We start from the raw sequence: 60,948 nt of genomic DNA, 5'->3' as shown, positions 1-60,948 counted from the left end.
ATGACAGAGGAGCCTGGTGCGCTGCAGTCCATGGGGTCGCTAAGAGTCGGACAGGACTGAGCGACTTCCCTTTCACTTTTCACTTTCCTGCACTGGAGAAGGAAATGGCAACGCACTCCAGTGTTCTTGCCTGGAGAATCCGAGGGACGGGGGAGCCTGGTGGGCTGCCGCCTATGGGGTCGCACAGAGTCGGACACGACTGAAGAGACTTAAGAGCAGCAGTAGCAACAAATCAGGTTAACTCTGGAGGATGTCAATTTACCAAACACAACACCTGATAGCAGAGCTTCTGGAGTTTGCCAATTATCCTATTACAATAGGATGAAATAGAAACTTTGCCGTATTTTTTTTTCTTTTTATTACTATTTGGAATAGAACAAGTTAGTCCTAAGGCTACTTGAATCTCCCTGAATTTTCACTAGATCTGACTAGTTCGATTTAGGCTTTTAGGTTAGGATTCACCCTCACTCTCAGGAAAAGAACTGGAAAGCAGACTTTCCATTCTGAGGAAATGGCAATGCATCTATTTCTTAATGAACATCTGCTGATCTGAAGATGACTGAGTTAGTCTCGTGTGTGAAAATACACGAGCGAATGGAGAAAGGAAAAAGAAATAAGGGGCCCTCCTACAGCTCTACGAACCTCTGTTTCAGCGAGCTGGCATCAATAAAGCGGAGACACGGAGAAGCGGCAACTCGAGCCAAGGGGTACGAGGACAGCCAAGCGGAGCGAAGAGGGCTGAGACCACGAAGGGGCGGGACTGCGCGGCCTCCGCTCCTCCTCGGTCGGGGCGGGCCCGAGACCGCCACCCACCTCTCCCGCGCCGTCCTCGTCCAGGCGCCACGGTACAGCCATGCCGGGCCGCCTGATGCGGGGCCTCCGGCAGCGATGGCGCCGTTACAGGTACCGCTTCGTACCCTGGATCGCGCTGAACCTAAGCCACAACCCGAGGTGAGAGGGCGAGGCGGCTCGACCCAGGCCGTTTTCCTACCTCCCAGCGCCGCCATCGCGGCCGCAAGGACTTACGCTAGCGGACCGCGGTGGGCGGAGCCCTAGGCGAGTGGAACTTCAAGCAGGCGGAGCCTAAGACGGCCTACGGGCCTGAGGCGGGCGGGACCTGAGTGGGAGGGGCTCGAAGTGGGCAAGGCCCCAGGTGGGCGAGGCGGAGGCTGGCTGAGTCAGGCCGGGGGGCCCGAAGACCGCACGGGGCTTTTAGGTGGGCGGAGCCTAAGGCGTATTTCCCATCGTTCCCGGCGCTGCGAGGTCTTCAGGCCTTGTTGCCCGCGGGCGTTGGCTAGAGTTTTAAGGCTAACTGTCTGCAGAGGTTGGGTGCTTGTGTTTGGGCAAAAAATAGGAACTTTTGAAAAAGGGAAATAACTTGCACGGCGTGAAGGTGCGTGGCCTTCTTTCTATCAAGGCAAAGTTAGGACCTTGAAGTGCCTTAGAAAAGCCAAACCGTGGTTTATTTTTACAGCTCTGTAGTTTGTACGGAGAAAACAACGCAACTCGGCTGTGAGGGTAACAGCTTGGAGTAATTGATGTATAACTAGCAAAAAGCCACTAAAAGCAAGTCGGAGTATTGGTTTTAGAATACGGATTCAGCGCCTAAAGAAGGCGATCTAGCTGAGTAGATGGCCGTAGCATCAGTGCTAATACTGGCTTTAGTAAATTGCCTTCTTGGAAGAAGTTAAGTGATGCTCACTTAAATAGGCAGACTAGCTAGGTTGAAGGCTGGGGAATAGCCAAAAAGCTCTCCCAGTTTCGTACTACAGAAACGTAAATTCAGATGCATCATTACTACTATCAAACTGAGGTGGAAATTGGTACCTTGTAAGTAAAACAAGAAGTAAAATAATACTTAAAAAGTGATCATTAAAGTACTCCTGAGAAGACTGACGACATATATAATGTTAAATGTGTCTTTGAAGCTGCTGCTGCTGCTGCTAGCTAAGTCGCTCCAGTCGTGTCCGACTCTGTGCGACCCCATAGACGGCAGCCCACTAGGCTCCCCCGTCCCTGGGATTCTCCAGGCAAGAATACTGGAGTGGGTTGCCATTTTCTTCTCCAATGCATGACAGTGAAAAGTGAAGTCGCTCAGTCGTGTCCGACTCTTAGCGACCCTATGGACCGCAGCCCACCAGGCTCCTCCATCCATGGGATTTTCCAGGCAAGAGCACTGGAGTGGGCTGCCGTTGCTGCAGCAGCAGAGCGAGACTGACGACATATATGTTAAATGTGTCTTTGAAGCTACACGCATGTAAAAAGGGCCACTGCAATTTGAGGACATAATGGCTTTAGGTGTACTGGCAACCAGCCTGTTTTCTGCTTCTTGTTCTGCCGTTTACCAGCTTTAAGACGTTGGGCAAGTTTCCTTAACATCTCTAAGCTTGAGTTTCCTTGTCTGCAAAAATGGGATAATGAAAGTAAGGACCCAATAGAATTTGATATGGAATGGGCCTTTTATAAATATTAGCTGTTGTTGACCTGTGTAAGTATTGTTGGGAGTCAGGTAACTAGAACTGAACCCCCAAAATTCTTTTCCAAACTTCTTAGTTTTATGCCCTTCAAACACATGAGAATTATCTTCATAAAGGCCAGTAACCCTGAGGACATCAAGACAGGCTGGCTTTTATCAGTTGAATGGTAGTGAACAGAAACTTTTCCCATTTTCAGGACCCTCCGATATGTTCCAGAAGAATCCAAAGACAAAGTTATCTCAGATGAAGATGTCCTAGGAACATTACTGAAAGTTTTCCAGGCTCTATTCGTAAATGATTTCAGTAAACAATCAGATATCTTGACTGTGCTTCCAGAACCTGTTAAATCAAAATATCAAGACCTACTGTCAGTTCAGCATCCAAGGGTAAAACAGCTTGAATACAGACATCAGCAGCAAAATACCTTTACACCAGAAGAAATTCTTTATAAGACATTGGGTTTCAGTGTTGCCCGAGCACCTAGCTCATTGATTTCTGCTGGAAAAGGTGTCTTCGTTACTAAAGGATTGGTACGGAAAGGCGCGGTTGTATCTATGTATCCCGGTAATGACATAATTAGTACTTGACCAAGAGTTTCTTATATACAGATAAACATAAGTTCAACAAAATACCTAACCCTATAAACCTTAGAGTAAGGGGTTGTATTGGAAACTGATTTCCACAGATTTTTTTTTTTAATTGGCAGATAATTGCTTTACAGTGTTCTCTTGGTTTCTGCCATACAACAACCTGAATCAGCCATAGGTATACATATGTCCCCTCTCTCTTGAGCCTCCCTCCCACCACCCCCACCCCACCCCTCTAGGTTGTCACAGAGTACCAGGTTGAGCTCCCGGTGTTACACAGCAACTTTCCACTAGCTATCTATTTTACATATGGTAATATATATGTTTCAATGCTATTCTCTAAGTTTGTCCTGCCCTCTCCTTCCCCTGCCATATCCATGAATCCATTCTCTATGTCTGCATCTGTATTCCTTCCGTACAAATACGATTTCCATGGACTTTTAAACCTTGAGTTGGAAATTAACTGTTTGTAAATTATCTCATGTATTAGAAAGTATCCAGGAGCATTTTGGGATAAATGCATTTTTCTTTTAAGGAAATTTTTCTAATCAACATTTAAATTTAGGTGAGTATAGTATGGCCTACTTTGATAAGACTGATTACTTAGAAATTACTAGAGAATAAGTCAGTTTGGGTTAGATAATAATTAAAGGTAAAAAATGATGTGGATTAAAACATAAAGATTAAATTTAAATCTATAAATCACTGAATAAAGATCTTCCTGCCATTTCTAAACTTGAAAAGTAAAGCAGTTTCTTTGCAAAAGATCATTAACTGGAATGCTCAGTAGAATATATTATTTGTTAAAACTATTATTTGGTGCAGTAGAAAGTATGTGTGAATGTTTGTCAGACAGACCTGTTTTTTAAGAAGTCATTCTACTATCTTCTAATTCTGTGTCCCTAAATAGGAGCATCTCAGTTTCCTCCTTCACAACTATCCTAACTCCATAAAAACTAAACAGAACAAGCCAGGAACAAACAAATACTAAAATAAATTTAATAAATAGATTAACAGGGCTTCCCTGGTGGCTCAGACAGTAAAGTGCCTGTCTGTAATGCAGGAGACCCAGGTTCAGTTCCTGGGTTGGGAAGATCCCCTGGAGAAGAAAATGGCAGCCCACTCAAGTACACGTGCCTGAAAAATCCCATGGCTGGAGGAGCCTGGTAGGCTACCGTCCATGGGGTGGCAAAGAGTCAGACAAGACTGAGCAACTTGACTTTCAACATGCCTGCAGCATAGGAAGCACCCTGTAAATATTTGCTCCTTTCCTGCATTGCAAATGAAAGGAAAAACAACCTGAATGCCAGCCTCATCTATTCCCATTTATATCTACACTAATTGATTAATAACAAAATACATTTCTTAAAAGTCTCTTTAATAGATGTCAAATAGAAATCTACTTTAAAAAATAAAAGCAAAAACACAACTTTGAAACTGCGCCTAAAATGTGGTGTTCACATTTTTGTTAACCAAAATAGTCCTATTTTATTTGACTGTGTGGACAAGTTGGTTCTGTGTTCCTTCTGCTATTGGGTACTTTTTAACGAGGGAAGTAGCCAAAGAGAATGTGATAGTCTAGATTGGAGAATGGAAACATTAGAAAAAGGTAGAGAAATTAAAGCAAATTCTTCCATGTTATGTTTATGTTCCAGAGGAAAAGGTCTTTTATCATGATGGTTATGATTTTTATAGGTTGCTATAATATGTGTTTGTCTTATATATTAGGTACAGTATATCAGAAGTACGAGCCAATCTTTTTCCAGTCCATTGGAAATCCATTTATTTTTAGATGCCTAGATGGAGTACTCATTGATGGAAATGACAAAGGAATATCAAAAGTCGTGTATAGGTAAGTTGGTGCCATGTTCAAATTTAATTGTAGGAGACAGAACCATACCACAATGACTCTGACCACTGGCATTTGTACTTTAAATAAAAATCTATTTAGCAAGCCAGAACAAGACATGGAGGAAACTTAAAGACATGTTACTAAGTGAAAGAAGCCAATTTGGAAAAGGCTGCATAATATATAAAGTCCAACTATATGACATTCTAGAAAATGCACAACTATGGAGACTGTAGAATGATTGGCATGTGCTAAAGTCTGGGGAGGTGAGGAAAGGTCAAAAGGTGGAGCATGGAGAATTTTTCAGGCAGTGAAAATATTCCATGATACCCTAATGATGGATACCTCTCATTATACATGTATCCAAACCCATAAAATGTACACCAAGAGTGAGCTGTAAGGCAAACTATAGACTCTGGGGTGATTATGATGTGTCAGTGTAGGTTCATCAGTTGTAGCAAACATACCACTCCGGTTGGGGATGGTGAAAACTGGGGAGGCTGTGCGTGTATGGGAATGGGGGTACCTGAGAAACATCTGTACCTTTTCCTCAGTTTTGCTGTGAACCTTAAACTCTTCTGAAAAAATCAATTTAGAAAATTGACCCTCCCAAAAAAATCTTTTAATTGCCCAATTGATTAGATAAGTTTTTTAAACACAGACTTCAAGAACGAGCTTATGGTTGCTGGGGGGTGGGGGAGGGTAAGAATGGGGGGAAGGGATAATTAAGGAGTTTGGGATGGATAGGTACACGCTGCTGTATTTAAAATGGATAGCCAGCACTGTATAGCACATGAAACTTTGCTCAATGTTATGTGGCAGCCTGGATGGGAGGGGAGTCTGGGGGAGAATGGGTACATGTATATGGATGATTGAGTCCCTACTCTGCTCACATGAAACTATGACAACATTGTTTGTTTATCAGCTATACCATAATACAAAATTTAAAAGTTTAAAACACCAAAAAACAGTTTTTAAGAAAAATTTCACTGAGGGTTAATTGAATTTTAAGGTACAGAGGAACAGTTTCTTAGCTAATGCTTTCACCTGTTTCAGATCTTGCAATGGGAGGGATCAACTTGGCCCTTTAAAAATGAGTGATAGTACATGGCTAACATCAGAAATTCATAATCCATTGGCTATAGGACAGTATGTGAACAATTGTTCAAATGGTAAGTTGGCACCCTGGGGCTGTAAGATAAAAATACAGCAGTGGTAATGTCCCTCCTTTGCCATATGACTGAGTGCCAGAGGCAGTTAAGTTTAATATCTCAGCTATTGAAAGCCCTGCAGTAAATTTTATAATGGCTGATATCAACCAGAGAATTTGGGGAGATAATGATATACATTAATTGGAATTTTTAAAATGTTTTTATTCTGATTTTGCAATAAATAAGGCAATTGGTAACTGCCCTTTTGATCACTATTCTTTTAGTTATTTTTTTACTAGTTAACTTAGAGATTATTTTGTCAGTTCCTCAACATAGCCTTATAGATTAATCACTACACTGGTTCTATTACTAAGTTTGAGTTACCAATCTTCTCTAGGGCTTTATTTTCCTATAAGCTTGATCATCTGACTACATTTAACACAGACTTTGGTGTTAGACATGAACTTGAAGCCTGACTCTTCTACATAACCTTTATTCTCTCTGAGCCTGTTTCCTAATCTTCAAAAAGTAAATAATAAAACATGCAAATATATGTGTATATATAAAATCTTGCAGTGCCTGAAACATAACAGTGATTATTAATTTGAGCATTTTCTGATAATTTAGAAAACTATACATAATTAATTCAGTACTGTTTTCCATGACCTAATAAAATGGTTCTGTTTCTAAAAAGTTTTCTACTTGTTCTTAGACAGAGCAGCTAATGTCTGTTATCAGGAATTTGATGTGCCTGCAGCTTTCCCTATAGAACTGAAGCAGTATCTTCCAAACATTGCCTACAGCTATGACAAACAAAGGTTAGTTCTTCTCAAAGAGTTTTTCCTATCTTCTGTCTTAATGCTGTACCTTAAAAAATATATATATTTTCTAAGAAAAAACTAGAGAGTTTGGGTTTTTTTTTAGTGAAAAATTATAACTTAGATTTTTATGTTCATCATAAATGTGTTAGTTATTTTCCATTTACAGTCATTACAAAATATTGGTTACATTCCCCATGTTGTAACTGCATCCTTGTAGCCTGTCTTATACCCAGAAGTTTGTACCTCTTACTCTCCTACCCTTGTATTTCCCCTCCCACCCACTGGTAAGCACTAGTCTGTTTTCTGTATCTGTGAGTCTGCTTTCTTGTTGTTATATTCACTAGTATGGTGTATTTTTTAGATTCCACATAGAAGTGATAAGAATAAATATTTATTTATGGCTGCACTGCATCTTCTTTGCTGCACACAGGCTTTCTCTAGTTGCAGGGAGCAGGGTCTGCTCTCCAGCTGCAGTGCACAGGCTTCTCATCACAGTGGTTTCTCTCGCTGCAGAGCATCGGCTCTAGGCACACAGGCTTCAGTAGCTGTGGCACGTGGGCTTAGAAGCTGCGGCTCATGACTCTAGAGCTCCGGCTCAGTAGTTGAGGTGCATGGGCTTAGTTGTCCTGTAGCATGTGGGATCTTCCCGGATCAGGTATCGAACCCGTCCCCTGGCTTGGCAGGTGGATTCTTCACCAGAGCCACTAGGGAAGCCCAAGAATGTATATTTTTAATGTAACATTTATTTTTTGTGCATTAAGTGGAAAGTCTACTGAGAATACTCAAGTAACAATTTTTAAATATAAGTAATTGTATATTTAAGAGTTTTTTTTTTCCAATTAACAATACTGTAGGAAGACATTACCTTCATATCATTTCACTTATCTGCCAGTTGCTAGCAAACTTTATTTTATACAGGTCCTATTAAATTGTCCTTTGAAAATGAATGATATTTAAAACTTAGACAATTCCCTGTACTTAAAACTTGATAACTTTTATGTCTCTATATGTATGTGTGTGTGTTTTAACAATGAAGTTTTTTTAACCTGATATTCTGAGGCATAATGTTATTACTGTTCAGCAAGTACAGGAAAAGTTAGAAGAGTAGGAACATTGAAGGTATGCATATGTCTTATTGTGTCCATAAAAGGTATTTTTTTAAATTCCAGTAAATGTTAAGTAGCATTTCCAGCTTTGCAGAATACAAAGATACAAATTAATTTTTTTTGAAGTGTTGAACTATAATATCATTTTAAAATGCTTTTTATGATACCAGTTTTGAACTGGAACATAGAAACATTTTCAAAGAAGTAGTCAGTTGTATAAACTTATTGATTTTGTGGGCTTTTTAAATGATGCAGAATAAATATACTCTAAAATGCCTCCATCAGTGCTGAAAGCTATTTCCTTGTGGAAATCAAATACATAAATTAAGATGATAGTAAGGAATCTGAATAAAATTATCAATAAAATCCATCTTGATGGTATTGAAAATATGAGCTTGTATCTCTTAACACTCCTAACTTTTGCCTATGTTTCTTTTTGTTTTCAGTCCACTACGATGTGTCATTCTTGTTGCACTCAGGGACATTGAACAAGGAGAAGAGCTTTTTTCAAACTACTATACAATTGTCAGCTAACTCTATGAAATTATGTTTACTACTCAGTTATTGAGTTAATTCTAAATGTTTTTTGTAAGTTCCACTTGCGGAACAAATGTTTTGATACCTAATTGGAGTGGGAATTTTATTTTTATTGATATTAGTATTTTAATTCATCATAAAACCTATTTGCTTTGTTACAATCTCAAATTTGTAATGCAATTCCAGTGTTAATTTGGTTTTCACCTAAGTACACAGTAGCTTACTAAATTAAAAGCCACCATCTGAACTTGTAATTTTAACTATTCTTTTGATTATCTTTAGTAGTTTATCAAATTTTAGCCAAGTCATCAGCAGTTCTTACACTGTTGATGTGTACTAACATCCACAAAAACTTATTTTTTTCAGAATAAACCAAGACCAAAAATATTTGTTGTGTTAATTTGAGTTAATTTGAGTTAATTTGTTAAATGAGTTAATTTGGAGAAGGCAATGGCACCCCACTCCGTACTCTTGCCTGGAAAATCCCATGGGTGGAGGAGCCTGGTAGGCTGCAGTCTATGGGGTCGCCAAGAGTCGCACACGACTGAGAGTCGGACACTTTCGCGCATTGGAGAAGGAAATGGCAACCCACTCCAGTGTTCTTGCCTGGAGAATTCCAGGGACGGGGGAGCCTGGTGGGCTGCCGTCTATGGGGTCACACAGAGTCGGACACGACTGAAGCGACTTAGCAGCAGCAGCATGAGTTAATTGGGGTTTGTAATTTCAAGATTGTTTTAGCTGGTTAAGGGGGCAATGGGGAGTCATTATACTATTTTCCCTATTTGAACATTTACACACACATACACACCTACAAAGCTTAAGAGACTGTAAGAGATTGTTTTGGCATGGAAATATAGTTAAAAGATGGTGGTGGGAGGAACACCTATTCCCCATTTCTCATGTTTAGTGGGCTTCCATTAGTAATTCTGCCTCTCTCTCTCCACCTTTTGGAGGAGGAATGATTCTCTGAGATTGTTTTTAGAGAACTAGACACGATGGCCCCAACCCCACTAGTTCCTTCTCTGTGGAGTCTCCCAGTAGTCTGTTCTGGGTGGTTCTCAGCCCTGCGTGGGGAGTAACCTGTAGTCAGCCCAGCCAGGAAAGCAGTGAGTCTAGTTCAGAGGTGGAGTATCAAGTGAGCTGGCCTGGCATCAGCTCTGAAGCCACATTCTCCAGTTCTATTAGTAGGAGTTACTTTGATCTCCATCGACCCGACTCCTGCATCCAACCCTCAGCTCCATACTTGGATAGGGTGGGTGTTATTTATGGGCCTCTCCATGGCACCTGTACAACCAGATTCTGACCCTCTTTACTGCTACACCAACAGCTTTTCTCACTTGTTTATTGTAATTTCAGTAGCCTCCTGACTGCTTTCCATGTTTCCATTCCTGCCCCCTTTTCAGAATAGACAGCCAAGAGTGATTCTTTTAAGCACAAATCAGATCCTGCTGGCATCTGCTCAGAACTCTGATTACTCCTACTTTAGAATAAATGCCAATTCCTTCACTACCTCTGATCTCACATCCTGCTCTCTCCACACAGTCTTAGCTGTCTCCTTGCCACTCCTGAGACTGCACGGTGCACTCCCACCTCAGAGTTTTTGTACTAGTTCTGCCTCCAGAAACCTCCCCACAAATAGCCATATAGCTCATTCCATCACCTTGCCTAACTAAGCTACTGAAATTTACAATCCTCAACCGCCAACCCCAATACTCCCCATTCATTTCTTTTATGTAGTGTTTATGATGTATATGCACCTAAGTCCATGGGAGCATCTTTTTCTCAGCCTCATTTGTCTTTTATTTGTGCCACCAGGGGAACTCACTTTGTTAAAAAGCCAAGGGCTTTCCTGGTGGCTCGGTAAAGAATCCACCTGCCAGTACAACAGACACGGGTTCAATCCCTGATCCCACATGCCTTGGAGCAGCTAAGCCTGTGCAACACACAGGCTATCGGACCTGTGCTCCAGAGCCCAGGAGCCTCAACTACTGAAGCCCGAACACCCTAGAGCCTGTGCTCCACACAAGAAGCCACCACAATGAAAAGCCCAAGAACAGCAACCAGAGTAGCCCCCACTTGCCGCAACCAGAGAAAAGCCCCCGTGCAGCAACAAAGACCCAGTACAGCCAAAAATAAAAGTATACATTCTATATATATATATATATATATATATAAGCCAAGCTAGTTGATCAAGAAGATCCTATTGTCCAGAACTTTATGTTAAAATACAGAAATGAAACTCCCGTGGTAGTGTTCAGTAGACTGATGTATTTAGGAGTGAAGTGTCAGACTTTTTAAAAACAATTCATTAAAAAGTGCATATAACAGAGTACAAATATGGTACAACATTAATTGTTCAATCAGGATTGTTCTTTATACTCTTATTTTAACTTTTGTCTTTAAAGTTTTACTATCTCAAGTTGGGGGTAAAGCTACCATCAGCTTAAGTGTAATATAGAGGGAACAAACATCAAATTCATCAAACATTTACTGAATGCCTACTATGTGAAGGGTCCTAGAAGATTCAAATAAAACAGTTCCTGCTGATAAAATGCTCACAATGGGAGAATAAAGCTTGCCCAGTATGATGACTTGGTCTGGACTAGAGGGATGAAGTTATTTTTTAAAAAGAAAACACCGCTATTTTTTTTTTAATCATTTTTTCCTTACTGGAACAACTTTTCAAGATTTATAAATGACATTTCATTTCTGACATGTTTATGAAATGCTTTTTATTAATTCTACACCAGGAAACAACTTCATGGCAGTATTAGCTTTACTTGTGTAAAAACAATCTCATCAAAATCTAGGTATACTATGAAGCATGTCTCTCACTGAAGTGAATGCCAGCTATAGTATATTAAGCCTGGAAAAATGTGAGCATTTCTGATCTAGGACTAGGACTTCAGTGACCCTGTTCAGTTTTGTTCAGAGAACCCCGCCAGCCACAGAAAAGAGAATATGGATTAGAGACTTACCTGGGTGGGCAATCTTTAACAGTGCTATACCCCAAGACTATTTTAAATTAAAAATGGAAGCGTGTATAACAAACTACCCAATTTACAGATACCATGCAACCTTTGAAAAAGGAAGAGAAGCAGCATGCTGGAAAAGCAAACCATGGATAGATGGAATGGGTTAAGGTCTACAAGTGTCTAGATTACTCTGCCCTCACTAGGCTCTCTTCCCTCCCCTAAAAGCCTGAAGGGCTGTGCTCCCGTATGGCACTCGGCTGCACACTTCACTGTATTTAACCAAGAATCACTGGTGTTTCTCCCCACTTTGAAGGCACTTCTGTGTATGTGTCCACCAGGGAGGCGTGCTCATCAAGGCTGTTTGGTGTCTGTGAATGAAGAAATGTGATTTTAGATGAGCAACTGAAGCAAAGATGTCCTCTTGTCCTTGTACAAAATCTGGACATTATGTGCCATCTGATCACTGCAAATTAAGAACTAGACAGGAAAAGCTCTGGTCAGAACAAGTGAATTACGGGACCAAACTTGTGAAATTAGGCCAAAGTGAGATATTTACCTTGGGAAGATGAAGAGTTGGGGAAGTTATTTCTGGAGTCTACCAAACAGGAGACAGGGATCAAGACCATCCCCAAGAAAAAGAAATGCAAAAAAGCAAAATGGCTGGCTGAGAAGGCCTTACAAAACTGTGAAAAGAAAAGCAAAACGCAAAGGAGAAAAGGAAAGATACACCCATTTGAATGCAGAGTTCCAAAAAGCAAGGAGAGGCAAGAAAGCCTTCCTCAATGATCAATGCAAAGACATAGAGGAAAACAACAGAATGGGAAGGACTGGAGATCTCTTCAAGAAAATTAGAGATACCAATGGAACATTTCATGCAAAGATGTGCTTGATAAAGGACAGAAATGATATGGACCTAACAGAAGCAGGAGATATTAAGAAGAGGTGGCAAGAATACACAGAAATTGTAAAAAAAAGATCTTCACAACCCAGATAATCACAATGGTGTGCTCACTCACCTAGAGCCAGACATCCTGGAATGTGAAGTCAAGTCGGCCTTAGAAAGCATTACTATGAACAAAGCTAGTGGAGGTGATGGAATTCCAGTGGAGCTATTTCAAGTCCTGAAAGATGATGCTGTGAAAGTGCTGTACTCAATATGCCAGCAAATTTGGAAAACGCAGCAGTGGCCACAGGACTGGAAAAGGTCAGTTTTCATTCCAATCCCAAAGAATGGCAATGCCAAAGTGCTCAATCTACTGCACAATTGCACTCATCTCACACGCTAGTCAAGTAATGCTCAAAATTCTCCAAACCAGGCTTCAACTATATGTGAACTGTGAACTTCCTGATGTTCAAGCTGGTTTTAGAAAAGGCAGAGGAACCAGAGATCAAATTTCCAACATCTGCTGGATCATGGAAAAAGCAAGAGTTCCAGAAAAACATCTACTTCTGCTTTATTGACTATGCCTAACCCTTTGACTGTGTGGATCACATAAACTGTGGAAAATTCTTGAAGAGATGGGAATACCAGACCACCCAACCTGCCTCTTGAGAAATCCGTGTGCAGGTCAGGAAGCAACAGTTAGAACTGGACATGGAACAACAGACTGGTTCCAAATAGGAAAAGGAGTACGTCAAGGCTGTATATTGTCACCCTGCTTATTTAATTTATATGCAGAGTACATCATGAGAAATGCTGGACTGGATGAAGCACAAGCTGGAATCAAGATTGCCAGGAAAAAATACCAATAACCTGAGATATGCAGATGACACCACCCTTATGGCAGAAAGTGAACAGGAACTAAAAAGCCTTGATGAAAGTGAAAAAGAAGAGAGTGAAAAAGTTGGCTTAAAGCTCAACATTCAGAAAACGAAGATCATGGCATCCAGTCCCATCACTTCATGGGAAATAGCTGGGGAAACAGTGCAGACAGTCACAGACTTTATTTTCTTGGGGTCCAAAATCACTGCAGATGACTGCTGCAGGTGACTGCTGCCATGAAATTAAAAGATGCTGGCTCCTTGGAAGTTATGACTAACCCAGACAGCATATTAAAAAGCAGAAACATTACTTTGCCTACAAAGGTCCGTCTAGTCAAGGCTATGGTTTTTCCAGTAGTCATGTATGGATGTGAGAGTTGGGACTATAAAGAAAGCTGAGTGCAGAATTGATGCTTCTGAACTGTGGTGTTGGAGAAGACTCAAGAGTGTCTTGGACTCCAAGGAGATATAACCAGTCCATCCTAAAGGAAATCAGTCCTGAATAGTCATTGGGAGGACTGATGTTGAAGCTGAAACTCCAATACTTTAGCCACCTGATGCAAAAAGCTGACTCGTTTGAAAAGACCCTGCTGCTGGGAAAGATTGAAGACAGGGAGAAGGGGATGACAGAGGATGAGATGACTGGATGGCATCACCGAGCTCCAGTCCATGGGGACGCAAAGAGTCAGAGTGAGTGACTGAACTGAACTGAACCAAACTATAAACATAATAAGGAAGACTAGTTTACTCTAAATATACTATGAAATAATAACATCTAATCAAATTTCAGATTTCAGGTTTCCCTAAATGACAAGTTACTGAGAACAGTGTATCAAACGTAACAGACATTCAATAAGTATTTCCTGAATGAAACTGAAAGTACATATAATCCTCACTTTGGGATAGCTAGAATTTTATTGTACTGATAGATGGACATTTATTTTAGAGGATTTAAGGAAAACTATTTTACCTATCAATTGTATTTATCTATCAAATATCTTATTTACTACATCTAAAACCTACTTAACAGTGGTTAAATATCTGCCCATGTGTTACAGCTTAAGAGTCATTAGATAAAAATCTATTTGTGGCAAATACTCACACGAACCAAGAAAAAAAAAGATTTCCAGATTTTTATTTCTGGAACTGTACACCAGGTATTAAAGTACAACAAATACAAAATAATGCTCAAAAAAATCAGTGTTTATGTACAAATATTAAAATCAATGCAACAATAGCAACTTCCTCTTGAACATCTGATACTAAAACTTGTTCTGATTGTCACTAATCAATCTCATACTCACGGCGTACTTATTTCAAACCGGGACAACTGGAATCACTGGTCATCTAAGAGGAGTTTTAACATCTACCATATTTAACAATAAAACTAACAGTTTCCTCCTTTCAGTGAAAAAATTAAGAACTTTTTAAAAAACATAGTACTGTCAATATTTTTATAAATTATTTCAATTTCCATTTGTAGACAATGTGCTTTGAAACTCTGGGCAAACAATCTCCTTGGTGGTCAGGTTTATTCATTAGTTTACATTCAAAGTTGAAATATTTACTAGAGACTTTGGTTAAATTAAATAGCTTCACTATGCTCTATTAGATTTGATGTTCTCAAATATTATGACCCTCAATTGTAAAAATTAAAAAGGAAACAATTGCACAGTTCTTTGACCTAATTGTACAGACTTTAGTATTGTTTAAACAGTATTCTACATCCTTCAAGTAAATTCAGCAGTTGACCATAACAAGAGGAAAACTAAACACTGAAAAAGCTAGCATGAAAAAGTGGAGTACAACTAACAAAAGTAAAGTATTGCTATAATCACAGCACCAGTTTCACTTCTAAATGAATCCGCTGTCCTCTTCAAACCCCCTGTACATAAAAAGACACATCAGCCAACACTGCAACTGCTCACCGTGGATTTTTGGTTTGTTCATATGAAAATAATATGGCAAAGAAAAAAAGAATTTATCACAGTTTGTTATAAGAATTGTGCTTAACACTTAATAATAAAGGCATTATTGTTTCTTCATAAGACTGCAGATCAGTTATTTTCACGCTCTCAAACGCAATTCTTCTAAGAAACAGTAACAAATTCTCTGTTAAGATGCTTAAACGGAGAGGGAAAAAAACCCAGTAAATCCAGATTTAAAAGGAAATTCAATAAATAGTTATTTTACATGAATAAAGTCATAGTGGTACAATTTATGAATGTCACATCAAGCATGCACAAAAATGGTATTATACATGGAGGAAGCAGTCAGAAAATATTGAATTAGATCTAAAAAGATATGAAGAATTTACATATATATACAAAAATCTTGCAAATTATTGCCTCATTTTAACAAGGAATTAAAAGTAAACGTTACCAGCTAGTTAGCACTCTCTAAGAGGCTAAAATCAGATTGGTGTTTAAAAATCTATTAAACTAGCTGGAATTTATTTTTCTCTCATATCATTTCTGGATTTTGGTCAAAAATCTTTATTTAAATAACTAAAGTGTCCATTCAACTTGCTGATAATCAAAACTTTAGATAAGAAACACTGTTTCCATCTTATATCAAGATCCCAGCAATGCATAGATAAACTGAATATATTACTGCATCAGCTACTGAGAATGGGCATGTTCATTTAAGTGCAACTGGTATTAGCATTCAGTCATCTTTGTGTAAATTATTTTATACAGACCAGCCACTGTAAACCCAGAGTAAAAATTAAAGTTATAACAATGGAAGATTATGGCCAGTATCTTACTAAATTATAGATGTATTCATTTTTAACAAAAGAAATTAGGTTCAAAGTTTAGCACAACACCACAGCAATATGAAGCTGACAACTTGGATAAAAATATCTGAAAGCAACAAAAAGCCCAGGCTACCCATTATTTACTGTGTGCATACAGGAATGCTGACTTTAGATGTATAAATTAGAGACTGACTTTAAGTTATTAATTTAACTACTTTCGTCCACTGTGCTAAACTAACTTTTTTAGTAAATGTGCTAATGCGTAAACACTTCAAAGCAATCTTCATTAAAATGCTGCAAAGAAAAACAAGAATACAAATCATCCAAAACTAAGGATGTCATTGCAGTTCACAGTTTGTATAATAAATACCCTCCCTTTCCATCACTAAGGTCACTACATTCTATCTATTCATCAGCACAACCTTGAAGCGACTTATACTTAAAAATATCAGCAATGTAGCCAAATATTTAAGTTTTGGCAAAGCAAAACAACTAGTAGAAATTGAAAATTTTAATTAAGACGGTGCAAAAAAAAAAGGAAAATTCTGTTTTAACTGAACTATAAAAGCAAAGCTTATCACATCCTAACACTGCATTACATATTGCGTGAATTCACCTTATAACTTAAAGATGCACGTCTACAGAGCAAAAATGGCCAGAGTTTATGACAATGGTTTCTCATTCACAATGTTTAGAATAAAAATAAAAGTGAGTTTTGAGACGCATCTGAACGTCAATCACTTTTTAGAACTTAAAAGTGGTAACGTACCATTGTATTTCAGATAGAAACTCACATTTTTTCTTCCCAACTGGTCCAAGCTAAACAGAAAAGTTTAAATATACTTCAAGGTTCTACTGCATTATGTGCAGGATCTGGAAATCCCACCTAAATATTAACATTTGAACTGCAGCACTACTAAACAATTGAAAAAGTGTCTCAAAATGTAAACCAGTCTAAGTGGCAACATCCTCGGCTTTGTAGACTGTGCCCTGCAAGTCAACTGCCTCAGGAAAAACTAAGTTATCAATGACCAGTATGATTTTTATGATTACAATCTTGATAATGGTGGACAAAACCCCATCTAAATACCATATCTTCAAATGCCAATTTTTCAGCCAATAAATGAAGTTACACAGAAGTCTTCCGGCAGTAAAATGACCAATTCTGTGTAAGGTAGCCCTGGTCTAGAATTCTGAAACAGGATCCAAGCAAGCGTCTTCATAATTTGCACGCAGTTCCTCGTGCTGGCTTCTATAAAGATGGACTTGCTGTTTTGTAAACTGAAGTGCTCTAGTTGAATAACATGAGAGAAGTTTCCATTTTTAAAAAAATCCTTGCATGTTTGTGCAGTTTAAAGAAACCTACCCCTGCTTTTATTTAATTAAGAAAATAAAACCAAAAAATGCTACATTGAGCAGGGATCAGGATCGGTACCTGTAAACATTGTTATTCCACTGCATCCATTACGGCAAAAGGAATTTACACGAATAGAAGCCACTCCATTCAGTTCAGAACATCTGTGCTGGTTTTGAGCTGGTGGCCTCTGTCTACAGGTTTTAAAATTGGGAGTGAGGGCAGTGGGGAACAGAAAAGAATAGAAAAAGAAGGGAGTGGGGAAGAGGTATTGGGGATGAGGAAGAGATAAGCAGAGCTTAAAGCTGCACCACAGAGTTCAATCTTAGTTCCCAACTCTGCTGATCATAGTTCATTTCCACATTTATGGATTGAAAATGAAAATACTCTTGATAAATCAAGATATAGTTCTATACATACTGACATCACTGATGTCATAGTGAAAAAAGTTCAAACTTCCAGTGAAAGACTAAGCAAACCTGATACTTTCCTGGTACTGGTACTGCACACCCACTGTTTCTGGGCCCTTCACTCATTTCATTCAGAATGCAGGGCGGCATGCTGATGCAGAGCGTGGGCACTGATGAAACCATTGGTCTCGTTGGCAGACAGACTGCCAAAGTCAGCCACAGACACGGCCATTTTGGCACTGGTGATATGATGTGTGTGATTTTCAAAGTCTACACCCAAATTATTTACAGAAACCTCATTCATAAAGGATTCAGGAACAGCAATGCCCATTTTCAATCTCTTTGCTGGTCTTTCTGACTCTTCACTGCACATGTTCATGGGGTTCAGCTCTGAGTGATAAAATCCAGTCTCAAATAAATTAAAACAATCACTTTCCCCATTGCTGGGCAGGGTGAGTAACTCCTCCGTTACAACAGGCACATGATTGACTTGTCCACGGGGCGTGTTGCCCAGTGGAGGAAAGCTATCATCCAAACAATTCACATCCGTTGGATTGCAGACGGTCGCTACGCTGCTGGTCAAAGCTAAAAAGAAATGAGAAATAGTTTCAGTAAGTGGTCCTACATCATGCAACAAAGAGGAAATAATTCTGTCCCACATTACACTAAAAAATGCAAAAAGATGCTCATGTTCTTACCTGTCAAATCACTGGCAGTGAAAGAGTTGAGAATGTTTAGCTGTTGATCAGGTACAGGCTCAGGTCTGTTAGAAGTTAAGGCTGAAGAATTTACTGTCCCACCCAGAGCTTCTGTTTCATCCACCAAACGATCCATGTAGTCCCTAAAAAACACACCCAAATAATGTTGTGACTGCATATCACAGTTAACAACAAAAATCCCTGAAGTCAAGCCCATGGTACTTACGTAACTCCAGGGTGATGGTTGTATCGTTTCTTTCCAAATTTTGTCTGTTGAGCAAAGTAATCATAACGCTCAGATTTCTTCCACATATAGTAGAATGCTACACATTCAGCAACTGTTCTAGTTCTCACCTAATAAAAAAAAGTTGAATTTTTTTTTAAAACCAAAACATTCTACACATTTTTAGTAACTTTTTAACACCCATGGGTCTTATTTTCTATCTTCCTAATTATGAAATTCTGAATATGTTACTAGTAAACTGTTTTTATTTTAACACTATTTAATAATGAGGCTACCTTCCAAAGCCCAAGGCTTTTTATTTAAATCAGAATGTAATAATAATAAATGTGCATTCAGAAATTATCTTACACCTTTACTGAAAATCTTAAAACACTGACATACTTTACTTTTCTTCACTGAACTTTCACCATGATTCTGACTGTACCAAGGGTACTTGTTAACCCTAAGTGATCCATGAATGAGCCTCAACGGGATATAGTAATTCCCAAAATGTCACTCAAGTACACTTTTCTGGGGAGAAGGGTGCAGCTTCATGAGATTATCGAAGGGCTCCATGACCCAAAAGAGACGCCGTTTGTAAAGGGATCAGTACTCAACCACATCTGGAATTTAAGATGATCGCCAGCTAAAGGCAAGATTTTTCCTCTATCATGCATTTGGCTCTTAGCTGCAACAAAGCCTGGTAGAAAATCAAAAATGATAATAAAATTTGAGCCTTACTCAGCTTGGCTCCACATCCAGACTAGGGTTTCTCTAACTATATACAGCTAAAGGTATGAATTCAGATGTACAGAAAAAAAATTCCGTATCTTTACCCAATAAACAGTTTCTCCCCTGCTTAATTACCCAATAAGGAAGTTTCAGAACCTCTATTGTGATTAGTGGCTTTGTTATAAGATCATAATATAGGAACAAGCATTTTAAACCAAGAAATAAAGTATACCTTTCAATAAACACGTTAACTGTAAGTCTCCAAAACTTGAAAGCAATCAAGATGTCCTTCAAATGGTAAATGGATAAACAAACTGGTACATCCATACGATGGGATATTATTCAGTGATAAAAAGAAATGAGCCACAAAACATGGAGGAACCTTAAATGCATATTACTTAAGTCCAGAAGCCAATCTGCAAAGGCTACATACTGTATGATTCCAATTATATGACACAATTTTTAGATCACTGAAACTATTCTGTAGGATACTATAGTGGTGGGTAGGTATCGTCATATGTTTTTCAAAATCCATAGAATATATAACACAAAGAGTGAATCCCAATGTAAACTATAAACTGTGGGGGATAAAAATATGGCAGTGTAGATTTATCAGCTGTAACAAATATACCACTCCGGTGTGGGATGCTGATGGAGGAAGAAGCCATGTGTGTGCAGGAGCAGGAAATACATGCGACTTCACTCTACCTTCTCAATTTGGCTATGAACTTAAAACTGCTCCAAAAAATAAAGTCATTTTTTTAAAAGTGTGTATATATTCTAAAAAGCTTGAGATAATTATATCTCATTAAAATATGATTTGTTTATTCTTTATTTTTGTCCTAAGGAAACTAGAATTCTGAAATATTTAACTGGATATTCAATGCCTATTGCTATTCAATATTCTAGGCCTACTGCTTTTTAAACTAGATTTTGTATTTCAGAGCAGTTATTGGGTTTGTGGCTCAGATGGTAAAGAATCTGCCTGCAATGTAGGAGACATGGGTTCAATTCCTGTCTCGAGAAGATCCCCTGGAGAGGGAAGTGGCAACCCACTCCAGTATTCTTGCCTGGAGAATCCCATAGACAGAGGAGCCTGGCAGACCATGGGGTCACCAACAGTCGGACACAACTGAGCAACTAGATGACATGACATTGAGTTTACAGAAACACTGATCAGAAAGTAACCAATATGTTAATAGCATGGGAGCATTAACAAGTTATAGCTTTTTTCCCCCACCCAAGTGACTTATAAATTATTTGCTTATATTCATTGTAATCACTAAGCAATTTTTCCGTTTATGTCTAATTTGCCTAACTTACCTTATTCTTCTGTATAAGATGAAAATCTTTTCCAAAAAGCATGAGTGCATGTTCAAAGCTCCGGCATTCTTCTTCTGTCCACGCAGTCATTCCTTCTAAAGAAATTTTAAAACAAAATAAATTGGCCTCAAAACTCATATATACAAATCACTGATTTACTTACAGTACGGTTTCCTAATAAAAGACTATAAACTTCTACACACACACACACACAAGTCCTTACTAAAAGTATGCTTTTAGTAATGCTAACCAAAAAAATTTAGAATACCAAAATATAAACATTGGGTTTTTTTTCTCTGTATAATGAGACAAGAATTTATTTTTTTTCCTACAATTTATGTTCATTGTTTTTCTAATTTTTTTTTAAAGAATGAGCATTTTTAATTAGAAAAAAATAAAATGTTATCTCCTCTACGGAAAAAAAACGCCTTACTTTGGTCTTATATCAAAATCATTTATGGTCTCTTTAATTAGAGACCATAAACAATCAACACATATTTATTTAAAATCAGTTTGCAGAGTGCTATACTGCAGAAATATGAAAGGAATAAAAAACAGCTTATGCTCTCAAAAGACTAAGTCCCATTCAACTTCCCAGCAGATATTAATACTGATGAATTAAATCTATTTGAAGCAGAGGAGACCTGAAGTGCCTCACTCACAATGGAGAACTGGTCCCCAAAGCCATTCACAATGGTCCACCACAAAGGTGAAAAACAGTTTGACTGAAAAAGAAAATCTTAGAAACCTTGAACTAAAGAAAAATTAAATGCACTTAGCTTTTCAGAGTTTTGAGAGCTTAAAATAATTTTTTTCAAAAAAGCAGCTACTAAAAGGAAACCTTTCAACAGACTATTTCATCCACAAGTTTCGATGCACTGTTTTCAGCGTTTACATTTTTCCAAGTTTATTTACATTATTAAGCATTATTTCACTCTACATATACTTAATGACAGCTGTGGTGCATGCAATCCATTTGTATGACAAAAATATTGAAATTACAGTTAACCGTTTTCCTTGACACACACAAATCAAAACCTAAGCACTATAAAAGTATTGTTACATGATTACTAAAAATATACTTCTTGCATGTTTATTATACATGTTTGGAATATATTTTATGTTTCTTTTTTAATTTTTAATCTCCTTTTCATTTCCTGTCTGGTTTGAGAAAGAAAAGACAACTTTTTTCCCTCAATGAAATCATAAAATCATTCTTGTTAATTACTCTGGATATACTGTCATCTCTGGGGTCTGCTTTGTTCTGGAGGTGACAGGGGGGTAACTAATTTGCGTTTGAACAATCTCTGGTATGTCTAAAAGTAGAAGGCAAGGAAAGGAAAAAATTATTTGCTATGAAGATGAACACAGATCTTACACAAAAGTGTGACAGGACTACTCCGTCCTTTATACTCTGCTTATTCTGATCCCAAAGACCAGCCCCTGTCCTTTCCCTCTCTTGACCCCAAGTGCTTCTTACCTTGAGATGCCTTTCCGTTGCAACAGTATCTTTCGATTGCTTCCTTTATGTTATGATTACACTTGAGAAGTTCATATAATGCCTAGGGGAAAGAGGAAAAAACTATTCAATAAAACTAACCAAAAGTTCATACTTAGCAGCATTAAAAACAAACACACACACAAACAAAAACATGTGCATTGCAAGAATCCTGACAAATGCCAGCTGAAATGCTAATTTCAGGACATCTGAAGCGTATGTCCGCCTAGACATTTTATTTACCCTATACACTGACTCTGGTATCCCAGGAGTGTTTTCATTCTCACTCTGCTGCTCAGAAGTCATCTACCAAAATCACTCCTCGCTTTTTAATTTTTTTAATTGCTAGATCTTCTGAGCTGGGAGACTTCTTCTATTTTAGCTGTTTATTTCCAGCTGGGAAAAGTAAGAATCGTGGTCTTGTCTCTTGTTACCACCTGCTCCCTGACTTTTAGACTTCTAGTAAAAGACAGCAGCAGCAGGCCTAGAGTAGAAGGATAGAGATTTCAATGACTGGAGTTTATAATGGTCTTAGTTATTCCCATCGACTATGGAAGACAGCATTTTTTAAAAATTAGAATTTCCTCCCATTAAATCTGTTTGGAATTATGAATATGCTAAATAGCAGCAGACAGAACTCAATTGAAAGTTAATTAATAATCTATTTTGTCAAGTAAATTTCAAGAAAGACAATTGTATAAGTCAACCTATTAACACATGAATAGGCTGATAATCAATACATCAATAATCAACCATTAAAAACAATCTCAACAGTTGCTAAAAAAGCTTCAGATAAATCAGTACCCATTTTTATTTTTAAAAAGACAAAAAAGTGTAACAGTTGTAAGTAGCTGGATATTATCTTATTCTAAGAAAACAGCCGGCATCAAACCATGGCTGGTATTAGGCTTAATGTAAAAACCTGAGGTGTACTCTGTGGTCACTCACTCAGCTGTGTCCAGCTCTTTGAGACCCCTGGGACTATAGCCCACCAGGCTCATCTGTGCCAATACTAGAGTGGGTTGTCATTCTCTTCTCCAGGGGATCTTCCCAACCCAGGGATTGAACCTGAGTGTCTTGTGTCTCCTGCATTGGCAGGAGGATTCTTTACCATTGGGCCACCTGGGAAGCTCTTTCAACCAAAGCAGGCCTCAAACCACTATTACTACCAAAAGTCTCTGAGAGTTATGGCTAATGTAGTAGGACATATAATAAGAATAAGAGATATAAAAATGGTGAGGAAGGAAGAAAAGTCTAATTTAATAATAATTCTAAGACTAGAAAACCTAAGAGAAACAACTGAAAAATCATTATACTAAATTAGTTTCAATAGCTTGAGAAAAAAATTCTAATCTATATATTTCTCTAAATCAATAATATACAAATACAAATATACTAGAGATCCCATTTACAAAGCTAAATACACACATACATTTCAAGACAATGAGGAATCAATTAGATACATGCGATATTTAAACAAAAACATTCAAGTGATTAAAAAAATCAAACAGAGAATCAGATCATGCTCTTCAAGTAGAAGGTTTAATGTTTTAAAGGTACTAATTCTTCCAAAATTAATTTACAGTTTTAACAAAATATCAGTAGAAAAATCCAACAGGATTTCCTGTTGACAGCTGACGAAACTGCTCTGAAGTTCAGCTAGTATGGCTTCTCTGTTATTTGGAAATTCAAGTTTGAGTCCATCTATCTCTGGGCACCCATCAGTCAGGATTAGCTAGACTAGCAATAACAAGTGAAAATGTATACGAGAGGGGCAAAACAATGCCAGGGAGAAAAAACCCTGAGAGGCCCTGCTCCTGCGCTTACCCCACGCACCATCAGGAGACTGCTCTGCATCTACAAGTACACAGTACTTAACAGACCCCCCTAAAGCAGATTTATACACACTTAACAGACATTAACTTCAACCACTTCCTTAATAAAGTTCAAGAATAATCCAAGAAGTAACTTCATTGTAAAATCTTAAAGTCCAATCATAGAGAATGTCTAAATATACGATGGAATATACAGTCACCAAGTCACCAAGAATGAACTATTAAAGAAATCTCAATAGCAAAGAAAAGGAGATTAAGGGATTAAAAGGATGCAAAATGGTATCTGAAGTGGAACATATGTGTGTATAAAGGAAAAAAAGCTAGAAGATATGAAATAATACAGAACGGTGATCATTAGGTCCTGGGGTTTTTTTTAAACCAGTATCTTCCAAGTTTTAGAATCAGAAAGACACAGCCAGTTCATACATTAAAAATGTTTTAATCAAATACAAGAATATCAAGAAGATACTACATTAGTTAGCTGCCACTTCAACAAAAATTGATGTATACCTGTTCATTGTCCCTTGTATGTGTTCCTGCAGAAATTCGATCCATTATTTTTTCATTTCCAGTTCTTAATGAGGTCTCAACAAGGTACTCCTTAACTTTGCTCTCCAAAACCACACCAGGACGCCAAAGTAACTGGTCTTCATTTTCATACACTGATAAAGAAAATCCCATTAACACATTAAATGCATCAACACACTACAAGATGTACACAAACTGTTCTCCCTCTTCCTATACAAGTAACTAACTTTGAAGACCCTGGTCATCTGATTGTCTGGTAAGCTGAGTCTTTCATCAGTAAAGATGTAAAACAATTTTTTTTTTAATTTTATTAACGACCAAGTATTTCGGTGACTAAAGCAAGCAAGTTTTTTTGGTGGCTGGATTTACCAAATTAGAGGCTTTCTATGTAGTCTAATAGAGACTTTTCTAAGTAGTCTAATATAAAACCCAGCAGTGGTATCTTACATTCTTCTAATGAGGGGGTAAAAGTAACTTGTGTAAATTCAGTAATAACTTTACTGAAAATTTCTTTAACTCCCTAAATGACTCTTATGAAATGTCTAGAGGTTAAAAATTGCCAACAAATTAAAACAAACCAACAGAAATAAAAATATCAGCCAGTAATGAAATAACTAGGAAAGATCTATTTTTACTTTAATATACTGATGAAAAATGGAAAAGAATGGTAAACAGTAAGAGAAGCAAAGTTTCCACCTTTTAGAGAAGCTCATACTTAATAAGCAAACGTCACTAAAACAAACTGTATATTTTATTAATGCAAACACTGCTGCCATTCTCAAAGCTTCCACTCCACACTATAAAGTCACACAGATGGCCCAAGTATTTATCCCATTGCTCCAACTTCAATCCATTCTTTAAGTGTATAATAATTACTAAATATAGCTAATGAAAGTAATTTACTGAGAGCTCACTATATAGCAGAGACCATAATAAGTGCTTTACACTCACAACTGTATAAGGCAGGCACTACTACTCCCAATGAGCAGGAAATTAAAAAAATAAAGTGTGCCTATGAAGCAATCGGACTGAACTTTTGAGGTAAGCTTCTGGAACCAGTTTCTTTATTCTTTGGTCAAAACTTACATAGGTAAAATAGTTTGAGTTTATCTCTTCTTAAGAGAGAGAAGGTATACGCTCCTTTCTGAAGGTGCAGAACTGAGCGAATACCACCTCCATCATGTCTCATCTAAGGACTGGCTGCTGCTGAACATGTACTCTGCCCAGGGCCAAATCTATGTGGTTTCCAAGTGGAGCTAGGAAAGTGTACCTGGATTTTTACTTCCCACCACCTCATCCATCCACATTCTCAGAACTAGCTATAGTTACAATCTACCAAAACTGTGAGGAAAACTGATTACACTTAAGTAGAGTGTGTAACAAAAGCAGCAGAATCCTTGAAGTGAAGTCAAAGTCGCTCAGTCATGTCTGACTCTTTGTGACCCCATGGACCATACAGTCCATGGAATTCTCTAGGCCAGAATACTGGAGTGGGTAGCCTTTCCCTTCTCCAGGGGTCTTACCAACCCAGGGGTCAAACCCAGGTCTCTCGCATTGCAGCCGGATTCTCTACCAGCTGAGCCACAAGGGAAGCCTGAGAACACTGGAGTGGGTAGCTTATCCGTTCTCCAGCGGATCTTCCTGACCCAGGAATCAAACGGGGTCTCCTGCATTGCAGGCGGATTCTTTACCAGTTGAGCTATCAGGGAAGCCCTGAATCCTTACATTCTATCTTTTCAGGGCTGAGGCAAGGGAACTTCTTCCAGCTTCATTTTTCTTAAGCATTTCTTCTGCAAAAGATTTTATCCCTACTGTTTTCATTATCTCAGGTGATACAGCGCTACCAGCTCCCACTGGAGTGGGATGTAGGCCAAAGAGCTGTACATTAAGAGCAGCTCCACTATTTTAACAGGTGCTTAGCATACTAAGAAGCACCACAAGAGGTGGGGGGATGGAGGGGGTGAGCAGTGGTTCTCTGAGTCTCAAGGTTAATTTTGATACATTATTCCTAAGTCAGGCTAACTCTTCCCCTACTCCAAATCTATCTTTACATTCACAGGATGAGTATACAATCAGATACTGAAATAAACATATTGAGAGATAACTTGGCTTACCAAATATTATCAAAATTAAAGGCCTTTCTTACCTTTCTCATTACCAGCATACTCTCCGAGATAAGGTGGAATCTCTGCTTGATATTGTAAACCAATCATTATTTCCTTCAGAAAAATTTAGAAGTAGAAACAACTTATTATAAAAACAAATACTGAGAAAAAAGTTCCAATTCATTCATCAGTTACTACAAGTCTAAAGTCATCTTGCAAAATTACCTTTAAATTATTTCAGAAATATTTTTAAAAGCTACTTTAAGCCAAATGATCTAAAGTTGCAATGGTAACTTAACATACCTTCCTCAGATCTTCAGGTGAATTACCGCTGTCTGTTTCAACATCTTCAACCTCTGATTCTTTATCTCCATCACACGTAGTATTTGCTTAAAAGAAGAAAATTAAATTTTAAAAAAGGGTTTTGTTGCCTTTCTTTGCAGCACCTGAAAGAGTGGCTGATATTTTGTGATAAAAATTTGCAGAATAAATGAGATCAGCACAAATACACTAAACTGCTTATACTATTCTCACTTTTACACAAGTCAAGACGTTGAAAACATGAAGAAAACGCATGTTATCATTATAATTATTTGGTGTACGATCATACAGTTTGGAAAGGCGAGAGGAGAAAGCAGAGCACTGGACTACATTAATCCAGAGAGAGACAGTCACAGAGCGGCACAATGAGTTCATAAAAATAGTCTTTTTGCACACGTATGTGTATTGTATTGGAACTTGTTAACTGAACAGTTCTTCAACCATAAAAATACCTGAGAAATAAGCAAAACTGCATGTAAGAAATTATTTCAGCCCAAAGACCTTTTAAATATTGCTGATATACATTAAAAGATAACACCAAGGAATTAAAAAGAAAGCATTAAATCAATCACTAAAACTACAAAAATACTGTTGGCAACTGACGGCAGTTTTCAAAACCAGGAAAATAGGAGCTTTTTAACAGAAACCTAAAAAATGTCTATAAAATTTCATGGCTGAACCAAGACTGGTTGCCTTAGCAACAGATGAGTCTTGAGAAAGAAAACAGCTTTGCAAAACCAAACAAATGCTTTCATTTTTAACAGCATATTAGTTTACATCTCTCCCAATAAAAAAATGTTATAATCTTATTCAGATTATAGTAGTATTTTATTTCAATTAAGTAAAACACTTAAAATATTCTGATTAAAAACTACATTACGTAACAAAATGTACTCAGGCCAGAGTATCAGTGCTACTACTACTCAGTAATGATTGGATTTCTTACATCGTAAAGGTCTAGGGAAGAAGTCAGAAGTTTCATGGGAAGTCACAGATGGAGTCAGATCATCTGCGGAAGACTGAGTTTCCTCATCATCACCTGACAATAGGTCTTTTGCTATTTCCTCCTATAAGAAGAGGAATGCAATGCTAGGGTTAGAAATAATTATATCCCATCAATATTGAAAAAAAATCTTTATAACATTATTCATAAACATGATGGTATTACAGTACAGTTAAGAACTATTAATAGTTGAAGCCTCAGTTTTGAGAAAAGTAAATATGAAATTCTCCTATAATTTACTTCATGTACATAATTACTTACTAACATTTACTACTGAAGTATATGTAATATCTAATGATCCATACTATTACACATTTATGATATAACAATCTGCCCAATTTATGGGTATTCAGAGAACTTACCTGAAGTGACAGACTAATTTTTAGTGAATTTACAACATAATCTTACTTCTAGGCAGTTAAAAGTTAAAATTCACTTTCTGCCAACTTAAATAACTAAAACAAAACAGTCTCCAAACTCCACTCTTTCAGTAACTTTAAAAAGTTCAACTGATGTACCACTCAGACTAGTGATATAATTTTGAAACAAACAGTTCTGAATTAATTTTATGTTAAGTATATAGTCAATCTTGTGCCTGGCACACAGTAGGCACTCAATATCTGCTGAATGCCTACGGCCATTAAGGTCTTTGGTACATTAACATCACTTTTGAAAAGTGGAGACAACACAACTCCCAGGAAGAGGTTCCAAGATGTGGACTCCTCTCCCTGCTTGAGACCTGAAAGTCGAGGAAAGCTTCCCAGGGGCCCAGCAGCAGAGACCACGCCTCTGAACTCTCCTCACCAGGGACTGGCCACCCTACAACCAGCCTGTGCTAAAGACGCACCCCTGAGGTCTTGGCTGCTATCCCGCTGTCACTCCCAGAGCCCAAGAAAACAGAGCTTCTCTCCAACCACTCCATGCCTAAGCCAGCTTGTTTGAAAACTTCTGGTGATCTATTAATCAATGCATTCATGTGTCCACAGGATCAAAAGAAGTTAGGGCAAAATCTAAGTGTAGATATAATATAGCTACACAGGAAAGATAAAAAGTTATGGAAGAAAACTCTAATATTCAAATTATCATGAAGTTATTACTACTTTTAAAGTAGTGAGATCAAAGCCAAACAATATTCAAATCAGTCACCAAAATGACAACAGTCCACAAGAAGTTTACAATTCAGAATTACGAAGTACTTTAAAGAGACTAATAAAAGCAGTCAACGGTAATAGATCTGGAATTCTTCTCCATGCTCGTACTTACTTTGTCTAGTGTCATATCTGGTAGTTCATCTGCAAGTTCACTTGGGGAGCTATTTGCACTGGAATTTGCAACAGCTGGAATTGTAGGTTCATAGCCATAGAATGCCAATAAATCTTCTAGAGGCATGTTTCCTTCCTATTCAAGCCAGAGTACAGACATGAACTCAGTAGATGCCACAATGCTGAACGGTAGATAAACCGTGATGCCATTCATGTTCATAAAGCACACATATCAGAAGAGCAGTACCAAATCAAAAACCAAGTTTTAGTTTTGTTTTCTGTACAATACCCAGAAAACAGGATCAAATACTAAGAGCTGTAATTAATATATGAACAAAAATCTAGCAAGTAACACCTTAGTTTTCATTTTCCAGCATCATTTTACTTTTTCAAAACTTTGTCAAATATTTGCTTTAGGGCATACTTTTTCTTCCACTTTTCATTACTATATTCACCTTGAAGAATGACTTCATATAATTTTTAGCTTGTTTTCCTGCAATTAACAGTTGACCATTTGATTTATTCTTTGTGTTAATAGGAAGATAGATAATAAGACACCTTGGCTGAACATTTATGAACACTATTATGTTTATAGATTAACGTTCAAAACACAGTTATCCTTTGATATTCCTACTACTGTATCTACATTCTCTACCAGCTATTTTTTTCCCCTACAACTTTCTGATGAAGTTTGCATTACCACCAGCTTACAGATGAGAAAACTGGGGCTTAATTCTGCATCTGCATTCCAGGCGCTCTAGCTCTCTTACTGGCAATGCTGCTTTGATAAAATTACAAACTCGCTGCAGTGCTGCCTGTGTTATGAATGCTTATGCGATGCCACACAGTGGCACTCAGTCGCTGTTTTTTCCCTTCACTAATCTGAAAATAAGTGCTGTATTTCCTTTTTAAAAGTATTTTCATTCAACCACAAAGTGCATAGAACCATTCATAACTATCATTTATATAACTTCAAAATGATACACCCCTACTGTATAGCACAGAAACTCTACTCGGTGCTCTGTGGTGACCTAAATGGGAAGGAAATCCAAAAGAGAGGGGAGACATGTATATGTTTGGCTGATTCACTTTGCTGTACAGTGGAAACTAATATAACATGGTAAAGAAACTATACTCAAAAAAAAAAATTATAAACCCATACATCAATGAACTAGCTAATTTCTTAAATATTTTGAAGATGTTTACATCCATCTATTAAGAGGTTTGCTTTTAAAACTTGCTCACGGTTCAGTTTTCCCCTTAAGAAAACACATCTAACTTATGAAGCACACAGCATGAAACTGTGAAGCAGAGTATGCAAAATATGCCCAGTTGACCAAAACAGTGAGCTAAGGAGGACCAGTGATGCTCCCCACAGCCCACAGGGAACACAGGTTCTGGAGATCCCTAAGAATTGGCCTTCACTTTTATAGCTGGGCTTCCCTGGTGGCTCAGACAGTAAAAAATCTGCTCACAAAGCAGGAGACTTGGATTTGATTCCTGGTCAGGAAGATTCCCTGGAGAAGGAAACGGCAACCTACTCCAGTATTCTTGCTTAGAGAATCCCAGGCACAGAGGAACTGGGTGGGCTACAGTCCATGGGGTTGCAAAGAGTCAGACACGACTGAGTGACTAACACACTTTTGCAGTCTAGAACTTACATTCTGCACTATGCCTGAATGAAACAGGATCACGTTATGAGCTTAGAATAAGGTATATGACAAAAGGCCAATTTGTAAATTTGCAATAGGAGACACGCACCTTTCCAATGACCATGCCATTCATGAAACCTTTTCAGCTTGGAACTGAAATCAGTCAAAACTGCTTCAGAAGCATGGACAAATTCAGCTCAAATTAAGCTGTATGGTCAGGATGAACAGAAGTTCACCCACGCCATGGGAAAACTTCATGAATTATTTCTCCAAAGAATGCCTTGAAGGTGCCAGAACGACAATGAGAATTTCTCCGGTCCTGCTCCTTATGAAGTCCACACAGCCCATTCCCTTTCATTCACACTACTTATGAGACTGGGTTGCAGCCTTTGCCAACCACCTGTTGGCGATATTTCTCTAAAACTTTAAAGTTTCAGATTCCCTCCATGTACTAGGGAGATGGCAATTTTCACTCACCATGCACTGATAGTCCACCTTACCATCAATACAGCATTTACTGGGTTCTAGGAACTGTGTGAAAGACTATCGGCTACAGAAAAAGAAAATTTCCCAAAAACTTCCTGCTCTCAAGGAATTCAGTCTTGGTGGAAGGAACTGATAAGTTAACAATTATAAAATACCGTGATAGCTGCAATAATCAATTCTGGAACTGGTGCTGTGAAATGGTGGGAAGGAAGACCTACACTCCAGGATCTAATAGCATACGATAGGGAAGTGTCACACAGAGGATAATGACTGAGTGAAGTCTTGAAAGACGAAGACGCTTGTAACAGACGAGGGTTGCATTCTAGGGACCTGAGGCTTATCGTCAGAAACACTGACTGAGTAGTGACTGCCAGGAGGCAGGTGCTGCTGTGAAACACAGGTCTTACCCTTCTACAGCTTCCAGACGAGGGGGGCTACTGACAATCCTCAAATACAGAACTGCCAATTATCATGCGTGCAAAGGAAATGGTCCTGAGATACAGAATTACGTGGACAGCCTATTGTCGTGGGGTTGCAGAGGAAGACCTTCAGCTGAGGGCCGAAATCTGAGAAGTGACCAAATCAATCCTGTGAAGAGCATTCCAGGCAAAGGAAACAACACACTTGAGGCCTGACTGTGGTTTTCCACTAAGCCAATGGCCAGAACGCAAAGAGTAGAGTGAAGCAGGGTTCAAGAGGAGATTAGAAAGAGAAACAGAGGGAGATCGAGAAAGGGTTCTCGGCAAAGAAACTTGGAATTTACTCCCAATGCAATGGGAAGCCACTGGAGAATTATAAAACTAGAGTGACATGACTTTATTTCTTCTTAAATCCTGAGCAGCTGTATGAAGAAAAATTGCGGGAGGTGGAGAGAGAAGAGAAAAGCAGGGAGACCACTTGGGAGACTCATGCTGGGTTAGTGATACAGACTTGGAAAGAAGCAAATAGGTGAGATACAGTCTGAGGTGGGAATCAAACGGACCAGGGAGTAAAAGGGAGAAAGAAGGACAACTCCCCAGATTTCTATCTAAGCAATTAGGTGGTGGTGACTTTTACTGAGACAGAAAAGACTGAAGGACAGGAAGGCTGATGAAGGAATTAAGGAGTCCTGCAGAGGACACAAGTTAAGTCTGAGAGGACTATGAAACATCCAAGTGGAAAAGTCAAGCTGGATGAGAGCCTGGAGCTCGGAGGATCAGGCTGGGCTAAAGATACAAATCTGGCATTCATTAGCATCTCGATGATATTTAAAGCCACAGGAGTAGATGAGCTCACTCAGGAAGAGTAGAGAGAAGGGGATCTATATTTTATTAGAAGAATTTTTCAGATATACTACCCTATAGGTAATGGGACATGTCTGGAAAATTTTGGACATGATTTTCATTCTGAAAATAATGTCCTGGGGGAGTAGAAGAGTAAGAGCCCGAATTAAAGAAGGGAATTATCCAAGCAAAATTAAGAAAAAAGAATCTGTTTCTTGACTTACTTGATAGAGGGAATGTAGATTACCCAGTAGTCTAAGTAAATTGCCCATTTCTGGCCTGAGAAGGTTAAATAGCTACAGTGCAATTATAAGACCAAAACAAAAGACAAACAAGTGGGATGATAGATGACGATTTAAGGTACAAGTTGAAGCAATGGGCTTGAACGAGTCATCCAGGAAAGGCAGAGAGAGTGAGAAAGACAAAAATTAGAACCCTGGGGTACAGGGTTTAATTGATGGTATTCATCAATTAAAATAGGGGTAAATAAAGTAAAGCCCACAAATACAATGGAGAGAGATGTCAGAGGGTAGAAGTAGAACTAACAGAAAATGCAGGATTATTAAGTTAAGGAAGAAGCAAAAATGGAGAAACCACGGATGGTCACTCAGGTCAAATATCAAAGAGAGATAAAGCAAGATACAGATAGATGTGAATTCTTTGTATTTGTCAATCAGGAATTACTGGTGACCTTACAATCTGTTGGGAGAAGCAAAGCTGAAGACTGAATGAGCGGAGAGACAATACATACACTATAAAAGGTGAATGAAGAAAGCAACACAGGGTCAAAGGAGAATTTCCAAATGTGAGAAATGTATCAGTAGGATTCCACATTGAAATTTAAAAAAAAAAAGGGGGGGGGGGGCCAGAAGAATAAACTGAAGATTAAACGAATGAAAATTCAGGACTAACCTGGAGTGTGAATGATACTTTTGGAACCAGAGGGGACAAAGAAAGAATAAGTATAAAAGCTAAGTTTGCATGTGTGGGGCAAACAGAAGATCTGAGCAGTTATTCATGAAAATTCTACTTTCTCTATAAAGATACAGGTATGATCATCTGTTGAAGGAGGAAGTGACCATCTTAGTGGAAAGCTCATTATACCAGTCAAGGGATGACAATACAATGACCCTGAGAAGGGGCTGGTGCTGAAACACAGAATTATCTGTACTAAGACTTTGTACTAAAGCAAAACTGGAAAAGATAATCCAGTCTCTGAAGTACTTTACAAATGAGCTTTCTATTAGAGCCTATTAATAAATCACTTAGTCCTTTGAAGCATAGAAGCAATGTTTTCAAAATTGAATTAGCAAATCTCTAAGTCTCTAAGGATCCATGGTGTTGAGATCAACTCAGAAGTTTGATCTAGCACCATATCCCAAGGATGAGTACTTTATTTCTAAGGCATTTTGTTGAATCTATTTAAATTTCAAGGGTCACATTTGAGTCCAGTCATACTTATATAAATGAACTGTTTTATAAGTTGAAGGATTTCTAACAGGAAGAGCACATGATTTAGAGACAGAGGACTCCCTAATTGTTAACTACTACTGTGGGCAAATCACCTAACCCCTCTCATCTCTATTTCCTCATCTGTAAACAGAAAAACACATTATTTCCTTAATCCTGTGATGCACAGCCTCACATACCAGAAATCAGGATGCATCCTATTACCGATGTACAGATTTCTCAAAGCAAGGCTCCTCTCTGCTCCCATCTATGCTATTTTTGAATCTACAGTACATCTTACAATCAACAAGGCCTCTGAGCCAAGGAAATAATGCTAATATTTCTCTGACACACTTGACGGTGTTGCTAGATAGGGTCAGTGATATTGTCTAAGTGAGGTACAAACTAATTTTAATATAACACCAGTCTGATACCTTAAAACACAGGCTGCAAAGCAGAATACATGTAACTTTCTAAAATGCTTTAAAAACAAATAAATAAGGACTTAAACCCAAGTCTAAGTGGTAGAAAAGACGTTTTTCTACTTTTCTCATTTTACAGTGAATATCAGAGGAGAAATCTCTATATTAATAAAAGCAGGAATGTAAATTACTTTTTAAAAAGTTTTAGGTCTAATTCTAGGATTATTAATTAAAACCTATCAGGAAACAATAACATGAATAAATTAAAATATAGTACAATATAACACAAACCTTATTTTAGTATTTTTGGTAACTAAAATCTTGTCACACAATCTATTCTCTATACTTACCGAAGTGCCACTATAAGAAAACTAACTTTCTACCTCTTTTATTTTCCATAACATACAATGTACTAAAAATTTTTAAGAACCAAAATAAAGGGCATATATAGACTATAAACTATCAAATTTACTTACTATAAGCATTAAAAACTTCTAATCTTTAAAAACATGAACATCAAATCCCTAGGACTGTTACCATGTACCATCATCTGAATCACTGTTCCATAATTTAAGATTAATACATTATTTTAAATTGTACAGAAATAATTTTAAATTTCTTTATAAGTAAAATGATCCTTACTCTTTACATCTGTGTCTCTATCTACTATTTCTTTTATTTTCATGTTTCACTAAATATCAATAAAGAATAGAGACTGCATTTACAATTATGAGCTTCCCAGGTGACTCAGTAGTAAAGAATCCACCTGCCAATGCAGGAGACTCAAGAGACATAGGTTTGAGGCCTAGGGTGGGAAGATCCCTGGAACAGGAAATTGCAACCCACTCCTTTCTTACCTGGAGGGTCCCATGGACAGAGGCGTCTGGAGGGCTGCAGTCCATGGGGTCACAAAGAGTCAGACATGACTGAGCAACTGAGCACGCAAGCACTACAGTTATACTCTATAGATAAGAATCACAGTTCAGGGGAAGCGAGCAGCCACTCTCTCTTAGAAACAGTTCTTCTTGTGCCTTGCTCAATGAGAGAAGGATGAGCCTTCTGAGCAGGGACATAGCACTTGGGTCTTCACTAGAATTTATTTAAAAATCACTTGTATTTTTCTGTCCCAATTTCCAAGAATGTGACAAAATGCCAAGAAGAAAAACTGCCTAAAGAGAAGCTGAAATATTTAAAGACCTATAATTTTTCTGAATCTACAAAATTCAGTGATAGACATCACTATAAAGCAAAGATTTAATTACTGGATTTTATACTAAACAAAATGAAAATCACAGGAATAGAAACTAGGTATTTCTGGGAACAGCTAAGTAAATAACTCTTTGCTGTTGATTATTTCTCTATATCTTCCCTAATTTTCTTTTAAAACTCATTAAACACAGATTAAAGTAGATATTACTATCATCTCTGGAAGAATAAAACCTACAAATCTAAAAAACAAAATTTTACTGGTCCATAGATCTCTACCAGATTACCCGTACTCAAGTAGTAACTATGTTAACACATTAAAAGAAATTTTAAATTTATACTAGTTTAATGATAATACATCTATTTGCATAGCTAAAGCACAGTCTAGCACATTAGTATTATTTTCTTATATCATGCTGTAACTAGATTGCTGTCTCCCTATCTTTAACAGCAAACACACAATTAAAGAAGGTGTATCATGAGACCACCTAGGACTTTTGCTCATGCCCATAGCAGTATCCTGACTTAAAAAACTAGAGGAGAGAAGAAGCAGCCTTCCACGAACTTCCACATGAGGCTAAACATCTTTTACTACACATAAATCCTTTCTCCCATAGCTCTCACTGCTTACTGCTTTCACAGTTCTTAGCAGAGGACATCAAAAAAAAATCTTTGTTTCCATTTGTCACCCCACACTAGACCGTAAGCTGTTTGAGTCCAAAAACACTGTCAAACTGCTAATTTTTGCTATCCAATGACCCACCACAATCCCTGGCTCAGTGATAATGCTAGTTGGATTATAATTCTCAGTTATTCCAGGCTACCCACTCATGAGAAGTAGAAAGGAATTGCCTGGAAAAAATTAAGGCAGACCTTGAGAATATTGGGCATCTTTTCTTATCAACAGGCAACACACTGTCATCACCCCTGAAAGAAGTAATAGGCAAGACTTTTCTTGAGTATTTCCTAGCAATTTTATCTCTATATTTCCAAATCTGTTTAGCTTTTGTAGAAGATACACCTATTTTAAAATAATTAAATCTAACTGCAACTATGTTGCATTAATTTGTCAAAGGAATGAACATGTTTAGAAAATTTCAACTCTTCAGGAGCAAGCCTGGGGTCTAGGCCCTGAAGACTCCTGTGTGTTAAGACGAAGGAAGAAACATAATAATAGCCCAGCTTTGCCTCACAAAAGCAGAAAAGATCATATAAGAATGTTCTTTGTCTTCTTCAAGAAAAAGAAATATGAAAAATTCAGTAGTATTCCTGAAAAATTTGTTATTCTGGGTTGATTAGAAATTTGCAAATAAGGTTAATTTATAGATAAATATAATCTTTTCAAGGAATCCTCTTTCATGGAGGCCGCTCTCTGTAGTTTCTGGTTATGTGTTTAAAAATTGGGGGTTTTAAAAGTTATAAACTACATTTACCCTACCAACTTTTTAAAAGATAACTGGAGGGTAGGATACAGGGCATTACTAATTCAGTAAAACAGTGTGGTATAGTGCCAAGAGGCTGGGCTAGGATTTAGAACTTAGTCTCCTTCTAGAGAACTAAGTTCTCTAGATCTCAGTAATCTCATCTGTAAATGTACCTATTTCATTGTGCTGGTATAAACTTAATGGTTGGAAGCATAGCAGAAGTGTTAGTCACTCAGTCATGTCTGACTCTTTGTTACCCCATGGACTGTAGCCCGCCAGGTTCCTCTGTCCATGGCATTCTCCAGGCAAGAATTCTGGAGCGGGTTGCCATTTCCTTCTCCAAGGGACCTTCACAACCCAGGGACTGAACACCAGTCTCCTGCACGGCAGGCAGATTCTTTACAGTCTGAGCCACCAAGGGACAATCCCACCTCCCACCAAAAGAAACAGATTAAGAGATAAAAAATAATTTTTAATTAAATGAAAGTGTACTTATTAGGCTATTCTTCAAAATAAGAAAATCAGTAACATTCTGCACAAAAGTAAATATGCTGATACTATTTTTTTAATTGAAGTATAGTTGATTTACAATGTTGTGTTAGTTTCAGGTGTACGTTCAAGTGATTCACTTATTTATGTGTGTGTGTGTGTGTGTGTGTGCACATACTCATATACATATATATTCTTGTTCAGATTCTTTTCCATTATATGTTATTACAAGATACTGAATATATAGTTCCCTGTCCTATACAGTAGGTCATTCTGATACCATTTTTATTTCAGATAGGTTATAAAATAATTTATAATGGAATTCGAAATTTTTACTATGTTTGTATAAATCTTCACTATAAATTTGTATTAAAACCTTGAAGTAAAAACCTTTACCTTTTCTAAGTCTTCAATTTCAGAACTGAAGTGTTTACCCTCATCCATCATTTCCTCTTCTTCAAGAGTTCTTTCATCGTCATAGTCATGGACCAACATCTCAGCAGTGGGGTCAAAATCATGATCCTCAGAAGACAAAGACCCAACTAGAAAGAAACACACTCAATCACTTTACAAGTTCATAAGGCTATTTACAAAAGAAAATAATCTGTGTTCTATTGCCAGCTCCTTTTAATGTTTATATGTAAGCTTTATTAAATGCATTTATTATGTACTTCACAAGTTATAAAGTTAAGACCATACAGTTTCTGAAAAGATATTTAAATCAGCAAAAGAAAAAAGCCAGTTTATAACCACTCTTATAAGCTGTCCAATCCATGAGAACATGACTTCTAATAGCAACAAAGTGATTTAAATGGAGTGGTCTTTTAAAAAATGTTCTAATAGAAAAATCACTTATCAGTTAGTTTTATGCATTTGTCTAAAAGCAGTAGAAAAATGTCAAAAGGGTTATGAATAGAAGACTTCACAAGAATCTGCTATACACTGAGGCTAAAAACTTCAGGAGGAGGGAATATAAATTTTACTCAATTCTTACCCTCAAATAAAAGTTCAAATCACAACAGAAACCTGGTTTTCTAGAACAAACACAAGTTTCTATGAGGCAGCTACACAGCAATTCAGTCTTGAAAAGCACCACCTCACTTTTCCTGTCTATAACAGTATTTCAAGCTCTCCAAAACTAAATCGTATGAGAATGCCTTTCTGTGGACTACTTATAAGTACTTAAGACTATGTGAAGGGAATACAGAAAATCATGTCTATGGGCTTTGGAAGATATATCCCATTGCAAGCTGTTATGGTCAACTCAAACTTGTTTATAAGATGGTAGTGCCTGGAAATCCCCCAGCGGCCCAGCAGTTAGGACTTCCACAGCCAGGGGCATAGGTTTGATCCCTGATCAGGAACTAAGATCCTGAAAGCCTTGAGATGTGGCCAAAAAGAGATGGCAATGAATGATTTTTAATGGCAAATCTGAAGTCAACAGGATACCCTGAAAACCAAGTGGAGAAATGAATACTATCTATAATTGCAAGAGAATAAGGTCACATTTATGAAAAACAGAGTTTTCTCCATTTGTTTTACTCTAATATGTAATTCAGCTAGACCAATGCCTCTCAGAGGGGAAAGAAGTAGCAGAATCTTAAGAGTAGAGAAAGGGAGAATTGGAAGGAAGCATATTCAACACAAAAAAGTCTGATGTGTTTTACTCAAGCTTTAATATTTTAAAACTTCAAACACTAAAGGACATTGAGCTCATTACCAAAGCACTGAACTAGACCAAAGCTTTTTCAAAATCACAGACAATTCAATGTTTTTGGCTGAGTTCAGAGGACTCTAGTCATTAGTCCTGAAAATAATAAAATTTCTATAACATGTTTTTAGGAGGTGTGCATTATGATGTTGTTTTTCACACGCAGAAAGATTTTAACCTGCTGATTTTAAAAATCTATTGACATACAGGTGGTTTAAGCTAATTTTAGAGAAAGATGAATACTTGTTAAACAGCAGAAAAGCAGAACATTAACCATTACAAATTTTCTTTTTTGGAGAAATTCCTGGATACCTTTGGGGTATGCCAAAGTGTAAGGTAGGAAATGCGAAGTGAAGTCACTCAGTCGTGTCCGACTCTTTGAGTGAGACCCCATGGACTGTAGCCTACCAGGCTCCTCCATCCATGGGATTTTCCAGGCAAGGGTACTGGAGTGGGTTGCCATTTCCTTCTTTTCTACCTCTTTGATGGCTGAGCTCTACCCCTCTTCCTAATCCACATCGCTTGCCTCATTTCAAAGTTTCCCCTTGAGGAAAGCATTCATTCAATAAGGGCCAGAAATGGAAGGGCCTCAGAGTCTACTCTTGGCTCTGTCCCTGGCTTTCTGGGACCTGAGGTAAGTTATTTAAACTTTCTGGGCCTGGGTCCAGTTTTTCATTTGTAAAATATATAGGGTTGGCTTAGATGACCTCTAGTCTCTTCTGGTTCTAAAATTCTCTTAAAAATTGGCTAATTGATTAAAAATAAGTTATAAGTTTGTTTAAACTCCAAAAATCACACTGTCTCTTGCTTTTTATTTAGATTGCAACTTCTTAAACGCAGACAGTGATGCAAAATGGAAAACTTCCATTATCATCCAGATGTTTGGCATCTTGTACATAAATATTCTTTCCCTGAAATCAGTTCTAACAAAGAAACGTCTGTCTCAAAATTAAACAAACTTTAAAACAATTTAAAGACTATTTTCAAAATAGCCACAAATTTCTTCTATTTGGTGTTAATTGTAATACCTTAAATGATAATCAAATGAGACCTTGAAGATTGACTAAATACACCAAGTAATATACAAGGAAAATGGTCTGTTCACTCTAAGGCAACATGTGGTAACTGAAGACTTGGGAGCCCATCCAGACTCTGCTATTAACTAGGTAACTCTCAGCAGAATTATTTAAGTCTCCTCCAGTGTAAAATAAGGGAGTTGAACTAGTTTAGAGGCACTTTTCTTGGAGACTATGAGGGAAAAGAGGCAGCCAAAAAGGGGCTGGAAAGGGAACGAAAAACCGAGACAAAGCTGTCCTTACATCTTAGCACATGAGGAAAGGTTTTTACCACGGGATAGGTTTCAGGGGCTCCACAAACCCCAAATTACATGCCATTACCCATTATGCGCAGAGTTCTGTGAACAGAGCCCCTTGCTTTCATCAGATCCTGACAGGGGCTTCTGACACCAAAACAGCTGAGAAACACAGTCCTAGATGGTCTAATGTTGTCTCACCGAAAAAATTCTGTATGACCAACCTCAGAAAGTATGTGTTTCTTTTAATTAGGCCAGCTTTACCTAACTCTCAGTTTTCAATTTAACACAATCTACAGGCATTTCTCAATTCTGAAAAATTTATGAGACAAAGTAAGGGGAGATGGGGAGAAGTGATTAATGTCAATATAAGCAACCCCGAAGTCCTGACAAATTAGAAAGACGAATTGTCAAAGAAATTAAAATCTAAACTGCTGAAGTTAGAGGAAAGTTTGGGATAGATGTGGCATTAATTGTTTCAGGGTTGGAGAAAAATAAAAACAGGGTATGTGAGAATTAGATATATTACTTTAAAAGAACATGTCAGTTAGCAGCTTTGTAACAAAGTATTTTTTTCAACATGAAAGGGAAAAGAGAGAAAATATGAGATAGAATAGTTGTTCCTTCCTCAAACAACTTAATTACCAAAAAGAACACCGAAACCTCTTAAAAACAAATGACGAAAAACTCGCAAAACAAATTTTTGTTGGAAGAACTGAGCAATAGATCTTTGGGCCCCCATCACCACCCTCTGGGGCCCACCGAAAAGGTAAGCGAACAGAACAAACCTGGGCTCGAACTTCCAAAAGAAGCCTAGAAGAGAAAAGAAGACGTGCGGTTAGATCGCGAAGCCAGGGGAAGAGGCAGCGCCGGCAACAGGGCGCAGAGGAGGCGGAGCCCAGCGCTCCTCCGCAGCTGCCAAAAGTGCAAGACGTAGCTTCGCTCCACTCGCTCCTGGCCCCCTTCGGGCCCCTCTTGGCTGCCTCGCCTTCCTCCCCGAGTCCCCAGTGTACAAACTCGCAGACCCGGGACGAAGCCCGGTGTCTAACAGGCAACTCCAAGCCGCCCCTTGGAGCTCAGCAAGTTACAAAGCAGAGAAGCAGAACCCAGAACAGTCGGCTCGCAGCATCAGTCCCCCATACCCTAGCATTTCAGTAGTTCCCCGAATCCCACCGGCTCTCCACGGCCCCCAAACAACACCTCGCAAGGCAACACCCTTTCCTGGAAGGGACTCGCCCTCTGCATCCAGTCCACCCCCTTGGGGCCCGGTAGCCCCAACTCCGGGGGTCTGTCCCCGAGCGTAGGCCAGCTCGAAACCGGACACTCGCCCCCAAACCAAAAGCGCAAGCCCCCCATCCTCTCTCCCGCGTCTAGAGATGCGGATCCGCAGTCCCAGAGACAGTGGTATTCTCCCGGAGTATTTAGTCGCTCCCCGAGCCCAACAGCGAGCTCCTCGACCTAGTGGGCTCCTGCCAGGGGGCTTCTGCTGCGCCACCCGCCCCCCATCCTCCCGCCCCAGCTCACTAGTCCCGGGGGACATGTCCAGGGCAGCTCCGCTCGCCCTGCCGACCCCCTTAAACGGAAGGAAAGTGGGGCTACCAAGAGCCCGTGGAGAGAGCGTCGAGGGTCTTGGTCTTCCCCGTTTACCCCCAGGGGCTCCCGCACCTCCAGGGCTGCGAGGCGGGGAATCTTGCCTCTCCCGAAGCCCAGCGGCCGCGCATCCCGCTCGCCTCAGCGCCGGAGCAAAGTGGAGCGTGAGACTCCTTCGGCCCGCAGCCCGGACCCAAAGGGCCGGGGGCACAAAACACTCCTCCCGCAGGGCAGTGGCGCAGCCCGCTCCCCGCTTTGCGATCCGGCCGCGGAGGTGGGGGGGGGGGGGGCTCGGCCGGTTTCCACCCACCCCGGCCCCGGGAGGCGGCGCGGAGGCTCCAGCGGCCCGCGCAAGCTGCTCGGCGGCACGGCACGGCGGCGTCCCCCGACCGGGGCTCGCTGCCTCCGGCCGCCGCCTCTCGGCCGGCCCCGTCGCCCGGCCGGGTCGGGGCCGGAGCCGCCGCGGCCTAGTCCCGGAGGGAGACCGCTCCCGCGCCCGCTCCCGCCCCCCGGCCGGCCCCGCCGCCGCCCGTCGCCGCCTTGCGGCCCCACACCGCCACGCCGGCCCCCGCAGGGCCCCGGGAAAGGCCTCGGCTCCCCCAAGCCGGCTTGGGGACCGCGGGAGACCGCCGGGCGCCCGCTCCAGCCCGGCCGCTCCTGCCCGGTTTCCCTGCTCACCTCCGCCATATTGGTACCTTTAGGGCGAACGAGCAGCGCCGAGCCCAGTCCCCGGATGGGGCGCCTGAGCCAATCGCAGCAGCCGCCGCCGCCGCCGCCGCCGCCGCCGCGGTCCGCCCGGCACCCGCCCGGCGGCGGAGGCGGCTCGGCCCCTTATAGGGCAGGGCGGCCCGCGACACCCCCAGCCCGCTCGCAAGCCCACCCCGCCCGGCGCCCCTTGCCGCGCCCCGCGCCCGCTGCGGGCGCCTCGACCCGCACCAGCGCTCACCCGCTCTTCCCCTCTCGGCTGGAGTAAAGTTCCTGCCGAATTGGAGGCAGACGGGGGACGGATGGAAACGCGGGCGCGGGACAGACTCACGTCCAGTCAGTCGAGGCCCAAGAGCCGGTCGGGGCGGCTGCGGACCGACTTACAGACCCTCCGGTCTGGGTGGGCGTAGGGGAGATGGGCAAGAGACTTGGAGGGACAACTCGACAGACTTCCCGAAGTAAGGAGAGAGGAGGTGATCGACGGCCGAGAGGAAGCCCTGTGGGAGGTGGACTGAATGGATTGACGGATGGACGTGAATAAGCCCAGAATGAGAGGACAGCGACCAGGCATTTTGCGGTTTCCCCTAAGAGACCTGCAGAAATGGGAAGTGCTGATCAGCGTACATTGGCCCATGGAATAAACGGTGGAAGAGGTCATTAGCCAAACAGACTCTGGAAGATAGTGACAGTACAGAAAAAAGGGCAATAGGGCAAAGAAGTGATGCCCGATTCAGAGAAGATGCTTATAAAGTACAAACTGTGCACGCGCGAAAAAAATAGAACAGTACTAGAGGTTGTTAATCACCAAATAGGGTGATTTGGGGATACGGTTAATCCCTCCTCCCCCCTTCCCCCCCACCCCCCCACGCAACAGGAATGACACAGAGGTACACATTCCCTAGACCTGGGGAAGGGCAGAAATAGTATATCAAGAGTCCTGAGCCCAGTCTTAAGAACTCGACCTCCCACTTCGGTCCCCAAAGTTCAAACACTAGCTTAGGGTCAAATGGGAAGCTACACCTGTGGGCACGTGGGTGGGTTAAGGATGGAAGACAAGGTTTAAGAGGTGTGCCTTCTAAGCATGCGTTTAGCAGTTTGGTCTTCATTGGGAGGCCTAAGTAACTCCTGGCAGGTCAGTTTTCACGCAGAACAACTTTGAGCAAAGTTCACAAAAATACCAGCTACTGGATGGTAGCCCACAAAGGTAAATCTTGCAAGAAGTTTGAGCCCACATTCCTAGTCGGCTTGGCACACAGTTGACTTGGCACACAGTTGTCTTGACGCAGGAGACAGAAATAATGATATGTATGGAAACCAAAGTAAAAAAAAAAAAAAGATGATGTGGAAAAGAGAAGTCGACTGTAAAAGGTCCTGGATAAGTGATGCAAACACAGAGAAGTATGGCAGGACCCTATGAAGGCTTGGACAAGAGTGTAATCTCTGACATCAGGGCCCTTCTAATCAACTTTTGCTGAAACACTAATATGAAAATATAGAGTTGAGGTTATCTGCCATAATCTCACAAATTGAGAAACTTTTTAGAAGCTTCAACTTTCCATTCTTTTTGTCCAAACATGAAAGATCTAGGTTGTAATCTGGGGTTGCCTTTGATTCTCCCTTCCAATGCTGGAAAATAGACTATAGATAGGAGTGGAGAGGGTTACTTCCAACATTTTTAAGCAAGGCATCTCAAAATTAGAGTTATTCCACTGGTAAAAGTTATTTATTTATAGAAGTTTTAGGAGAAAAGTCACTTCAACTATTTCAAAACATCATAAAGACATGGAAAATTACACTTTCCCTGCTGTGAAAGATATCGTTCGACCTTTTGTCCAGTCAAATAACTCAAAAACAGCTGAACTTTGAAACCAGAGGGCTTGGCACACATTGTATGTTCTGTCCTCAATGAAGCGTTTAGAGTTTTCAAAGTAAAAAATGGCTTGAAATTAAGTGCAAGTGATTAACTTTAGAAATGTGGCAGTGAGCACATCCCATGGACAGAGCCATTAAACAGTGCCCTGAGCTTTTGACCACAGGCCAAGCCACCACAGAATGGGGCTAAGATAGAGTCACGAAGTATCTCCAACAGCCTGCCTTGTCATACTTAACAATAGGAGAAACGTTTTCTTCATAGCAAAATGTGGCCCATCCAAACTATAAATCTGGCCTTAGGTTCCATTTTGCTATGTCTGTGAAATATACAGACTTGCATAAAATATACTTAAAATACACACTTGCATAAACTTAGTAGAGTGTCTGCAGATTGTCTTTTTATTAAATTATGAAGATTTTGTGTAGACATTTGTAATTTTGACTGCTTATATTCTCTTTATCCTAGTACATAATTTATGTAGTCTATGTCCAAGGTATTAAATAAGGAGTCATAGAAAGATAAGTGAAGCTAAATTAATTTGAAGTCTAAAGAAACAGAGCCACTTTCCACTCCTAATCCCCAGAGAAAAAGTTTACCACCAGTCTTACATAAGATTTTCCTTTTATGATAAAGTATGTAAAGTCTACTATTCGTACATGGATCTTTCATTCTTTTTGATGACATGACTTTCAGGAGTCAGTATAGATAAAAAGTCCCCTTGTTCTAGAGAGTTTAAATGAAAAATTACTTTTTATTGTTGTTATACTGTCACTACACAACAGATGGCATATAGAAAGTAAGTCCTATACTGGATGCTGGGAACTATGGGATCACCGCAAAAGTCCTTGCAAAGCTTACAGTGTAACTGAGTAATTTTTATATGTGGTAGATAGGAACCAGAGCAAGGAAAACTCAAAACTGAAACCAGGTTCTCCTTATTCCCTAAGGAGAACCAAAATGTAATAGAGCCTCCAGCCATCTTTAGAAATGAAATAAATCAAGAAAAGATTATAAATGTGTGGTCTGAGATGTCTTACAACAAATACATACAATAAAATAAGAAAATGTAAATACTGTATAAAAAATGAGGACTAGTGAAAATAATTAGCCTAGATTAGGTGAACATTCAGAGAAGAAGTTAGAACAAGAATATATGCAAGAAATGAGGGGTGACTTGCAACATGAGAGTTAAGCCATGACTTTGGCTTAGAACTTTCTGGAGTCAAAGCAAAAACATACATACAATCAGTTGCTTGTCCTTGAGATTCTTATTGTCCTTGAGAAGAAATGTACAAATTATTCCATGGAAACAAAGCTTTTCCGAACCTTTAAAGAAATGCCTTGCCAGAGCTACATAGCAATGTAGAGGGAAATACCCTCTACCAGATCCCCAAAGGGTAATAGTGGGGTTTACAACACTGTTTCTTTTAGTGACCATCCATGAAAGTTGAGGGGACCCTATAAATGTATGACCTACTGAAAGCAGTTTTAATAGGGCCACGGTAATGCAATACAAATATTTAGCTTTCTACAGACTCCATCCATTAATAACCCAAGAGAAAATAATAGACTATCCAAACTTAAATTCTCGATCTCAAGTGCCTGTGCTAGTCAGGCAGGCGCAATGAATGAGTGAAGCTGAACATTGTGAAGACTTAAGTAGCAGCAACAGCAAACCAGGAGAAGGTAACCCTGTCCGAATGGAGCAGCAGCTAACTCAGTCTCAGCAGACTGGCTTCCGCCTTGTGAGAATGTGGGCCCAGTGTTCACAGGCATTCTCAATTTCCAAAAACAGCTGGAAAACTGATTATGTGAATCTTCTGATTTTTTAATTTTATCAACTAATTTAAAAACCGTCCAATACAATATAGGACAAATAAATCATGTTAAATAAATCACGTGAACTGTGAGCTTCCAATTTGCAGACTTTTAGAATATCTCTTAACTTTACCTCTTAAGATGGCTTTGGATAAGATTAATACCAACAATTCAGGTCTCTATTACATCAGACTTCTTGCATTTTTCTAAATATATCCATTTATCATGTGTGAAACTCAAATATTTTTTGATGGATAAACAGAATGAATGACTACTCTCTGAGAAAGCTAATTCACTGCAGTAAGCTTTGCCCAAAGATTGTGAACAGAAAGGGGATGCTCTATGTAGTAATTTAAAAAAAGAAGAGAGCTTTCACAGAGATGAATAAGAGAGAATGAATCCTCAATTCACTACAGAGCAAAAGGAACCTGGTTCACTGACAGGAGAATCTACCGGACCCATGAGTCAAGGCTGTGCTTATAAGAAGAAGATGTTTTCAGGCTAACATACTTCTGAAAGGCAACCCAATTGTGAGATCTTATAACTCAGTATCGTCCCCTAAGGGACATTCTCAAAAGAATTTTGAAGAACTGTATCGCTTTTCACATATCCAAAAGTGTTAGTCTCTCAGTCATGCCCAACTCTTTGCCACCCCGTGGACTGTAGCCACCAGGCTCCTCTGTCCATGGGGATTTGCTAGGCAAGAACACTGGAGTGGGCTGCCATTCCCTTCTCGAGGGGCACTTTTCTGACCCAGGGACCGAACCAGATATCCAAGTTGACATCTAATTTTTTCATTATAAATTTAAATATTTGCGGGCTTCCTTGGTCATCCAGTGGTAAAGAATCTGCCTGCCATTGCAGGAGACGTGAGTTCTGTCCCTGGTGTGGGAAAACCCCACGTGCCCTGGAGCAGCTAAGCCTGTGCACCACTGCTGAGCATACACTCCAGGGCCCGCGTGCCACAACCCCTGAGTCCACATGCTGAGCTTACTGAAGCCTACATGCCCTGGAGTCCGTGCTTCACAACAAGAGAAGCCTCTTGTTCACAGAATGAGGAGCCCATACTGCAACTAGCGAGTAGCCCACTCGCCGCTGCTGCTGCTAAGTCACTTCAGTCGTGTGCGACTCTGTGCGACCCCGTAGACGGCAGCCCACCAGGCTCTGCTGTCCCTGGGATTCTCCAGGCAAGAACACCAGAGTGGGTTGCCATTTCCTTCTCCAATGTATGAAAGTGAAAAGTGAAAGTGAAGTCGCTCAGCCGAGACCCCATGGACTGCAGCCCTCCAGGCTCCTCCATCCATGGATTTTCCAGGCAAGAGTACTGGAGTGGGGTGCCATCGCCTTATCCGAGCTCACTCGCTACAAGAGAAAAGCCTGCACAGAAACAAAGACACAGCACAGCCAGAAATAAATAAATTATTCAAAAATTCAATAGTTGCAAAGGATATTCTTTCCAATGTATTGTAATGGTGGTCGTTTAAAAACAAAGCTATTACATAACACTAAAATGTATGCAGTGGAATTTAAATACCATAGTAAATTTTATATCTCCATCATTCTGTAAAAAAAGACCCTAATTCTTCTTTAACAACAGGAGATTTTACATGATTTCTCTTTCTCCTTCAACTCATATTCTCATTCTATTTCCTCCAAAAATTCTATTCCAGTGTTATATGCTTTATGCCTAAAAGTCTTTTGTGATCTGTAGTATCCTTCTCTGCCACAAAAATATCTCTATAAATCAACACTCAAAATTAAGTAACTTTCCTCCAGACTATCAATAAAACTATTATTAATTCACAATTGATCAAAATAATATGAATGTATTATAAATTTTGATTAAATTTTATTGAACAAAATATAAATTATCTTGGAAATCAATATCTTAATGAGTTGAACCTTAAAAAAAATTTAGTTCATGTACCTATGGATGAGTATTTCTTAATGCTAGAATGAGAATAAGTTTAAGAACAATTGCATTCTTTTTATTTGTGTAGAAGTAAGCTCTGAGAAACCATATTCATACAATTAGAAGATAGAATGGAAGAGTTATATTATTAAGCCATCACTCAATTCTTTGAGCTTTTTAGTAACAGAGCATGCAGTGATCTAGCAAACATTTTTAATGATCTTACACTGATATTTTGATTGTCCCCAGTTTTAATGAAAATAAAGAATTAAAAGCTACCTGACTTACAAAAGGATTTGTTTCCTAGCCCTTACAGTCCTGCACTATACTCACTTTAATTTTGATGAACACAAGAAAAGTCTTTGCCAAGATTTATCAAATGACATGCACTTATTGTACATGGTTTATAATTTATTTCTCTGTGTAACAGTTTTATTTATTTTTTTCCACTTAGGACATCTGTTTAACCTAACACACTCAGAAAAGGGAGGTAAAATGGAAACATTCTTGATTCTAATACTTTCTTCTGAATACAGTATTTTAAATAAAACTTATTTTTTTTATTATGTCATGTGTTTTAAATATATTTTTGTTAAAAACCTTAGAGCTGTGAACTTAGCCCTTTCAGTTTGTGGAATATATCTTCCACAAACTAGCAAAGACTGTCTTCTTTGTCAAAACAAAGCACCAGGTCAGACTTGCTTTCTTTCAGAAAAAGCCTGCCTTCCTTTTTCAATCCTAATGAGCATGTTAAATCTTATCTTGAAGCATGTTACAAAACCACAGAGAAATAAATTATAAACCATGTACGATAAGATACATTATCATACCACCAAAAGGAGGCAATTCAAAATTAAAACGATGTAAGACCTAATAGAATTAATTTATTCAGTTTATAAGTTTAAAAAAAGACTAATCAATAAGTAGTTCCTCATTACTAAGGTTGTTGTCATTCAATGTGGTGGTTTAGTTGCTACGTCGTGTCCAACTCTTGCCTCCCCATGGACAGAGGAGCCTGACAGGCTACAGTCCATGGGATTCTCCAGGCAAGAATACTGGAGTGGGTTGCCATCAATGTAATGTATAGCTAAAATGGAAATTTATTTCTATTACAAGGAATATGATAAAAGGCACAATATTCCTTTGGCAAATATGTGTACATGTATGTATTGAACCTTGGAATTTGCTTTGGGAATAAAAAAGAATTAACCGTAAAAAATCAGAAACACTCCATTAATTTCATTTGTGTTCAAAATTTCTTATGTATTTGATAACAGAGAAAGGTAGATGTTGCTAAAAATAATCAGTCCAGAAGTTAGCCTTTCATTTTGTTTTTAATAGGAAATGGAAAGATGAAGTCATACAAGGATTTTTACCTGCAGCTTTTATCTAGTGTTCATAGAAATGTGGAGGTCTCTGAAAACATTTGGTTCCTCTCAAAACATGGCCTACAGACAGGCATTGAGATTAATTTAAAATACTTGCTTAAATAGTTTTTAATATTTCCTGCCAATTCTTTGTTTTGCTCTTTCCAGAACTCTCCTTCAAGAGCAATGCATTCCTTGACAGTGGTCAAGAGAGAAAAGAAAGTCATTACATAAAAATTATTCTTCCCCTCACTACCTACACTCCACAACATAAGTCTGATGTCAGAAAATTCCAACAAGGGCCAAAGCACTCCATGCCTCATGCCACACTTTATCTTTTACTGAAATTATATAAGACAGGGAGATTTAATATGTATTAAAAATGGTCTAAAAGCTTATTATGTTTCCTTTATTTAATGAAGATTTCTTCTTAAACCTTATTTACTCTGCTATTGTTGTTCAGTCACTACGTGTGTCCAGCTCTTTGCAACCCCATGGGCTTCAGCAAGCCAGATTTGCCTGTCCATTGCTGTCTCCCAGGGTTGCTCAAATTCATGTCCATTGCGTCGATGATGTCATCCAACCATCACTTCCTCTGTTGCGCCTTTTCCTCTTGACTTCAATCCTTCCCAGCATCAGGGTCTTTTCAAGTGAGTTGGCTCTTAGCATCAGGTGGCCAAAGTATTGGAGCTTCAGCTTCAGCATCAGTCCTTCTAATGAATATTCTGGGTTAATTTTCTTTAGGATTGACTGGTTTGATCTCCTTGCAGTCCAAGAGACTCTCAAGAGTCTTCTCCAGCATCACGATTGGAAAGCATCAGTTCTTCAGTGCTCAGCCTTCTTTATGGTCCAACTTTTCCATCTGTACATGACTACTGGGAAACCGTAGCTTTGACTACAGGGACCTTTGTCAGCAAAGTGAAGTCTCTGCTTTTTCATATGCTATCTAGGTTTATTATAGCTTTCCTTCCAAAGAGCGTCTTTCAATTTCATGACTACAATAGGTGGCGCTAGTGGTAAAGAACCTGCCTGCCAATGCAGGAGATGCAAAAGACACGGGTTCGATCTCTGGGTCAGGAAGATCCCCTGGAGTAGAAAATGGCAACCCACTCCAGTACAGTACTCTTGCCTGGAGAATCCCATAGACAGAGAAGCCTGATGGGCTACAGTCCATAGGGTCACAAAGAGTCGGACAGGACTGAAGCGACCAAGCACAGCACAATGTTTAATGAAGGTATATACATTCTAAAGACATAATGCTATTGCACACTTAATGGAAAATGAGACTGAAAACAAACAAACAGCAACAACAAAACCTAACCCTGTTAATTAAAGACAAACACTGACAAGGAATCTTGGGGCTGATTCTGACCTAAATATAATTTAATCAATAACATGCTCCTTCATTATATACATCATGTTCAGAGGACTCATCATCACTCTTTATGAAATATGAAATTAGAAAGTATACCAAGTGGCTCCAACTGTGAATTATTCTAAGATTTAAAACAAAGGAAATTAATCCATGATTGGTTATATAGGTCATGATTTGACTGAGATGCCAGAGGACTGTGAAGCAATCCATAAATTTTCAAAAGCAGAAGGTGCTACCACTTTTGAGCTAGAGAGACAAAAGGAAGACTCAATGTTCCCACAGCCCAGAGGCCAGTCACTGGGGGAAACTGGCATTATTGTATGCTTGACCAGCTACAGTGGAAGATACAGCTATGCTGAGGATGCCACCAGGGACAGAGCGAGAAGGACAAATACTCTGGCTTTTCTCTTCCCCTTCCAATTTCCCACCAGTGCCTCCCATTACCTGAACTTGGGAAAAAGCCAGCTGACCCAGGAGCCTGGGAATTGTAGCCTACAGAAGTTGAAGGTTATCATATGGAGCAGTTTGAGGGAAGGATATAGAGTGAAATTAATATACTTTGGTTACCTGATGTGAAGAACTGACTCATTGGAAAAGAACCTGATGCTGGGGAAGATTGAAGATAGGAACAGAAGGAGATGACAGAGGATGAGATAGTTGCATGGCATCACCAACTTGATGGACATGAGTTTGAGCAAGCTCTGGGAGTGGGTGATGGACAGGGAAGCCTGGCGTGCTGCAGTCCATGGGGTCACAAAGAGTGGGATGGAACTGAACTGAACTGACGCGTACAGGGTAAAGATTGGCCGGGGCTTCCCAGGTGGCTCATTAGTAAAGAATCTGCTTGCCAGTGCAGGAGACATAAGTTTGATCATTGGGTCAGGAAGATCCACTGGAGAAGGAAACGGCAACCCACTCCAGTATTCTTGCCTGACAAACGCCATGGACAGAGGAGCCTGAAGGGCCGAAGTCATGAGGTCTCAAAAGAGTTGGACACAACTTAGCAACTAAATCAACAACAAAGACTGGCCCAGAAAACAAGATAGGTTAACTTTGAGAAATTGTTAGAAAGTCAATAATTTTACAGGACAGGGAACTGTACCTTGAAGGAAATATATAAAAAAACACAGCTATAGAATAGTTGACAGTAGAAAAAAACAGCCCTGAATTCAAATGTCATTAGCACATGTGACTTTAGAGACGTCATTTCATTTATCTGAACCTCACTTTCCTCTTTTTAATCTGTGCTCTAACCCTATTAGGAACAATGTGCATTACATCATAATTGTCCCACTGAGGGGTGAGGAAGCTGGAATTTTATTTGCCAATTTTATCCCATCTCCCTTAAAGGTCACTCTTGGGCACTTTTGGCCTGCCCTTCCTTCAAGAGGGCCAAGTCCACCCTGTAGCAGGCCAGCCTCCATGTCCATCACCAACTCCCGGAGCTTGCTCAAACCTTAGGCAGAGAGATGCAGAAAGCAGGTGTGTACAGGTACTGTCTGAAGATGCCTCCAGGGTAGACTGAGGAATATGGATCAAACACTGGCAGTACCTTTTGCTGATGCATAACTGAAAAAGGTCTGGGAATCATAATGAAGATACAGCTATGCTGGAGAGGCCACCAGGGACAAAGAGAGAAGGACAAATACCCTGGCTTTTCTCTTCCCCACTCCAATTTCCTGCCAGTGCTTCCCCTTACCTGAACTCAGGGAAAAAGCCAGCTGGCTCAAGAGCCTAGGAAATGCAGCCTATAGAAGCTATCACATAGAGCTATCACATAGGACCCTATCACATAGAGCAGTTCAAGGGAGGATATAATCCTTCCCTTAAACCAACACAGCTGTGCTTTCATGTTCCCCTAGATCAGTGCTCTGCAATCTTTCCTGGCCTATATCCACAGTTAGAAATATGTTTTTACATAATTCCACAATGACAAGAAAACAAACTCTGTGATTTCAATACCTTTAGACCGTGAAATTTTTGCCCCTTGTTGTATCTCTTTGGATATTTTCCAGTGTCTCCTAGTTTATACTCTTTGGGAACTTGAATAGACTTTGTATCCTACTGTTGTGTGAAAACTGTATAAATCTTAATTATGTTGAATTGGTTCATGGTGCTTTTCAGGTCTACTATATCCTTCTACTTGTTTGCATATTCATTCTGTTAATTTTTGAGAGTTTGATACTGAAACTTCAACTAAAAATCTTAATTCATCTACTTAAAATTGTACTATATAGTGGAATTATATGTAACTTTGTTCTGGATTTTGCAAGTCTTCTGTGTGTTATCATACTTTCATAATTTAAAAAATAAAAAAAGAAATATGTTTTTACATTGTAATACAGTACACCTGTGTGTTTGTATACTTACACATGTTTAACTAAAACAAAATTTCATTAAACAAAACTTATTCCAAGTAGCATGGACTCTGATATCTTTATAAGTCTTTAGTTTTTTAAAAAAAAAAAAACAAAGGTTGCAAGTCCCAAAATTGATTTCATGATCCACTGAAGACCTTAGTTCATTTTCCTTGCTGCTTTAAGTGTAGGCTGCTGCTGTGACAAGGAACTGGAGCCAGAAGGTAAACAAACTTTGTCACTATGCCCTAAAGTCATTAAGCACTAAATTCAGCTGACATTTCTTTCATAGCAAGATATTCTCAATGAAGGAAGCAGTGTGTTGACTCATACTTTGGCTCAAACTCCTTGTCTAGTCAAAAACCAGTAACAAACAGTTTATGGATTCACGCTTTGAGTAGTATTGCCCTAGACCACACTTGAATGGGGTTTTAAAAATGGCTTCTTTTAAGTGTAAAGGAAGAATTTTTCTAACATTTACCCTTCTCTGTTAACAGATCCTTACCCCTCCAAAATTTTGCTCAGTTATTTCTTGGAATTTCTAAGGGACATCTCTGATGATGTCATCAAACCACATTTACAGATGGTCCCCACCCTCTCCTTTGTGCCAAAGACTAGAAGCAACAGTAAAGACCACTGTCAACCCTGTCTGCTTACCCCTGCAAGAAGGACCACTTGGTTGGTCCTGGCTCCCTTTCTGCTGCACCTAGCCTATTTGGAAATAAGATTCAAGTTCCACTTTTTTAGGCCAAAAGGGGAGGAAAATTGGGTCCCACACCACAACCATGGACCCTTCTCCAGGCTACAGGTTAGTTCTCTGAAGCCACTACCTCCCAGAACAGCAGTCCTCAAACTGATGAATGCTAGGGCAGTGAGTGTCATCCAGGACCCATTTTGCCCTCATCCCTGGACACTTAGTAACATCTGGACACATTTTTGCTTGTCACAATGGGGGCAAAGGGGTTGCTACTGGCAGGTTAGTAAGCAGAGGTCAAGGATGTTGTTGAATACAATGCATAGGACAAACTGCACAACCAATAATTAAATGATGAAAAAGATCAGTGCTGAGACTGAAAATACCCCACCCTAAGGGTACACACAGGCTTCCTGGGATCAGCAGGTAGATTGCTCTTAGCTGATTTGTTGCCATGACATGCTGTACTAAGTCACTTCAGTCATGTCCAACTCTTTGCGACCCTATGGACTGTCAACTGCCAGGCTGCTCTGGCCATGGGATTCTCCAGGTAAAAATACTGGAATGGGTCTTCCCGACCCAGGGATCGAACCCACATCTCCTGAGGCTCTGCACTGTAGGCGGATTCTTTATGGCTAAGTTGTTACTTATCTTCAATTATATTTGTAATCTTCCCTAAATTTGGCCTTCCACAGTCTGCTAATTCTCCTTTTCAAAATCCCTTTTACAATGGCCTTTCTCCCAAGTCCCAAATATACATTCCCTGATATAAAAACTTCTGAGGCACCCAATAAGGGACAATTTGAGTCTACGGCTCTCTCCTGTGAGGAAGAACTGTGCGACAATTTCCTGGGTGCAAAGCAAAAGAGCTTCATAAAAACACAAGAGCCACAGTACCTTGTCTCATGCACTGCTCAGAGTTCTCAGGGTGAGAAACTCCTCACAAATCTCTGAAGCTTATGCATACAACTATGTTTTGGAGTTAGCATCTCAAAGTAAGATAAGTTAATCACAGGGAGACATATGAATACATTTGTATTAACTGATAAACGAAGTCAGATTTTTTCTAACTGAAAATTCAATCTGGTTAATGGGTCTGACAATGAGGACTGGCTTCATTTCAACTATATAGCAGACATTTCCATAAACTAAATCAGCTAAATCTGCAGGTCAAGGTATAATATATGACATGCCAGAGATGACATCCTTTTCAATTATTTAGATTTATAATAGAAAAATTTACATGCTAACTTAAAAATGTGAGAGAAGAATGATACTGTTGGTGCAAATGTAAGGTGGTACAGCTACAGTGGAGAACAGTATGGAGGTTTCTCAAAAAAATAAAAATAGAATTACCATATGATCCAGCAATCCTACACCTTGGCATATATCCAGACAAAACTCTAATTCAAAAAAATACATGCATCTGAATGTTCATAGCAGCACTATTCATAATAGCTAAAACATGGTCAACAAAAGAGTCAACAAGAGTCCAAAATGCAGTACTTGGGTGCAATCTCAAAAACAACAGAATGATCTCTGTTTGTTTCCAAGGCAAACCATACAATATTCACAGTAATTCAAGTCTATGCCCAACCACTAACGCCAAAGAAGCTGAAGCTGAACGGCTTATGGAGACCTACAAGACCTTCTAGAACTAACACCAAAAACAGATGTCCTTTTTATCATAGGAGACTGGAATGCAAAAATAGGAAGTCAAGAGATACCTGGAGTAACAGGCAAGTTTGGCGTTGGAATACAAAATGAAGCAGGAAAAAGGCTAACAGTTTGCTGAGAGAATGCACTGGTCATAGCAAACACCCTCTTCCAACATCAAAAGCAAATAAACTCATGAACACCAGATGGTCAATACTGAAATCAGATTGCATTATTGCAAAATTCAGGCTTAAATTTAAGAAAGTAGGGAAAACCACTAGGCCACTCAGGTATGACCTAAATCAAATCCCTTATGATTACACAATGGATGTGACAAATAGATTCAAAGGATTAGATCTGATAGAGTGTCTGAATAACTACAGATGGAGGTTCATAACATTGTACAGGAGGTGGTGATCAAACCCATCCCCAAGAAAAGGAAATGCAAAAGGACAAAATGGCTCTCTGGGGAGGCCTTACAAATAAATGAGAAAAGAAGAGAAGAGAAAGGCAAAGGAGAAAAGGAAAGGTATACCCATCTGAATGCAGAGTTCCACAGAACAGCAAGGAGAGATAAGAAAGCCTTCCTAAGAAATCAATGAAAAGAAGTAGAGGAAAACAATAGAATGGGAAAGACTAGAGATCTCTTCAAGAAAATTAGAGATACCAAGGGGACATTTCATGCAAAGATGGGCTCAATAAAGGACAGAAATGGTATGGACCTAACAGAAGCAGAAGATATTAAGAAGAGGTGGCAAGAATACACAGAAGAACTATACAAAAAAGATGTTAATGTCCCAGATAACCACAATGGTATGATCACTAACTTAGAGTCAGACATCCTCGAGTGTGAAGTCAAGTGGGCCTTAGGAAGCATCACTATGAACAAAGCTAGTGGAGGTAATGGGATTCCAGCCGAGCTATTTCAAATCCTAAAAGATGATGCTGTGAAAGTGCTGTACTCAGTATGCCAGCAAATTTGAAAAACTCAGCAGTGGCTATAGAACTGGAAAAGGTCAGTTTTCATTCCAATCTCAAAGAATGGCAATGCCAAAGAATGTTCAAACTACCACATAATTGCACTCATCTCACATGCTAGCAACACAATGCTCAAATTTCTCCAAGCTGGGCTTCAACAGTACATGAACCGATAACTTCCAGATGTTCAAGCTGGATTGAGAAAAGGCAGAGGAACCAGAAATCAAGCCGCCAACACTGGATCATAGAAAAACCAAGAGAATTCCAGAAAAAAAACATTTACTTCTGCTTCATTGACTATGCTAAAGCCTTTGACTGTGTGGATCACAATAAACTGTGGAAAATTCTTAAAGAGAGGAATACCAGACCACCTTACCTATCTCCTGAGAAACCTGTATGCAGGTCAAGAAGCAATAGTTAGAACTAGATGTGGAACAACAGACTGGTTCCAAATTGGGAAAGGAGTACATCAAGGCTGTATACTGTCACACTGCTTATTTACTTATATGCAGAGTTCATCATGGGAAATGTCAGACTGGATGAAGCACAAGCTAGAATCAAGATTGCAGAGAGAAATATCAATAACCTCAGATATGCAGACAATACCACCCTTATGGCAGAAAGTGAAGAGGAACTAAAGAGTCTCTAGATGGAGGTGAAAGAAGAGAGTAAAAAAGCTAGCTTAAAACTCAACTTTCAAAACACTAAGATCACGGCATCTGGTCCCATCACTTCATGGCAAATAAATGGGGAAACAGTGGAAACGGTCACAGACTTTATTTTCTTGGGTTCCAAAATCACTGCAGATGGTGACTGCAGCCATGAAATTAAAAGATGCCTCCTCCTTGGAAGAAAAGTTATGACCAACCTAGACAGCATATTAAAAAGCAGAGACATTACTTTGCCAACAAAGGTCTATCCAGTAGTCATGTATGGATATGAGAGTTGGACTGTGAAGAAAGCTGAGCACTGAAGAACTGCTGCTTTTGAATAGTGGTGTTAAAGAAGACTCTTGAGAGTCCTTTGAACAGCAAAGAGATAAAGCCAGTCAATCCTAAATGAAATCAGCCCTGAATATTCTTTGGAAGGACTAATGCTGAAGCTGAAACTCCAATACTCTGGCCACGTGATGCGAAGACTTGACCCATTGGAAAAGACCCTGATGCTGGGAAAGATTGAAGGCAGGATGAGAAGGGGACGACAGAGGATGAGATGTCTGGATGTCATCACCAACTCAATGGACATAGTGTGAGCAAGCTCTGGGAGATGGTGAAGGACAGGGAAGCCTGACGTGCTGCAGTCCATGGAGTCGCAAAGAGCCAGACATGACTGGGTGACTGGACAACAACAACAAAACGTGGAAAACAACCTAAATGTCCACTGACAGAAGAATGGATAACGAAGATGTGGTATGTGCATACAGTGGAATACAACTCAGCCTTAGGAGAGAATGGAATAATGCCATTCGCAGTAACACGGATAGAAGTGGAGATTACCTCACTAGGTAAGTCAGAAAGAGAAAAACCAACCCTAGATGATGTCATTTATGTGGAATCCAAAATATGACACGAATGACACAGAAACAGACTCTCCAACGCAGAGAACAGAGTTGTGGTTGCCAAGGGAGAAGGCGGTGGCGGAGGGATAAACTTGGAGTTTGGGGTTAGTAGATGCCAACTATTGTAGACAGAATGGATAGACAACAAGGTCCTACTGTATAGCCCAGGGAAATATATTCAATATCCTGAGATAAACCATAATGGAAAAGAATATAAAAAGAATGTACATATATGTATAACTGAATCACTTTGCTGTGCAGCAGAAATTAACACAACATTGTTAATCAACTATACCTCAATCTTAAAAAATGTGAGAGGAAAGTGATAGAAGCCAGAATAGAGGTTATCTATAAGTAAGAGAGGGCAGGTATCAATAAAAAGGGAGCAAGAGGAACCTGCTAAGGTGCTGAAAATGTTCTACATCTTGATCTCAGTGGTGGTAACGTCAGTGTATAATTATGGAAAAATTCACTGAACCAGACACTTAAAATCTGTGTACTGTAGAAAAGTTATATTTTAATAAAGGCAAAAAAATAAAGTTTTTTTCAAAAATATTTTATGAGAGTATTCAAGCAAAAAATGACTACTGCTTTGGGAGAATGAGAGGACTAGATTTTCCTGGACTTTTTCCTTCTTTTCTTATAATCATAGTCTAAAACACATCTCTTCCATCCTTTCTTCTCAAGACTCCTTCTTTCTAACCTATCTCATTTTCTTTTCAAATCCTTCCACTAAGGCTCCAGAAGCTATATCAACATATCCCTACACCCTGAGTTACTTACCATGCATGTCCCTCTTATCACCTGCCTTACCTGAAATCTACTCCTTCTCCTTGATCACCCCTCCCCTCCCCCCACAAGACTTCCTCATCTTTTCAGACTGCACATACCTCAGAGTCACGAGGGGCAGTCTGTATCCTTGTTCTTCTAATATAGGCAAGGTGCCCCCCCCCCCCACTGAGAATCTTAGCACTCAGTCATACAGCCTTCACTCCCATCAGTGTCATTTACTGACTTCCTGGCCACTGCTCTTCGTCCACTGAGGATTTGGTGGCCACACAACCTTCTCAGAGAAGGCAATGGCAACCCACTCCAGTACTCTTGCCTGGAAAATCCATGGACGGAGGAGCCTGGTGGGCTGCAGTCCATGGGGTCGCGAAGAGTCGGACACGACTGAGCGACTTCACGTTCACTTTTCACTTTCCTGCATTGGAGAAGGAAATGGCAACCCACTCCAGTGTTCTTGCCTGGAGAATCCCAGGGATGGCGGAGCCTGGTGGGCTGCAGTCTATGGGGTCACATAGAGTCGGACACGACTGAAGCGACTTAGCAGCAGCAGTAGCAGCAGCAGCCTTCTCTACCTTGACCTCTGCTATTCCCTTGGTTATATTTATACTTGAAAGTGAAAGTAAAGTTGCTCAGTCATGTCCGACTCTTTGCAATCCCATGGACTGTAGCCCACCAGGCTCATCCATGGGATTTTCCAGGCAAGAGTACTGGAGTGGGTTGCCATTGCCTTCTCCAGGGGATCTTCCCAACCCAGGGATTGAACCCAGGTCTCCCACATGGCGGGCAGATGCTTTAACCTCTGAGCATGGCAACCCACTCCAGTATTCTTGCCTAGAGAATTCCATGGACAAAGGAGCCTGGTAGGCTACAGTCCAAGGGGTTGCAAAGAGTCAGACACGACTGAAGCAACTTAGCACACATGCAGTCACAGAAGAACCATTTAAAAATGGATATATTGAACTTTACCAAAACTAAAGTTACCTGTTCTTTATAAAAGAACTTTACCAAAACTAAAGTTATAAAAGATCAGATAACTTTAGTTTTGGTAAAGTTCAATATATCCATTTTTAAATGGTTCTTCTATGACTGCATGTATGCTAAGTTGCTTCAGTCGTGTCTGACTCTTTGCAACACCTTGGACTGTAGCCCACCAGGCTCCTTTGTCCATGGGATTCTCTAGGCAAGAATACTGGAGTGGGTTGCCATGCTGTCCTCCAGAGGATCTTCCCGACCCAGGGATCAAACTCACATCTCTTATGTCTCCTGCATTGGCAGGCAGGTTCTTTACCACTAGCATCACTATGTAATTTTTGCCCTCTCCAAGTTCTCAGAGATTTTCTTCCATATCTTTTTTTCCCAAATATGTTACAATTTTAACTTTAACATTTAGGTCTACGATCTGATTTGATTTTTATATTTGATGTGAAATAAAAGGTTAATTTTTCCTATATAGATATACAGTCGTCTCAGCACCATTTGTAGAAAAGCTTTCCCCATGGAAATAACTTGACAACTTTGTCAAAAATCAGCTGAGTACAGTGGTCCCTTG

The 60,948-nt window shown here is 39.5% G+C and overlaps 2 protein-coding genes across 2 annotated transcripts; one reads left to right on the top strand and one right to left on the bottom strand.

The window, feature by feature from the left end:
• The first annotated feature begins 783 nt into the window (after positions 1-783).
• On the top strand, positions 784-8,915 carry SETD9 (SET domain containing 9). The gene is made up of 6 exons (XM_069556510.1): positions 784-951; positions 2,674-3,041; positions 4,793-4,916; positions 5,970-6,085; positions 6,777-6,882; positions 8,438-8,915. The coding sequence occupies exons 1-6, from the start codon at positions 854-856 to the stop codon at positions 8,523-8,525; spliced, it is 900 nt and encodes a 299-aa protein (XP_069412611.1). The 5' UTR covers positions 784-853; the 3' UTR covers positions 8,526-8,915.
• Positions 8,916-14,382: 5,467 nt separating this feature from the next.
• On the bottom strand, positions 14,383-43,230 carry MIER3 (MIER family member 3). The gene is made up of 13 exons (XM_069556509.1): positions 42,996-43,230; positions 41,516-41,540; positions 38,101-38,246; positions 29,316-29,450; positions 27,996-28,116; positions 27,032-27,117; positions 26,770-26,842; positions 24,606-24,757; positions 22,243-22,324; positions 20,763-20,857; positions 18,711-18,838; positions 18,485-18,627; positions 14,383-18,371 (listed from the first exon to the last, which is right to left on the bottom strand). Exons 1-13 carry the CDS (start codon positions 43,002-43,004, stop codon positions 17,914-17,916), a joined length of 1,653 nt encoding a protein of 550 aa, XP_069412610.1. The 5' UTR covers positions 43,005-43,230; the 3' UTR covers positions 14,383-17,913.
• Between the last annotated feature and the right edge of the window lie 17,718 nt (positions 43,231-60,948).

This window comes from Ovis canadensis, chromosome 16 (assembly GCF_042477335.2).
Source record: "Ovis canadensis isolate MfBH-ARS-UI-01 breed Bighorn chromosome 16, ARS-UI_OviCan_v2, whole genome shotgun sequence".
Taxonomy (NCBI): Eukaryota; Metazoa; Chordata; class Mammalia; order Artiodactyla; family Bovidae; genus Ovis; species Ovis canadensis.
The sequence above is the reverse complement of the archived record's forward strand: the minus strand, read 5'-3'. Positions and strand labels throughout refer to the sequence as shown.

Bases quoted from the DNA above. Each gene is read 5' to 3' on its own strand.
- SETD9 (XM_069556510.1), top strand. From the start codon at position 854: ATGCCGGGCCGCCTGATGCGGGGCCTCCGGCAGCGATGGCGCCGTTAC. The intron at 952-2,673 runs GTGAGAGGGCGA...TCCCATTTTCAG, and splicing joins AACCTAAGCCACAACCCGAG to GACCCTCCGATATGTTCCAG. The intron at 6,086-6,776 runs GTAAGTTGGCAC...ACTTGTTCTTAG, and splicing joins TGTGAACAATTGTTCAAATG to ACAGAGCAGCTAATGTCTGT.
- MIER3 (XM_069556509.1), bottom strand. The intron at 29,451-38,100 runs GTAAAGGTTTTT...TGGCTTGAATAG, and splicing joins AAATTGAAGACTTAGAAAAG to GAAGGAAACATGCCTCTAGA. The intron at 20,858-22,242 runs GTAAGAAGCACT...AAATTTCTTTAG, and splicing joins CAACGGAAAGGCATCTCAAG to AAGGAATGACTGCGTGGACA.